Genomic DNA, 72,089 nt, shown 5'->3' on the forward strand with positions numbered 1-72,089 from the left:
CACTTCTGCCAAAGAATCGACTTGTTTCGTTAGGAATTTCCAGTGAGAAGCCACAAAGACTATTTGCAAGGCACTCGCGGATTAATACTGGGGGGGAAGCGTGAACACTCTAGTTTTTTACAGCTCTATGACTTGCAAGCGACTCTTCATATTGACCCCCAGCCTGAATCTATTGTGTGTATCCTCTCGTCATATGTAGCTGCTTATTACCTTTCAAAACATCACAAGTGAGCTCTTGCAGTTCCGACCTTTACCACCAAACAGATTCACAAAGATCGGGTGCTTCTAGATGCACATATACAACGGGCTCCCGCTTTCTAGCTAGACAGAGACAAGCAAAGGCAACCTACACCGTGAGTTACCTGGGGCAGGACTCTGATAGTTTTCCTCCGTGCAAGCACCTTCTGCCCTCCTAATTTTGATCTTGACAAATTCTGAGACAATGTTTACGTAGATAAGTGTTTCCTGTTTCCGCTGTTAATTTTTAATGTCCTTGCTTCTACCCTGGGTACTTGAAACGGATTTCCTTTATTTTAGTATAGACAGTTTCTTTTTCTTCGCCTTTTCTTAATAGGTCCTACACAAGGAATGCCTTTACAATTATGTACAGGCGTATATAAGGGGCTGAAGACATTCAGTGTTCCGATCTTAAAATCGTTACCATGTCAGGAAACCCCAACGGGACAGCTGGTCTAGTGCCGTATGAATTCAAATTCTGATATCGTGGTTTTCCAGATTTGCTTCTTGCCTTCCCTCTTCTGCAACCAAACAGAAGATTCACAGAAAGACAAAAGATCAAACCCTAACACCTTCCAGAGTCTCATCTCAGTGCTTACTGGATTTGAATGCCTATATTTATTTAATGCACCGATTAATTGTACGCATTTAAAAATGTCAAACGCGTGGCTAAAAAAGAGGACCCACGAATACAACTGGGGCTCGTTTCTCGAAGAGAAGAAAGAAAACTTGCATTCTGTGCTGTCGCTTTGAAGCTGGGCTGCAGCATGCAAATGTCTCGAAACCGTGAAGAGAGCTACGGAGGCGATTTTGGTGCTTGAGCCTGGATACCGAATTAGGGATACGACGTCCCCCTTTCAGTTCCTGTGCGCCTCGCTACAGATGTTAATAGGAGCCATGCACCAGGCGCCTTTCTTACTTCTCTCTCTCTCTCTCTCTCTCTCTCACCAGCACATCGCACTGAAACTGATGCCCGTAGCTCCATGCGGTGGCTGGCACACACTTTCCTTCTCGAATTTGGAGGAAGCGAAACTAGCGGTGTTAAGCGCCGAAAATGAATTGTTTTGTGCTTTCGGGGCGGGGGGCAGAGGGGGACGAAAAGGAGCCCCGCGCTTACTGGGAGGTATTATTTTCCCGCATTAACGGGCGGTTATGGGAAAATAACCCCCATGGCTTCTTCATTTGGAGCAGTGAGCGTCAAAGAAAATATGTGGCATCTGCAAATTCCCCCCACCCACTCCGTGCGCTGCGGCTTTGCTCAATGCCTCCACTGAAGCGTACAAGGCTCCTTGCCGCGGCGGCTCACACTGGGGGAAGAGGCCATCTTGCGCCTGCGCAGCTCCGCTCGCCGGGTGAACTTCCCACTTCTCTACCGCCAAATTCAAATGGGAATTTTCAGGCCGCGCACAAGGCAGAGAGCGACGGAGCAATCGGGAAGCGCAGACGCTGCGGGGAGCACGGACGTTTCTTCTGATCAGCCGCCAGGCCCCAGGAAGACACATGCTCCTTGCACAGCCATCGCAAGCCGGAGAGCTAACGGGAAAACGAAAGCAAGAGAAAAGCCCCCACCGTTGTTTACAAGTAGCTTGAAAATCATTATTGCCAGTGGCGATCATGAGCGGTCGCCACGTAGCAACTACTGCCCGGGGTAACCTTTTGCCCAACCAGCAGCCACAGCCAAATTCACCCCTTAACAAATAATCAACCATTGCCAGGTGCCATCCTTCTCCCCGGTAACGGTACCCAAAGCAAGCACCCGTTGCAGTAGCGATCCTGGGCAAATGAACAGCCATTGCCAAAGCAGCGATATTTGCCATACCAGCAATGCTTACCAGCGGCCACCGTTAGCAACTAAACAATTTTGGCCAGCTATAACCATTTCCAGAACGAGAACCATTCCCAGCCGCAGGTCCCTGCGCATTCTTTCCAAACAAGGCTCTGCAGATCCATTAACCCCACATTTCTCTGGGCATTGCTGGAGAAGGGAAAGAAGAAAAAGCTGCTCCTCTCCTGTTCTCCTGGGGTGACACTGTGTGGAGGACACGAATCCCTCAGGCACCGATCGTCGTCCACATACACACATAACTCCAAGCCCCGCGGGACAGGAGTGCAATGCAACCAAGTCACAGTCAGACCGACAGGCTTATTTAATAACCAGAGCGCACGGATCTGTTTAATAAGGGAGAATGTCCCTTGAGAAGCCGTGACCCACTAACACGCAAGTCCCAGAGTCTGTGAATCACGGAGTCTCCTCCCCCCGCCCCCCACGTGTTTCCTTACGATGCTACTGGGAGCCGTAAAGTGGATCCAGTTTTGAGGGAAAGTGAACTCCTGACCACAACGGGAATGGGAGGGGGTGACGGCAATGCCCATTGGCTGGTTTAGAGCAACCCTGCAGCTCCAGCACTCTCAGCTCCCCATGGGACTTGCTTCTAACCCGAAATATCTGGCTTCCAGCGAGGTCCCTCCAAATGCTGCCTGCATCTAGCGGCAAAAATAGGAAACAAAGCTCCAGCAGACCAAAGGTAAGGCAAGGGCCATTTGAAGAAATCCAGGCCTCCTCCCGAATAAACGAAGGTGACTGTAGATGCCATTTGGTGCTTGTATTTTAATGGCACGTTACTGAATATCGCACCTCAGATACAGAGACAAAGGGCTGTATTTCTGATCGCTGTAAAAAAAAATGCAAATTCTTTCCCCCTCTGACCACCTCATGCTATTTACATTTTCCACTTCAGTGTGGCTTCCCCTGTAGGGACTATTTCTCACACAGAAACTCAATGAAATCTCCTTTATGATACAGAAGCATTTAAAATCGCACAGCTAATAACACAAGAAAAAAAAACTACCCCCTAAGAAGTTTCCTCTGGTGCTGTTCCCAGCGACAGTGGTGAAATTACAGACTGACTCAAATCCCAGATTAGTCGGAAATGCTCTTTCTGTATTGTTCTGACCTTTGCTGAGAGTAACGATCATTGACATTTCCCTCAGCACTGACATTTTTAACTCTTCAATTCTGATTCCGTGAAAATGATCGCCAGGAACCTTCTCTACCCAGGCACTTTTTGATCGACTAGAAAAGAGAATACACAATCTCTGAAGCTGCTGATGCAGTGGAGGCCTCAGAGACAGACAGATCGTAGGACTTGCTTTCAGGTGGAGATGTTCGAATGATCAGAGAAAAATGTCTTCAGGGCGCCTTGTGAAACCTTTGTAATGCAATTTCTGACTCTTGTGTAGACTCAGCAAGAAAACATAAAATAACCCCCCGGGCTCAGACGTATTCTTTCTTAAAATAAAATAATTATGGTGGGAACATTATTTCTGCTGTTTTTGGACTGTGCATGCGACTGGGTGAGGAGGACGTCTGCTTTCTAGCAAGGGATGTTTGTGAGGCCGCAGCTCGTGCTCAAATTAAGTCATTAGGGGTTTTGAGTGCACATAGGTGGCAGTTTGGGATATTCCCAGGAGAGGCGGGGGAGGGACATCTCGGTGGTTTGAGCATTGGCCTGCTAAACCCAGGCTTGTGAGTTCAATCCTTGAGGGGGCCATTTACGGATCTGGGGCAAAAATTGGGGATTGGACCTGCTTTGAGGAGGGGGTTGGACTAGATGACCTCCTGAAGTCCTTTCCAACCTTGATATTCTATGATTCTATGACCCAGTTTGTGGCTGAGCCTTGGGGCCTGGGTTGCCCTGCGCAGAAATACAGAGTTGCATTTTCTCAGTGGGTCACCCTGAGTGTGTGGGAGAAGGGAGAGTGGACAGATGTTGTTGGAAGGACAGGGAAATGCGATGACAAACGAGTATGAAGAGGGCTGCATGTAATAATCATCAAGTAGGGAAAAAGGTGTCTATAACCTGATCCTAACAGGATTAAGTATGCCATCCCCTACAGGGGCTGGAAGGGGGATAGATAACCTCCCACTCTGTGCTCTGAAAGGTGTGTATAATTCACCCTCTACAAATGGAGAGGCATGTATGCAACCCACCTTCCCTGCTGGGAGAGGGGTGTGTAACAGCTCACCCTCCTGACATGGGGAAAAAGGGGTGTATATAACTTCACTCTTTATCCTCGGAGTGGGGTGTATATAACTTTGCCCTCTGTGCAGGGAGGGGCGGGTAGATAACCTCACATTGTAAGCACTGAAATCGTATCTCCTTTGCGTTGACTGTGAGCACAGCTCCCATGCAGGACCGTATGCAATCCACGTATGCTGGGATGGGGGTGTATATAGGGTACCCGCTAGGATCTGCCATCTTGTCTCTCTTTGAATGGACTGGCTTTTTCCTTTCTTGGAGGTGTGTGCACCCAGGCACACGGGGCCTGTAGTTGGAGTACCTTCCTCCCTTCCCTTGGCAGCTTCCTCGCGGGGTTCCAAGGCAGAGTCCCCTTCTCTGTGCTCTCTAGGTGACTCCAATGAGCCCAACAAGCCGTGGCCTCTCTTTTCCCGGCGCTTTCCTTGCCACCTCCCTGCTAGGTGCTTAGAGCTCGCAAGCTGTTCAGCTGATTTGTTGCTAATAGCAACCACACGACAGCAATTTCCAGCCAGCTCTGCTGCTGGTGCCTCTTGTTACACCTCCTTTTTCTCCCGCAGACCGGGGTATCGTATCCTGCCGGCGCGGCATCTATTTCCCCCACCCTTACGCGCAGCAGTTGAAGGAATCACGTGTGTGTGTTTTTGTGTGTTCGCTAGGTAACACACAAAGCTGATCTTCGCGGTCAAGATTTCAATATTGGCGTACCAACCTCTGCGCCTTATTAGCACAGACTCCGTTTACCTCGCATTGTCTGAGAGCATTGTTCTACATTACCAACGTGCGGATAGATCTCAGCTCTCTCTGGGCATGTTCTGTGTCTCTGGCTAGAGAGACATGAACAGTCTTCAGCCGCAACTCAAAATACACACTCACACGTATTAATAGACACACAAAAAAGACCTAATTGGTTTCAGATCCTCAAAGTCATTTAAGGCTTCTTTCAGTTTTTGGAACACAACATCTTCTTCTTCTCTGTGTCTGCCCAAGCTCTGAAGGTTCTACAGGAAGCCAGTGATGTAACTATACCCACGTGGCTGCCTCTGTCTGAATAAAGTATTCCGGACTATGAGGTTATATTTGCTGGTTTCATTTATGTAAACTGACCTGTATTGTTCTACCTTTCTTTTAGTTTAGTTATATTTATTGCGTTACGTCGTTATTCTTATCCTTTCTCTGAATTAGTACTGTGACCGGGTACTAACTTCCACAAAGGAAATGTACATGATTCAACATCATTTACAAATTTCTGTTAAAATGCCAATGTTGCCTTTTCAAGTCATGAGAAAGGAATGACTCATTTCTAACGTGTCTGCAATTTCTTTAGGTTTCTGGCATCGGTCAATAAAACGTTTTTAAAATATGTGTATTTTAAAAGATTTTGTAAATTAAAATTATCGACAAAAATCTGAGAAGAGGACCCACAAAGTTATTCCTTTTAGGTATAGCTCAACATTTAGGGGGAAAATGGAATATTATATTGTTCTAATTGTACTTCTCTAATTGTACTACTTCTCTGTAAAATTAACTCGGGGGCCAAGCCAATGTTAAAGTTAATTAATGAAGTAAAATCACTCGTTGACTACATTTTAATATAGGAAACACTATGCCATGAGGGATCCCCAAGACCAATATATTCTTCGCTAAGAAAGCATTTAGTTTTCCGGACCCCATAAATATCAATCATAATTCACTTCGCTGCGGAAAAGTTATCAGTTGAAGTTAACAGCGTTAACCTTCTAAGCCACAGAGGAAATCCAGTGAGCGCTCTGCATCACCCTTTCCACCAAAGCCTCACACCGGCTAAGTGATGGCAACACTCTGCAACTAAAAAGTCATTTTGCGGACCTATCTGTGCACTCAAAGCAGTTACTAATAAGCTTAAACAAGCCTGGTTGCCAAGATAAGTTGTAAGTATAATGCAAGCAAATAAATACTACACAAGACTAATGAGTAGCAGGAATTCTGCTACATTATTGTAACTTTACATAATTCTAAGGAACATAGAAAATGTGATTTAGGAGCTGCAAGTTCTACCATCAACTTTTAAATCTTTCTCAGACACTGAAAGCACCTAACGGGTTGGCTTGAAGTCGAAAACAGGAGTCGTTAAGACTGTTGCATTTAGGTGGTAATACAAATCCAGGACAATATAATCCATAAACCTACCAACTAAATGTAACTCGATTTCAAGCAGTCTTGATATATTTCTCATTCTTTGTGAATATATAATTACCTATATAGCCCAAAGCAATTATGCCATTTAAATGATCCATATATGTGTGATGATTTTAGACTCCTTCCGTGAAAAAAAAGTTACCCCCAAACTTCTCACAATGTAATGACAAACACAATGTAAGCGATAAGAGGATATAAGAAATACTTACCTGATATACAGGGAACTGAACAACCTGTTGCAATTCATCCTCACTGACACAAGGAAGAAAGTAAAGCATGTGAAAAGTTCTTTTCTTCAGTGTTTCAAAAAATCACAGGCCAACAACAGCTGTGCTGTGCACTGAGTTGAAGTGAGTATTATCTCATTTTCTCACAAGAACTGCATCTTCTAATGAATCAAGGGACACGATGAAAGACCATCCATATTAATGTGAATTAGCGCGATTCACTTGAATAATGCTTGGGTTTCTTGTTTTATTTTAAACTGGAAACCAGTAATGCATCATGCTTTAACATGCCTAAGGCTACAGGTTTTCCATTATAAGCACTCATAAGCCATGCAATTAGGTCTGACAACCACGTCATTTCCATAAATGACTTTCTGTCTTGAGCACTTTTGCAAGAATCAATGATGTCTCTGCAGACTGAGTTTCTATACGATTTTTCGTAGTTTATTACTATCTATGTAAGTAGATCATCACAACGTACAGGAATGAAACAGAGCAGGAATATTTAGATATGTTTATTATTATAATTTTGGCTTCTTAATATCTATGAACACATGACTTGTTTATCCAGCCAAATCAATTATATCTGTAATGAACACTTCTACTTCTTTAAAAAACGTTGACCATAAATCATTAGTGTTTGTTTATTTTTGTAATTTAACGTAAGAACCCGAAATTAGAATGACGGAAATGTGTTTAACAGCTGTTGCCTTTGTCAAATACACATGGTGACAATTTCCCAAAATATTTTCTGTTGCAAGTGACCTCTTTGACAGTCTGATTTGATGAGTCCTATTTATTTTTTAGAGCGAAACAGACCGCCAGTTTTTTTTTTAAAAGTAGAAGTTTTTGCACTAAATATTCATCGAAACACTTAGTTGATTGTGGTGGATAATGCTGTTAGTTTCAGTCCATTTTATTTTCAACTGAACAGATTTCACGGATTATTTATTAACATAATATAACTTTCTTAAAACCTGGGTAAACTTGGCTAAACTTTTAAATAAGGCTGAAAGAATAACTTCTTTCAACTGCAAGGTATTTACAGACCTTTCTTATTACTTATCAGATAACACGTTCGTGTCATGAGTGATATTTTTCATCGGACTTGTCACATTTAAAGCCTTAAAGAATAACAACAAAACAAACAAACAAACAACAGTTTCCAAAATCATGATGACATTTTGTTTGACATTTTGAGCTATATGACTTTATACTATCCATTAGAATTTGAAATACATCGGACTTAGAGTAACTTGGCCAATATTTGGATTGAATACTATATAAGTAAGAAGTTTTGTTCACAAATATTCAACTTATTTCGAGTCACCATCAAAGGAATCTGGAGCACTATGTGCAACCTAGGTATATTAAAAGACTGTCAATCTTAATTTTACATTTCAATCATACTGTTTACTTTAGATGCTATAATGATGACCTCCGGGGTTATATTTATTTATAAATATAATCTTAGTTCTGAGAGATCAATTATAAAGTCAGACTCCAAATTTGTAAAGTAATTATGATACTTGGTGTGGAACTACTACTAATTCACAAACACCTTATCCTTCTAGTACTGGAGTTTTAATACCCTAAGAGTCCAATGCAGTGACCAGGTTATCTAATAATTTAATATCGGGAGTCTTTTTTGACAAAATATGAATGTTGTAAAACACAAAGACAACAAGTTTCTGCCTTCATCAGGTATGCTCCTTGCTTACATCCCACTGGCATCTGTACATTACTGCATTGTCACCAACAAATACAACCTTTCTTACTGGTTTTAGTCCTGGATACCGCATTAGAAATTACCAAAAGCTATCAGAGAGACAACTCTATGCACCGCATTCAGCTCCCACACTGATAGCCTCATGCTTGGAATGAACTTTCTCCAGACATATGCAGTAAATAACTCCCGCTCTTTTAGAGGGGAAGAAATGGAATTTTCTCATAACCTCATTTTTGAATGGCAGAAGCCACGTGGGAACCCCCATTACTTAATTAGCTCCTGAAAAAGGCAATAGCTTTTATTCGAAATTACAATCAATTATTCTTTATTAATTAAGACATCAGCCCTCAAGTCTGTGTACGTGTGTACTTGTGCGTGTGCCCAGACAGCTACATGGTGTGTACACACATTGCATCGTCATAGGAAGCGAATCAAAAAAACAAAATTTATTTCTCGGCTGCACATGCGCGATGCGTGGCGCAGTCCCCTTGCCGGCTCAGCGTCGACACTTGCCCCAGTCTCATCAACCAGCTGCGCGCTGCTGCGGGGATTGGGGGGATTTTAATCTCAGTACAATTCTTGTAAAGGAAACAGAACAAAGTGCCCGCGCAGTGGCCTGACGGCGAAGGGCTCTATCTCATCGATCTGGCGACAAGGGGAGGGAAAAACGGCTCCGGAGCAAGCCGCGCGGTGAGCGCCTGTCGGCTGTGCTCCGAGGCGGCTGCTCACGCTCCGATCCTGCCTGCGGGGAGGCTGGGGGAGCCGATCTGGTCGCGCCCCGCCGGAGCCTGGGAGGAGGCCCGGCCTGCCGGCTGCGCGCAGACCCAAACTCGCGTGCCGCTGCGCACCCTCAGGTGGACTGAAAGTGCTCGGTGGCGGGGAGAGGCTCCGGCTCCTTCCCCCGCCCCTGACGGCTGGCCGGAGCTTCTTAGCCTGCGCAAATGGAGCAAGTACAGTATGTTTCCAGTGACGTGCCCGAGAGCACAGGGCGGGGGACTCCCGGCGCCGGTAAAGGGCGAGAGTTATGACTAAACGGGTCTGTTGGAAGTACAAGTAGCCCTCGGGGTGCACACACACACAAAAACCCCCCTGCTTCCCCCCTCCGCCAGCGGCTGCCTGTGGGTGACACACACAACAAGCGGGTCTATAACGATAAACACCCCCCCCCCGCCCCCAGCTTTCCCAACAAACAGAAAAGGCGTTTCCCCAGCGGCTTAGCAGCAGCAGTTGGAAGCCACCCCAAGTTGTTCCTTGCTGAGCAGTCAGCCAAGAGTCGCCACGATGGAGATTTATTTTCTATACAAGACACTCAGTGGAGCAGCGGCTGCTTTGCCAGCCAAGTGGTTGGCAGCAGGTCGCCTGCCAATCCCAAATGTGGGATTAGCGAGGTCACCAAAACTAGCCGCAGCCGCCGCGTACGCGCTGGATCGCTGCCGGCAGCAGAGTCCTCGGCAGAAGAGAGCAGCGCCGGCGTGCCGAAGTCACCCCCTGTGCGTGTCGCCAGGGGCCAAGCTTGCAGCGGAGCTAAGGATTTAGTAGGCGCCGCCGGGCAGTTTCTTTGTCTCCATACGGAATCACCTCCGACTCGGATGCTCCTCGTAATACAGACTTTGCTCGGGCGGCGAAGTGAAACGAGGAGGGGCCGAGCCTGAAACCATTCACTACCCCCACGTAGTGCTGTGCTTGCTGATGCGCGCAGTGCCGCGGAAGTCCCCGAGAGAGCCCAGAGCGACAGACCTTAGGCTGGGGAGAGTCTCCAGGGAACGCCCGCGGGAGCGGTCTCTTGGGGTGCAGCTCTTGTGAGCAACAAGAGCCAGGTCTATACGCTGCTTACGGCAGAGCCGCCCCCGCCTTTCGGTCCTCCCCAAACTCCCCCGATTTCCCAGGGCTCCAGGGAGCCTTGAACTCTGGGGGAGGCGGTGCGTGGGGGTGCGTAGCTGCGCCCGCCTGGCGCCTCGAACAGCTCGGTTCCATTCCTCCCTGCTTGTCCAAGGGGACTTTCTCTTCTCCGGCTTGGGGCTATGGCTTTAACTCCCGGCTGCTTGGTAGAGAGCAGCGTGCAAACGCAGAGGCTGCCGATTTCCTTTTTAAAAAAATAAATGTTTTCAAACTGGATTAATTCTTTAATCCAGTTACAGAGAAAGGAGGGGCAAAGGAAAATTATTTCCGAAGCTGAAATCTTTTTTGTGAAGACCTTAAACAGTTGCAGGAGACCCAGCTGGGCTTTGTTAAAATGCCATTTGAGTTCTTGTGAGATATTGATTTTCACTAAACACATTACTTTTTCATGCCCTCCAATTAATAAAGTGGAGAGAAAACCCAGAAGTAATGAAAGCAAACAGGGTTTTAAATTAAAACACAAAAGTAGACCTGCTAAATCTCACTCTGTTGAGGGGGTGAGAGATCCCTTCATTTAAGATTCATTTTAAAGCAGCATTTAAAGGCTTTCCCTCGGGGGAGGAAGGATTTTGCTGTGGCTTTCACTGAAGCATTTAAAATCTCATAACTTTATGAAATCTTTCTTCTCTGGAGCCTAGCACAAGGAGAAACAGTGGTGGAGATATTTTCCTTATAGGTCGTGAACACAGTGAATTTCAAATGAAGCTGAGGGTCTTAAGCACCTCTTAAAATCAGACCCCGTGTGTATGTATAGAAGACAGAAATGTCTGTATTATCATACATATACTACATTGACTAAAAATGACTCTCTCTCTCTCTCTCTCTCTCTGAATATATATATATAAAACCTAAATCTTGCCACTTAAATATATAGGTGAAATACAAGTGATTTTATATATCACACATTATATATATATACACAGCAAATTTTAGGTGACAAATCTGAGGAATTGTCCCAGATTGAGGTGTTGTTAGCGGAGGTTTTGGAACAAACTGATAAACAGTAATAAGTCACTAGGATCAGACAGTAGTCACCCAGGAGTTCTGAAGGAACTCAAATATGAAATTGCAGAAATACTAACTGTGGTATGTAATTTATCTTAAATCAGCCTCTGTACCAGATGACTGGTGGATAACTATAATGTGACACCAACTTTTTAAAAGGTGTCCTGGTAATTAAAGGCCAATAAGCCTGTACCAGGTAAACTGGTTGAAACTATTGTAAAGAACAGAATTATCAGACACCTAGATGAACATGATTTATTGGGGAAGAGTCACATGGCTTTTGTAAAGGGAAATCATGCCTCACCAATCTTAGAATCCTTTGAGGGTGTCAACAAACATGTGGACAAGTCTGATCCAGTGGATATAGTGCACTTGGACTTTCAGAAAGACTCTGACAAGATCCCTCACCAAAGGTTCTTAAGCAAAGTAGGCAGTCATGGGATAAGAAGAAGGTCCTCTCACTGATCAATAACTGATTAAATGATAGGAAACAAAGGGAAGGAATTAAAAAATGGTCAGTTTTCATAGTAAAGGGAGGTAAATAGTGAGGTCCCCCAAGGATCTGTACTGGGACCTGTGCTGTTCAACATATTCATAAGTGATCTGGGAAAGGGAGTAAACAGTGAAGTGGAAAAGTTTGCAGGCCATACAAAATTACTCAAGATAGGTTAGTTAAGCCCAAAGCTGACTGCAAAGAGGTATAAAGAGATCTCACAAAAACTGAGTGCCTGGGCAAGAAAATGGCAGGTGAAATTCAGTGTTGATGAATGCAAAGTAATGCACATTGGAAAGCATAATCCCAACTATGCATACAAAATGGAGGGGTCTAAATTAGCTGTTAACACTCAAGAAAGAGATCTTGGAGTCATCATGGATAGTTCTCTGAAAACATCTTCTCAAAGTGCAGGAGCAGTCAAAAAAACTAACAGAATTTGGTACCATTAGGAAAGGGATAAATAATAAGACAGAAAATATCATAATGTCACTATAGAAATCCATGGTATGACCACACTTTGAATATTGCAGGCAATTCTGGTTTCCCAATCTCAAAAAAGATATATAAGAATTGGAAAAGGTACAAGGAAGGGCAACAAAAATAATTAGGGGTATGGAACAGCTCCATGTGAGGAGAGATTAAAAAGACTGGGACAGTTCATTTTAGAAAAGAGACAACTGAGCGAGAGATGATAGAGGTCTATAAAATCATGACTGGTGAGGAGAAAGTGAATAGGGAAGTGTTCTTTATCCCTTCATATAACACAAGTATCAGGGGGCACCCAATGAAATTAATAGGCAGCAGGTTTAAAACAAACAATAAAGTACTTTTTCCACACAAGACACAGCCAACCCGTGGAACTCTTGCCTGGGGATGTTGTGAAGGCTAAAAGTATAAAGATTCAAAATAAAGTTAAATAGGCTCATGAAGGGTAGACCCATCAGTGGCTATTAGCCAAGATGGTCAGGGACACAACCCCATGCTCTGGGTGTCCCTAAACCTCTGACTGCTAGAAGCTGGAACCAGAGGACTGGGGATGGATCACTGGGTTAATTTCCCTGTTCCGTTCACTTGCTCTGAAGCATTTGGGTCGGGCCACTGTCAAGACACAGTATACTGGGCTAGGTGGACCATTGAGCTGACTCATTATGGCCATTTTATGTTAATTAATGTGTTTGTGTTCCACAAAACACACAAAGGCAAACAGGTAATGGGGAGACAGCTTTTCTTCTAGGGAAAAAAAAAGGCAAATAAATAAATGAAAGCTATAAGGATGTGATAAAACCCATGATATGGTGTCTATGTCACTATATATAGTATAAAGACATGCCATACATTTTATGCTGGATATGTAATATGTCCGCTAGGACAGCCGGATCCTGCATTTACACACTTGTTTAACTTTATGCCCAGCGCAGTGTCTCTACCGTCTATCGCTGCTAACAGACCCCGCAGCCAGCAGGTTCATTGCGCTTTCCCCGCTAACCGCCCCCCACGGATCTGCGTGGCAGGTTTGAGCAGCCAAACACCCGCACGCTCTGCGCCCATGGCCCCGCCCGCGTGCGCGACGTGTCGCGAGGGGAGCAGCTCCGCGCGCTGGGCTGCGGGGTCAGCCGCCTGATGTCACAATCCGGCGGAGGCGGCTCCCGCCCCCTCCTCCCCCCGCCGGCGCCCGGCTTCCGTTTGGTTACCTAGGAGAAGGTACACACTGCGGCGCGGCCCTGCTCCTCGGCCCCGCCGGCAGCGTCAGGGGGTTCGCGCCCCGCGCCCGCAGCCCAAGTCGAGAGCGCCAGGGGCCCCTTCAGCCCCGTTCATTGGCTCGGGAGCTTCACCGCCGCCCGGAGCCATGAGCCAGAGGCAGGTCTTACAAGGTATTTATTTGGGGGGCCGGCGCAGCGAGCCCCTGGCCCTGGCCGTGTGCGGGGCGGGAGGGACTGGCCCGGCTCGGGATCTCTAAGGCGCCACAAGGGCTCCTCGTTGTTCATGCTAACTCCGTCCCCCCTCTGCCACTTGCAGTTTTCGAGCAGTATCAAAAAGCCCGGACTCAGTTTGTTCAAACGGTCGCTGAACTGGCTACCAGGTCACAGAACATCGAGACTCTCCAGAATGCAGGTAACGCGCTTCCTTTCTTCCGCCGATCGGGGCCTCAGCCCCCCGGGCAGGCTCCCGCCCGCAGCGCGTGCCGGGGGTGACTCGAACCAGTCTGCACTTCGGCTGTTTGCGCCTTAAGGCCGGTCTGCATTTGCTTATCGAACTGATATGCCCCCAGCAAAGGAACCCCAAGCGGTGTGGCTGCATGATTCCCGATCGCTATGCCAGGAAACGAGAGAAAGGGAGGAGGCTCAGACTCCCCCACCCAGGAACGAGTCGCTAGTTAACCGTTTTTACTTCCCTCCCTCCCCTACTGCAGTTTTATGAAGGTTTTTATGAAGTTTTATGAAGAGCGCAGGTGTTACATTTAAGGAACAAATGCTAGGGTTTACAGAGTGCTACTATCTAACTTGTGTGTTTAAACTATTGATGGTAGATCGGAAAGGAATGGTAGGAGGTTAGCATTTTACTTTGCCATTATAACGGTGTCTGACAATGTTGGAGTAGAAATATTGATCTCATTGACAGAGGTGAAGAGAAAAACTTTGCAGCTTTACAGGAATACTTTAAAATATAAATGGTTCCTGTTAAGTTCACAAAAGCTAAAAGTTTTTTAGGCACAGTGTGCTGACTGAGAAAATAAAATATCTGTAATTTTTAAATATTCAGCATATATCTGTGGAATTCTTCTGGAGACAGCTCAAGACTTTTTGTTTTGTTTTTGTTTTACCTGTTGCTTAGGTTTCCAACTAATCAACATGTAGGTACTGTATAGTGCTCATTGCAATCATATTTGGGCACCCTGTCTGTTGTATCTTCTTGGGTGAAATTTGGAAGTTTAACTATACTCTTGGATTGCACACACATATTGTCTTGCTTGACTGCAATTTTATTTCTAATTTTTTTAAGACTATGGATACCTATGATATGATCCCCTACAAATTCCAATTTATTTGTATTTAAAGGAAAATTTGGCAGTATAAATGAACTTTTTTATTTTATAAATAAAATTGTATTTGGAAGCATGAGGAATCATTAATAAATGGACTTTTAAATGAGGCTAGCTGTGATATTGTAAAGCAAAATCCTACTCAAACGGTAAGCAGGTATATATTGTGCTAGTTGTTTATAAATTGTTGAATGCTTTCAGCCTCTGATGTGTTCTTCAACCACCCAGAAATTCAGACTTATTGCTATTCTGGAATTTAATAAACCAAAATAAGAATAGTAAGGCATGTGAACTGATGAACAGTACAACCTGACAACTTATTTTATGGTATTGATAAACTAATTAGAATACTGTAAGCATTTTGTATTAAATACTTGTTTTCCAAGTCTGTTAAACCAGTAGTTTTCCTGAAATGCGATAGAAACAAAGAAAACATGTACAACTCGATTAATAAATTTTGAACCAAACCATATCACTATACCTAAGTTCTTGTTAAAGAAAGGTTGGGCTTGACTGTGCAAATGATCCATGAAGGGAACACCCATTAAGTAAGCCTTTTATAGTATTATATGACTGTGTATACCTCTTGATTTTGTCTTCCACACAACATGATCTTGGTGTCCTTACTGATGCAATTTGTCCTCATTTCTGAAACAGGACAGTTTGCTTGAGTATGAATTACTCATGATTAAGGGATTTGGGATCAGGCCGAATATTTTAACAAATTGTATTTCTTTTGGAAACAGTTCTGCAAACTATTCAAGTCAGGATCAGGCCTTATATTTGCTATTTAAAAAAATGACTAAAGAAAGTTATTGTTTTCAGAGAGTGAACAAAAAATCCCAACTAATCAACCAGATCAAACCCACCAACCAAACAAAACACCCCTAACCTCCAAGCACAGTTATACTCTACTTTGTTATTTTAAAACACTTGTGATTGATTAACTTAGTGTAAAGCTATTTGGCTAGTTGAAATTCTGATCACTTTACAAACTGGAAGGAAGAAGTGCAATGTCTCTACAACTAACTAACAATTAGAAAAAGAAAATATCAAAACAGCTTTTTTGAACTTAAGTAAAATGAAAACAATGATATGGTTTAGATGAACAATAACTAATTTTAAAAAATAGGAAATGGGTTTAATGCACTAACTAGCATTTCACTTCAATGTCCTGAGGTCAAATAGTAGACTAGCTCAGGGGTTCTCACAACAAATTTTTTGGTGGCCTCAGAGAGCAGCTATCAGCTCTTGCTTGTGGCTGCTATGACAATTTTTCTTAAAATACTTAATTAATTTTAGGAAAAACAAATAAATATGCACGTATAAATGTCCAAATCATTGTAATTTATTTATGTAGGCTTTTTTTGCACACTCAATAATAAAAATAATGTACAGTTGTCCCTATTCTTTACTGGACCTAAATAGAATAGAAACACAAATAAGGTGCTTTGCATGTTTTGCTTTTTTTGGTTGATTTTTTTTTTTAGACTTGATAGCCAGTAAGTCTACTATTGTGAAAGTGATATTTGTATATTTGTTAATATCACTTTGCACAGCAGACTTACTCATCCTCGGCAAGTTGGGGGACAAATTAAACCCTGGATGGGGAGGTGGGTACGGAGACAGGGGGGCCAGGGGTGATGCGGGACTGGATGGGAGGATGGAGGAGGGAGCGGGGGTCAGGGTGATGGTGGGGCGGGGGGTGAGTCCGGGTCTGAAGCCTTGGGTCCTGCTGCATGGGTGGGGGCTGGAGGCAGTGGGGGCCAGTGGTGAAGTGAGGAGGGTGAGCCCGGGGCCAGAGCCCAAAGCCCTGTGGCTGGGGAACAGAGCCTGCTGCCGTAGGGACAGAGCCTTCTGCCCACCACTGAAGGGCTGAAGCCAAAGCCCAAGGCCCACCACCCCCAGGAAGCTGGGGAACTCACACTGGTTGCCTGCTCCTCCAGTGTTTGTGGCTTCAGAAGGAGGCAGGGTCCAAGTCCTGCTGGTGACCCCGGGGTAGGGGCCGCTGCTATGCTCCCCTTCCACCCCCCCAGTCACCACCCAGGAGGCTGTGGCTGCAAGAATAGCCCCTGGTGACTGCATGTGGCCACGGTGGCCGTGTTTGAGAAACGCTGGACTAGCTTACAAGTGAAAACAATGACTCAATACTGCACCCACTGACATAAATGGAAGCAGGACTGGGGGATGAGTTTCATAGTTTTATCCTAGTTTCCACTTGTGCGCATCATAAAACCATCAAGCAAATTGGCATGATTCAGCCTGTTGACAGTTTCTGTTCAAAATAGGCCCAGGACTGGGATATCTGAAGTACTCCAGTTCAGTATTCCAGTTCTTTTTTCTTTTCTAAAATATGTGTTCTAGGAATTATTTTGGGGAAGTCCTATGGCCTGTGTTATACAGGTCAGACTAGATGATCACAATGGTCCCTTCTGGCCATGGAATCTATGAGGGGCCTGATACTGTATTTGTTGTGCAGCCAAAATTCCTACTGAGTTTTGGCTGGACATTGAATGCAGGATCAGGCCCCAGCCTACTGGTGTATTGGAACAGCAATGCACAATGTTTGGGTGCCAGACCTGTTTCAGTTTAGTCCTGTTACTCCTGTTTCATAAGTTTTAAATTTTCTCTCAAATTTTAGATAAGAAAAATATTTGCAATGATAGTTTTTGTATAATTTTTTTTAAACTGCTGACATTCACAGACATTAAAAACAAAACCTGAATTGCTACTTGAAAACCAATTCATAATCATATGATTGTAACAACGGCTGTTGGTATTGAAATACTTCAGCAAGTGTCAAAGTGTCAAATGCACAATTTCTAAAACTGAATGTGGTTAATTGCTTAAAAAAAAAGAACTAAGAACCATATTTTGAGGCATTGTTGTCTAGCAGACAACTGTCATGTCTTTTTTGGTGATCCTGCTATATGAAGCTGTTTCTAATGAAACAAGGGGAGAGGGCAGTTCCTTTATTACATAAGAATGAAACCATTCTGTATACACTTAAAAGTTGTCTCTTTGCTTATCTTTGTAAATAAAGCTCATTGTTTAAAACAGAGAACTGTTTTAAGAAGATGTAGCACTGGATCCTGAAAGATGCTGGCTGTCTAAACTTCCATTGATTTTAACAGGAGTTGAGGGTGCTTGTCACCTTACAGGAGAGGGCCCCATACTGAATTTAAAGGACTGTCAGGCCTGATCCTGCTCCCAGTGAAGTAAATGGCAATTTTGCCATTGAATTAAATTTGAGCAGCATTGGGCCTTTAAATAACTTACTTTACATCAGTCAGTGTAGAAATCCTTAGCAATAAATACATGAAATTTCCTAATGTCAGTTCAAAAATGAAATACAGTTTGAGAGGGCTCTTGCTCTTTATAAAACAGTGTCCTTGATCAAAAGCACCCAAGCTGGAGATGTTATTTTTAAAAATTTTGATTATACTTCAAGCACCACTTATCTAGTATCATAATAGATGCCATTTGAGGAGGCATGTGAACTAATAGTGAGTAACAAGAAATGTAATATCAGTGGCAACTGTATTGTGGTAGTAGATAGATAATAATACTAACAGTGTAATTGAATTTAAAATATAATGGCTCAGATTGAACTCCTAAATCTGCGCACACAGATCTCCACCACCTTTTGCACAAAAACAGGGTCGGTGCCGGTGCTTAATTTGTAATGAAAGAGGTGTGGGGGCTCAAGCAATTCATTTACTTTTGTAACTGACACACCAAACTAGGAGGTGCCAGGGCTCAGCCCTGGCATAAATTAAACACTGTTTAATGCCCTTAGCAGCACAATTTTCCCCTTTCAGACCCTGTGGAGGCCTTTCAATATGGTCTGGGCTCCATACTAGTGGAGACTGGGGATGTGTTTATGCTGCAACTTGGAGTGAGCCTCCCAGCCTGGGTAGACAGACTCGTGATAGCAGGCGTCAACCTAGTGTGTTAAAAGTAGCAGTGTGGACGTTGTGGCTCTGGTGGAGACTCGGGCTAGTCACCCAAGCTTAGACCTATGGTGTCAGGTGGGCTTGAAAGCCCAAGCGGCATCGTCCACACTGCTATTTTTAGCGCACTAGCTTGTGCCCCTCTGTCTACCCTCACTGGGAGGTTTGCTGTCAGCTGCAGCCTACGCATACCCTGGGAGGGCTGAAGGGAAGATACATATCTTCCCACCCCGAATACACGCATACCTTCTGGACTTTGTGGCGAATTCTCAGTAAAGATAATATAGCGCCGGCTGTATTATTCTGTCTGCAGAGCCCCCACCCCCAATCCTGTAGCCACAGTTGAGTTAGGGGCCATTACAGATAATGCTTCATGCAGGTGACTCTGGCTTTCCTCTGATACCCACATTTGGTGCAGAGTGTGCCAAGTTTGGAGGCTACCCTATGGCTTCTTCCATGGGGGAGCAGTTCCCCTCTGGGACCGTGAGAGATCATTGCGAGAGAACCTTCACAAAGATTTCCTCCAATAGAGCTCCTTCCTGTATGTGTGCTTTCTTGCTGGCCATTGATGTTTTTGTGAATGGGTCTACTCACATGAGTAAGTGCTACTGATTACTCAAGATGAGTAAATGTTGCAGAATTGGGCCTTTTAATTCATAATTAATGCACATGTCTGGAAAGGCAAAAAAATCCTCCCCCAGAAAACCTGCGTCAACTGGTAAATGTGTAACTGAGACACTGAAAAACAATTCACTTATCAAATTTCATTCTAGTGGGCTGGGATTTATGGAAGAAATCTGTTTTGATGTTAATACTTTTACACATTTCTTTTAAAAATAAATCTGTTCCTTTGGCAGGCACAACCCATGAATTTTGGTATCAGAATGAATTATTAAAAGAAAAACAATGATTTCAAATATTAGAAATTGCATGTTTTCAACAATAATTAAAGATGGACTTGAATCAGCCCCTCCACCCCATGTGATCCAAACTTCTACCTGCCTTGAACTTTGGGATAGTTTGGAATCAAGTCTGAACTTTTGGCACAGGCCCATTTCTACTAGTGAAAATCTTATTCACTGTGAGCCTAATTCTGCCATCCTCACTCATCCTTCCTTAGAAGTAGAATATTCCGCAAGTAGTCCCACTGGAATGAATGGGATTACTTGCTGGGCAATTTGATATTCAATAAGAATAAGTACAGCGGAATCAGGTTCTATGAGTTTAGTGGTTTCTTAATTTCTGGAATCTGGTTCTGTACTCTCACCTTCAGCTTGAGTGAGAATTTAAGTTATAATACATTTTCTTGCAGTGGAGCTTGCACTGATGAGGGTTGTTGCTCTTAATTATGAAGTTAGACATCCAGTTGGAATTAAGAATCAGTTTTATTTCACTGACTGAAATGGCCTCAAAGCCAACAGACTAAGGAACAATTCTTGCCATCCTTTCTCATGGCTAGATCATGCCCTTCCGAATAAAGGCTCTGGGTGGCTAGGAGTTGGGTAGAAAACTGAGGGTGGAATTTGAGAATTTGAAAAATGGAATTTGAGAGGCAGTGTAGTCCAGTGGATAGAGAACTGGATAAGGAATTGGGAGATCTGCTGCCGACCTGCTGGGTGACCTGTGCAAGCCACTTTACCGCTTTGTGCCTCTGTCATGTCTATTCAGACTATAAGCTCTTCAAGACAGGGGCTGTGTCTTATCTGTTTCTACAGGGTCAAGTGTGATTGGGTGTGGGGCTTGATGTCAGTTGAGACTTCTAGGCACTACTGTAGTACAAATATTAAACATTTCCAGCTCTCTATTGGTAGGGTGGTTTTTCTAGAGAGGGCTGAGTGCATGGCCATAAAAGGATAGTGAGGACATAGAGTGCAGAGAAAGGAGGATGTACACAGGAAGCTTGAATGGTTTACTCAAAGCCACATAGGAAGCTCATAGCAGACCTGAGATAGAGTCAAGATCTCCTGAGTTCCAGTCCACTATCTTAACAACAAGACCATCCTCCTTTCTTTTCTTTTTGAGTTTCAGGTGTTCTCCCCCAAGCAGTAGAAAGAACCAAACAAAGGCTGCTGTCTGTGGCAGACTACTCTTTGTTTGGCTACAGAGTCTTGGAAAGAAAAACCTGGAACCTGTAGCTACCCTGAAGGCTTTTCCCTGGTAAAGTTAGGCAGCAGCCAACACTTGCCTGCTGAAATGAGGCAAATCAGGCTTTTGCACAACACCACCACTTGAAATGTGTGAGTTAAAGGTGATTCAGTTTATAAAGGCTATAAGGTTTCTTTGAAACAAAAATGATGAATTAGAAACTGTGGATAGAAAGGGGAGTCATTCCCTGTCCAAGGTCAGTCACTGTGAGGTTATGTAAGGGAGAATATTTGCCTACTGTTCTTAGTTACTTCATCTCTGAATAGCTAATAGGATCTCTTCAAAGACAAATCTAGACTGTTGGTATATGTAGCATACTTTGTTGTTATTCTTTACTTTCTACATTGCTGCATGCAAACAAAAGTTAGAGAATTCGTGAATAAAGTTTTCCTGCCTCTGTAACAAGAGAGGTATCTACAGCAAGTCCAAAAAGCAACCCCCTATCAAAGCTCTATAGTAGGGCACTGCTACTTCCAGTTCTCTGTCTGCTCCTTCTGTTTCTACATAGGAATTAATTCAGCTATCCCCGAAATGGGCGGTAGTGGTGAAATGAAGAGCTCCCTATTCTTATTTGGCTGTGTGCCAAAACATTCTGCCCCTCCCCCCCATCCAGTAATTTTTTTCTTGTTCAGTTCCACATACTTGGGTCTAGTGGTGGCAGTCCTCTGTAAGATGTCTTCCTTTCCATCTCTGGTCATCTGTATTTGTGGGGCAAGGAGATAATGTTCTTCAGGCTACTTCCTTTCTATGGCTGAGTTCTATTTTGGAGCTCAGTCAGGAAAAGGTGATATGGGTCTTTTATACTTGTTCCCTCAGTAATCATCTAGGGAAGAACCTTCCCCATCCCAATGAACCAAACGGCAGCAATTCGAAGTAGATTGAATCTTCTCTGTGAAGGATTTGGTTTTGCTTCTGTTCTATTCAGGTTCTTATGTTGAGCCCATCATCATGGTATCTGAGTACCTTCCAGAAGAAAGAAGACTAGTATCTGTTGTGTGCTATGTGTTGCTTAGCAGGAAAGTAAGGGTGAAAAAGAAAGTTTTGCATTTTCACCAGAATGTGATGAGCATTGTTGATTGACATTCATGTTAGCAATGTTTGTGCCAAAAATGACCTGATGCACTTGCTTTGAAGAGGTAAGTAGATTGTGTAGTCACCAAAGCCTCCTGAGCATGCTGTGGGATCGTTCCTAAGTGGGCACTAGTAATGTTGTAATAAAAAGGGAGAATGTGCAGAAAAGCAATGGAGGATGTACTGGGATTAACAGACATGGGCAATGTGAGTTGTGTTGGAATAGGAATAGTAACCTTTCTTCTCTTAAAGGCAGAGACTTGTTAAACTGTGTAGTATTTTATGTTATACAAAAAACATTTTTAATCTTAAAGAGGGTGTCTGTGTCCATATACATTCTATGATAGGTTCCCCTAGCAGGTAAGCACAAATATGTGTTTTGTTGTTTGTTGGACAGGACCTAGCTAAAACTGCAGCAGAACTGATACTATAATTCTAGTACATGGTCTCTTTCTACTTCTCTCTGCTGTGCTGGGGCAATGTCCGATCCCAGTTGCTCTGATATTGTAGCTAAACTTTTTTTTTAAACTATTTTTTCCCTTCCCCTTTTGGCAGCTATTGGTTTCAATGTGGGAAGGGAGGGAATGGAAATTGGCTTGTGTGGAGGTATGTATCTGGTGTACAAACCTGGATGGGGAGGGGCAGGAGTGGTGGTGACAACTTGTTCCCTCATGTACAGAATCCCTGATTCCTTCACATGCTTATGCTTGTGAGTGGTTCCATTGAATTGCATGAGACTACACCTGTGTAAAGTTACTCATGTGCATAAGTGTTCACAAAATCAGGGTCCTAGATTGTCTGGGAAGCAGTAGCCAGCTGGAATATATAGACCTTGTATTAGAGGGCTAGCAGGGCCTTGACACTAATAGTGAGAGAGCTATTACCATGGTCTTACAGGGAGAATAGCCACAAGCCTTTTTGTTTTTTAAATTAATGTAAAAGTTCTTACTTATGTTTAAAAAGCAAACCAAACTTAAAGTATCCTTACTGTTGGGCTGTATAGCCTAATATGTGTGTCCATATATTTGTAAAATGAGGAGGTAGTTGGGAGTTTCTTATGTCTAAATGTTGCACTGCTGTTCTAATTTTATGCTTTTCTTTTTAAAGTTAATGTTACAATTATTTTGATTCAAATTCTACAGATTCCCATGGGGTGCTGGTTGGAACATTTTTGGGAGATACAGGGTGTGGACTTTGCTGTAGATGAGGATGAGGGGGGAAATCAAGAGACTGTTGGAGTTGCTGCTAAGTACTGGCATGTTAAGGGAAGGAGCATGTATAATGGGTCATTTGATTTCAGTGGGGCTGCTTGCATGAGTAAGGATTGCTTGAGTGAATAACGGTTGCAGAATTGGTGTCCAAGGAGCAGTTCTGTCCAAGGAGTCTGCTCCCATTGAAGTCACTGGAAAAACTCCCATCGACTTCAGTGGGAACAAGGTTGAGTCCACCCTCCAAAAGGAAAGTCTTCCTTTGTGGCAGGCTGATCTGCCCTTTGCAGACCGAGCTGTCATCACCAAAAGCTGTGGAAAAGGAGGTAGATGCCTTTGCTCTTTTTACAGCCAAGATTGAGGTTAAAACTTGCACTTCAGAGGAGAATTTACAACCTCTAAGTAACCAAATTGAAACATATATATGGAGAGTATAAAACTATTTAACGAGTGCTAGTCAGAGAAATGCTCTGGCACACAATAAATGAGAAATCATAGGATGTGGGGGGACTTTTTTTGAGGAGTGGATTTTTAAGAGGGGTCTCAGATCACTGATAGGATCTAGACCAGGAGAATCAAGCTCATTGTGCAGAAGGGTCCAGCTTTTGCTTTTAACCATGGCCTGTGGGTATAGTATAGCTTTAGAACTATATACTGTCCTTAGTGAATCTCCCACTGTTGTCAATACAAGGTTTACATGAAGATCAAGAATACAATATGGCTGCTTTGAGTTCAAACAACAACAAAACTTTTATTCAATACCTTTTGTCTCATTGATATATCACTCTGGGAAAATATGTTCTCCTCTATGACCACCACTATTACTACTCTGTTTCTCAACCTTTCCCATCCTTCTCCTTTCTTCCCATTTCATATTTCCTCCCCCCTCCATTCAATGGTCTTCACACTAAATCCCTTCCCTATTGCATCATCTAACATGATCATCAGTGAAATATTTGTAAGGCTAATATTCAAAGTGGTGTCACTAGGGGTATATTTACACTTCGAGATGGGGGTAGGATTCCCATCTCGAGGAGACATACATGTGCTAGTCTCATTGAGCTAGTGATCTAAAAATAGAGTGTAGCTATGGCAGTGTGAGCACTGGAAGAAGCTGGCTGCCCCAGAACATGCCCATCCAAGACCCTTTGCCTGTACTTGGGATGGCTAGCCCATCCTGCCACTGCCGTGCTATACACTCTTTTTAGCGTGCTACCTCAATGAGAGTTGCGTGAGTAGGTCTCCTTGAGCTGGGAATCACACCCCCACCTCAAAGTGTAGACAGACCCTGTAATTCAGCTTTAATACTCAAATTAAATTAATAGCCAGCAGGAGAGTTCCCCCATCAGCGCAGTTGTTTCAGGCTCAGGCTGTCTGCATTGTCTCAAAGACAAATCTGCATCATACCGTCTTGAGGGTGTTAATCTCTGTGTTTTCACAATCATAAGGGCTAGAAGTATATTTCTGAGAAATGAAAGCTTAAATTTTGCAGAATCTGGATATGTCATGAAGGCCACAAATGTCACCTAGTGTGGATCTGGCACTTGGACCCCTCAGACCTAGACTGCTTCAGTCTCTGTTGCATTCAAAGTTTGATCCACTCAAAATGTTAAAAAGGTTTGTTGACTCTCAAGCCCACCCACAGATGTTCATAGAAATACAGGTTTGGATAAGGCTTGGAAACAAAAAATGTAGAATGATTATTTCCTTCTGCTCTGTTGGCAACTTAGATCATTTTATAAATTGACCTGAAAAAGAGGGATCTGTGCTTTCTGCTATGACAAGGGAAGTTGAGTGGCACAAGTTTAACATACATTAAAAGCAGAAAATCCATCATAGTTAGTGTAAAAGTAACACTGCTCTTGTCTACTGAATTCTATGTAGTATGGAGATGCAGAGAGTGTCTGATCGCTCTGTGCTCAACCGGATCTTCAGTGGGCATTGTGCATTGTGTCAGGAATGGAGGATTGAGCATGTGTCTGAGCCATAAGGGGGACAAGGGCATAGCTGGTAGATCTTTAAACGTTGTGGGTGAAAAAAATCTGTGTCTGGCAAAGCAGACCTGCTACTCTTCCCATAATCTGCTATAGGAGCTGTAGCCTCTGTCCAGATGTCCTGGCCTGTTGGGGCCAGGATGACTTCATGTAGAGCAAAGCCCAAATAAAAAGATTTTGCTTGATTTCTCAAGATTTGCCCCCAAATACTCACCTGCTTAGGTATATTGTTGTATACCAGATGGACTATCAGGAGAGGAGTGGAAAGATGGTTTTCTGATTATTGTGCTGAACTGGAAATGAGACTTGCTTCCTCACATGTATAATGGGGATAACAGTACTTCCCTACTACGTAGGAAGTTCTGGTGATAGATAAGTATCTGAGAACTTTACAGACATTAATTCAAGTGCCGGGAGGAGAGGAGGGGCAAATCAGTACCTAGATATAATACATCGCCCACCCATGTGTTGCAAATACATCTTTACTTGCAGGAAAACAGATGGGAATGTTAGACATTAGCAGGGACAGGCAAATATTTGATTAATTTTCAGTGGAACATTTGTGAATTTACCACAAGTTTCTGCTACTTGTAAAAGTCTATTTAATTTGTTTTTATGAAAAAAAGTCTGTTTAGATAAATCTTTGCTTATTGTGTTGTTTCTTTCTTCTTCTTCCGAATGCAACTCAGGTGTAATGTCTTTGCTGAGGCCTCTTCTGTTGGACGTGGTCCCAACTATTCAACAGACTGCTGCTTTGGCTCTTGGGAGACTTGCCAATTATAATGATGACCTGGCAGAGGCGGTTGTTAAGGGAGACATTCTTCCACAGCTTGTATATTCACTGGCTGAACAGAATGTAAGGAATTTTTATTGTGAAAAAAAATTCAGTGAAAAAAACATAATGAACTGTCTTGACTCTTAGTGCAGTAATACATGTACTGAAGTTACGTATAGCATGTACATTGGTCTCCTGGTAGGTCAAAATATACTGTAGTCATAATTGTAACTCAATGAGACGTTTAAAAATTCTTATTTTGCATTATCTGTAATATATTCATGGAAGCTTTATTTTTCTGAAGTGTTAATGAAAGGATTTGTAGAAGGCTAATTTTTTTTAAATAATCAGAAATGCTGTACTGATAATTGGTTAGAATTTGTCTTTAATTCTGAATGCTTATAAAATGCACATAAATTGAACTGCAGTTATCCTGTAGTTAACATCTCCAAACATGAACATTTGGAAACTTTTATAGCATAAGGAATATAAAATCTAATTATTGGCACAGACACAGTACAATACATTAAAAGGATTTAATCTGCTTGTTTGTCAAATAAAATGTCATATGATATAGCACAAATATATCTGACATGCTCTTCCCCACTTTTCCTACAGTATTTGGATGGATTCCAATTTTAGGATCCTAACTTAGGTTAACAGCAATGTTTTCGTGCTTAGTTCCTAGTGATTGGAAAATACAGAAATTTGAGAGTTAAAATATGGCTACAATTCCAATTTATTTAACTGCATTTAGATTGTAGTTTTGTTGTTTTAGATTTAGAAGAATTAAAAATATCAATGCTTATCACTGAAATGAAATTACATAGCTTTTCATCTTTTGAGAATTCAGAAGTTATCACTAATCAAGTAATATTTTCATTGTTGCATATCTGATTAATACTTCTACAGTCATAATAAAATTACATATTATTATTGAAGGAAATCACCCATTCATTCTAAAATATGTGTATATAGTATGGAAGCAAAGTAGGACTTAGACAAAGTTATAAATAATTTGGTTATTTAACTGTATTTTAAAGAGAGAAAATTATGGTCTTTGTTGTTTGTTTGATGTTACACCATTTATTTGATAGCAGAAACTATACAAAGTTAACATAGATGCTTTGACTTATCTTTTCCATTTTAGTGTCTATACTGTCAATGCATCCAGGAGGCAGCTGTGATTCAAAATCACTTGGGGCATCAGCAAGATTAGTGTGAGGTCACAGAAGGCCTACCGTGCTTTAGTGACTGAGGGCAAGTGAAGGAAACTAATTATCCAGTTCATACAGAGTTTAGCAAGACATGCAAGTAATTTGTTAGTTCCTATGGGCAATTCCCTATGCATTCCTTTTCCATTCATTTTATGCATCAGTATAAAAAAGGATCAGATCCTGTGAGCACTCCATACGTGGAACTTCCATTGACTTGTACATGTGCAGGAATTACAGGATCAAACATCAGATCAGTGTTTTGTCATATAAACTGAGTGAAAATAAAAAAGGTTTTATAGCACATTCTAAATGCTTTTTGTGAATGTGTTTTATTTCAAGAACAACATATTGTGAATAAGAATAAACCCTAAAAAGTGTCTTTTCCCCACAGTATAACAGGAATAATGCACATGCACATACAGGAGGGTGTATAATGGGGCAGATCCTCAGCTGGTGTAAACTGGCATAGCTCCATTTAGCTATGCCAGTTTACACCAGCTGGGATCTGCCCTATCATGGATATATTATTCCTATTAAATTATGCTTTGGGCAGAGAAACACATTTTTTAGGGTTATTATTCTTATTCAAAATATCTTTGTCATTAAAAGCAACCTATTTTTCAATTTCAGAACCAGGTTCTTCTGCCACTGAAGTCCTGGGGAGTTCTGCCATTTTAATTTCATTGGGATCAGGCCCTTAGGCTAACATCTGTCAATTTGCACACTAACTACATGAAGACTAGATTTTGTCTGGCCCATTTTTATAGGTGTAGCACGGTTCACTTAGGGGCCAGCAGGCCTAGTAGGTTGGCCACAGCTCATTAATTTCCAAAGTCCTGAGGGAGGGGTCCTTGTCAGGCAGTCTGGGGGCATGTTAGCCAAGTTACAGTCTGTCCTTTTCTGGGTTGCCCTCAGTTGGGCTAGGGGAAGACGGAAGGGTAGGGAGAGCTGGGCCCTCCTTCTCAACTGGATCCTGGACCAGGGACCAAAGGGAGGATGGGGGTGCTATGCTTCCATCCCCACTAACTGATACCCCAGATCAGCCTTCCGTGGGCCACTTCCTATCTTCACAGTGCTCTCTTCAGTTTGGAACATGGTCACAGCCCTCTGCTTCCCTCCTCACAGAAGGTTGTTCAAGCAGTCTCAGTGATTCAGGTAGTCAGCTGGGGCTTCCAAATTGCGGTGTCCAATGATTTCCCCCTTGTCAGGTAGAAGGGGAAAGAAAAAGCGGTCAGGACCCTGGCTGTCCATTGAGGTCTTACCCACGGTCCAGGTTCTTCTCCTAACTGGCTTCCTTCTTATAGACAGCCTTTCCTTCACTCTCCCCCCAGCTTGATTCCCAGAGTCCCATTTTAAGCAGGTCCTCCATTTGGAGCATATTCTGCAGCTGCTGAGGGGCGGAGCCTTCTTGGCTTGGTCTTGCTCCTTTAGTCTTAGTGAGGGGTCTGTAAACCCCATCACAATAGGCATGTAGGAGGTGTTGGCCCTCAGATGCTTCACAATCACCTGTGTACTCCCCACACAAAGCCAAGGCACAATCTTGGTAACTGCTCAGAGAAAGGACAAGGACTGCTCCCTAGGGAGCGTTACCTAGGGAGGTGGTAGAATCTCCTTCCTTAGAAGTTTTTAAGGTCAGGCTTGACAAAGCCCTGGCTGGGATGATTTAATTGGGGATTGGTCCTGCTTTGAGCAGGGGGTTGAACTAGATGACCTTCTGGGTTCCTTCCAACCCCGATATTCTATGATTCTATGATTGATTCTAGTGCCCACAGGGGCACAAGGAACCCAAAGGGGGTAGGGAAGAGAGGTGGCCAGGTGCACAAAGGGGAGCATGCTATGCTGTCCTAAGAGAGTTAGAGAGGAAGGGTGATCCAGTGTTTAGGGTACTAGCTTGGGACTTGAGAGACGTTGAGCAGATCATTTAGGGCCAGCATTTTAATGGTATGTAGGTACTTAATGATGTACATAGGCAGCCAGTGGAATTTATAACAGCACATAAAGCAGGCTAGTGCCTAATTCTCATAGACTTCATTGAAACTTAGGCATCCAACTCACTTAGGAATTTTTGAAAATCTTATTAGGCATCTATCTGCATCATTAGGTGCCTAAATACTCTTGAAAATCTGTCCATTAGTCTGTGTGTTCCCCATCTGTAAAATGGAAGTAATATTATTGGGCTTGTGAGGATAAATACATTCTACAGTATTGGAGGCCATATAAATACCTTAGATAGAATCTGTCCTGGAGCTTGCCCTGTGCTGGGGGCAGATAGGTGCATAACATACACAGTCTGGTCCAACAGATCAGATTTATTGTATTTGCATAGCTTTTGTGAGTTGTGAGCATTCATTTATGCAGATATATGTATCTTTCCTGTTACCTTTTTGTCACACCTCCTCAACCCTCCCATTTTGTCTGTCTGTTTATCTATTGCATATTGTCAGCATCTTAGATTGTGAACTGACTATGGCAGGGTCTGTATGTGTTAATTGTCTGTTCAGTGTCTTGTACAATGGAGCCTTCATCCCTAATTTGGGTACTTATGTGCTACTGCAATAGGAATTAATAAATAGTAATAGTAAAATACTTATTTTAATATTTGTTCTGATCTTTTTGATTTTTGAAGTAAATGATGTCAGTAAAAATGTATGTTTTGTTTTGTTTCCAATTTGTGTAGCGTTTCTACAAGAAAGCAGCTGCATTTGTGTTAAGAGCGGTTGGTAAACATTCTCCTCAGCTAGCCCAAGCAATAGTTGATTGTGGAGCACTGGATACACTTGTGATTTGCTTGGAAGATTTTGACCCTGGAGTAAAGGAAGCTGCAGCCTGGGCACTTGGGTATATTGCCAGACATAATGCAGGTAATAGGTTTTGTGTGTGCTATCTTTCACCGTACTATTGTTTGTTTAAAAGAGATTACACATTGTGATAAGTTGATTTATTCTAATTTATAACTCAGAAAATGATTTCTCCCCAACATTAAATCTTACATTTGAAACTGAATTCTACTCTATTTTACCAATCCACCAAGTTTCAGATCTTGTGTAACACCTGTATATTTGGCAGATCTTAATGCCTGGCAACATGAGAGAGGCATTCCCCCATGAAATGCCCTTTGGCTTAGGAGGAGATGCATTGGGATGAGGACCAGCAAACCACAGATTCTGACTTCACCCCTTTTACTGAGTGGTTTTAATATTTCTGTGCACTTCATAGCCCTTATTACTGAACAAGGACTCCTAATCCCTCCAGCATTTATTCCCTTACTTAACAAATAGCATAACTGAGAGGTTGTACAACATCACTTCTGGGAAAACTCGGAATAGAACTGATGTCACCTAACATCACAGAACCAAATCTCATCTGCTTGGCTGCACTGCCTTTCAGAACAAATGTGCCAAATCTATTGGCTTGACTATACTATCTGTAATCATTGCTCTTAACCTCTAGACCACACTCTTCTCCCAGAGACAGGAACAGATCCCAGGAATCTGGTACCCAACAGTCTACTACTCTCTCACATATAGTTGTGTAACATTACTTTTAATGTGTATATCATGTTCCTATTTAAGGGCTGATCCAGGGTAATAGCTTACTTCTACCAGCTGTTCCTTTAGTTCAAGTGGTAGAGGGTTGTGCTGTGGAGTTAAGGGTTGTGAGGTCAAACTCCCCTGACCACTTGTATTTGGGGGGGAAATAGCTGGTGTTTATTTGGATGAAAGAGCTTAGTGTGTTAACCCTGGAATAATTGTAGCTGTTGAAATGATTTTATATTCTGAAATATTGTATTTAGTATGAATTTTGTTGTTTTTATGTGAGTGTGCACTTGATTATAGATTGTGGGAGATCTTGCTTATATGTCCAGAGAGTAGGAGACCTTGCTTGTGTAAGCTCCCAAAAGGTCAGCACTTGACTTAATAAAGTCATCTTTCCAGAACTTCTGTCCATGTAGACCAAGCTCCTACCTCTTCCTGATGGAACAGCTCAACTTCTGACTTTTGACAACAACTTCTGACAACAAATCCGGCTTTTTCGTTTCTGTCCAGCCCTCTTCCCATCCCAGTTTCCTTTAGTGAATCACAGTGCTAGCTCTTCCAGTCCGACACTGCTACTTTGAACATTTTGATACTACCTTGTGAGATGATTTGGGCCATAGGTGTAACTGTCTCATTACAAAGGGTCAAGCATGGTCCACAAGCTAGAGAGAGAAATCTAGGAAGAAAGGTGGGAAAGAAAACACTTTAATTTCTGATGCACACATATAAAAAGATCCAAGTGTAATTGATAGGAAATAGCTTCTGCTGGTTCTGATTCCCAACATCACCCCCAAACTTCAGAGTAACAGCCGTGTTAGTCTGTATTCGCAAAAAGAAAAGGAGTACTTGTGGCACCTTAGAGACTAACCAATTTATTAGAGCATAAGCTTTCGTGAGCTACAGCTCACTTCATCAGATGCATCTGACTTCAATTGACTTCATTGGACTTTGAATTAGTCTCTTAATGACTGCTGCTCCCTGTTCACTTTCCATTTCTGGTGAACAACAAAACTCATGACTTGATCTCAGCTTCATTTAGGTACAACTCCATCCTCTCCATTGACTTTCCATTGTCTGTAATCTTGGTGTCATTGACTCTGAGGTTTCCTTATCCCTTCACATTTCCCATGTCTGCAAATCTTCCTGTTGGCCTCTCTACAGTGTTGCCATGTATGTCAGTGCCTTGACTCTACCTTGCTGGAATCCTCCTTTCATTTTTGGTTATCTTGACGAAAGCAATTCCTTTTCACAGACCTCTCCTGTTGCCCAGCATAATGCTTCCTGCTTTCTCTTGTGGACAGAGAAGAACTGCCACATCATCCATGTGACCAGACAATTCCCCTTGTTCCCCATTTCAGGTTCCAGTTCAAAACTACCCTTCTTGTTTCCTAAAATCTTTCAAGGACCAGCACCAGACTGCCTCAGGAACCTCTCCTCTCTCTGCTTCTCCTCCCTCTGTTCATTAGACACTGGCCTCCTCTCTGTCTCTCCACATAATCTTTCTACTTTTTGTGATGAAGATGCTTTTATTGTATCTCCTTCCATCCAGATCAGCTTCCCTATCTTTTTTTCTCTCTCCATTTGCTTTCAAACTTCATCTGAAAAAATATTTTTTCTCCCTTTCCTTATCAGTTTTTCCACCCTCTCTCTCCCTCTGCGTGTGTGTGAGAGAGAGTGAGAGAAAAAAACTTTGCAATTGTATAATTTAACTCTCTAAAGTGTCTTGGGGGGGTATAGTTTGAATGAAAGACACTATAGAAAGTGAAGCTATATTGAATCTCTCTTTTTGAGAAAAATAAATTTTGTTTCACATGTGCACTTTGCAAATAAACACAAGCAAATGAGAAGGTTTCTGAAAACAGATGATGAGTGTTTCTTTGACCACTGCTCTTTCTTAATGCATGTTGGCAGGGCTTAAACTGGGCTGTGTCAACTCAAAAAATGTATGGATGGAAAAAATCATTTGGCCACTAGTGGAGAGAGAACACAGACCTAATGACAGCATTTGGGAAGTGCATTTGGGATTTTGGGCACGGAGAGCAAGGGAAATGATGGGGTAGGGTATGACAGTGAGGATAGGTAGCAAGATTGGGGGCAGGGGGAAATGAATGGTTGGAATCTTGCGTCTCTCCTTAAACACTGACATGAGCAAATATGGGGCCTGATCCCCTCCCCCATGCTACAGGAAAGCTTATAGGAGAGGGCTAAAGGAATTAAAATCTCCACAAGGTAAACATCACAGAGATTTCTCTGCAATTTTTCTGTTGGGGGAAGAATTTGTCCCAGTCCCCCCTAAAGAACAGGCCACAGGGACCACACACAAAGCTCTTGAATCTTGGGGAATCAGAGATAAGCCAGGGCCACTGAATTTGTCATTGGCTGACCCTACTCTTTGGCAGCGTAGCTCCAACAAAGCCATGCCGAGAAGGAACCCTTTAAATGGAGATTTTCCCATCAGTGTTATGCCCCAGGCCATGTTACATTTCCGTCTTGGGCTATGCTAGGCATTAGTGGTGTGGGGGGATGGGAATGATATGTGTTTCCCTGCAGCCCTGTCTCAACCTGCTCACTCCTCTGTCAGCCCACCTTCCCCCTACCTTTGTGGATCTTAGGGGTGCAGTTGGGAGCCTACATTAATTATGTCTTCAGCCATGCAAACAGATACATCTTACAAACAATATCAGAAAAGCAGATACTCATGGTTCATATTGGTCATGTTTAAATAAGTATTTAAATGTCATCAGTCTTCTAGACCTTCAGAAAAGATTTAAACTAAATCACACTTAGTTTGTGTTCCTTTTTAAATTTTGTGGGTCATTAATTTAAAAAAAAGTGTTAGGGCTTAGCGGTGACCTTAAGACATTATACCACTTCTCCTCTTCATCCTCTTTCTTTATAAAAGGTGATGACAATATCCTGACAGTAAGCCACGAAATATATTTTTCCAGCAGCGTCACCTATCTCCTTGATGTGATTTCCTTGGCATCATCTCCTTGGCAGTCTTCAGGCAATTGCGATGGTGCCTTTGAAGTTGCCTCTAAAGAGGCTGTTACATTAGTAGGCTGCTCAGCTGGACTGTCTGTTTTTATTTTTCTGGATATTCTCTTTCTTTAACTGACCTTTTGATTAGGAGTAAATCATGTGTCTATATCAATTAGTATACAATACCAAAACATATTTTTGGTGGGAGTCAAGTATTACTTTACACATTTTTCATTACAAATACATAAAATGCAACAGTTTGTCACTTGCATTCAATATCTTTGTGCTCAAATAACCTTCTTTACTAAATTTTGTTTTGAAGTCGTGAATTGTAAATGCACACTCCAACACAGAGTTTTGTTGAAATCCTGGGCTTTGTATATATATGTATCGCTTTACCTTTTAGAGAGAGAGATCTGCTGTGTGAGTGTGTATTAGATGCATATGACTTGGGTACATACGCAAATCCCTAATTTTCAATAAAATAGTTCTTTGAAAGTGAACCCTGGAAGATTAATTGTAATAATCTTTTAAAAATTCCTGTATTTATAATATAAATATTGCTTCATAAAAACAATTACTTTAACCATGTAAAGTCCTAAGTACAGTGTAAAAACATGTGTGTTCAATGCATGTCAGGGTGAGCATCTGTGGTCTACTAATTCAAAAAACACATAGAGTCATAAAGATGATTTGGGTACTAACAAAATACAAGCAGCATAATGACTGCATAACTATACATACTTAATGAAAGATTGTGTGTGTGTAAAAAATGTGTGTGTGTGTGTATATATATGTATATGTTTCTTAATATGGATTAAGTCCTTGATTGATGGACTGTAAATGAAAAGCTAAGCTAGGTCCTTGAAATACAATAGCCATATGTTGCCATGGTACTGTAAACCAAGTTAAATGTTAAAGATAAGAATGGATGTGCATAACAAGGATAGAACGTAGCAAAACCTTATTTAAGACACTAAAAGGTTATTTGAAACTAATGTGTTTTGTATTCATTCCTCAACATCTTAAAATGGCTATCATGTAGTTTTTGCACCTCATTATCTAATAATTTCTTATTTCATTACTGTGATTAATGCCAGATACAGGGAAAGAGCTAATGAATTTCTAATACTACAGTTCTTGAATAAGTCGGCTAATTACATGTTTTTTTTAAATTAAGATGAAGTTAGCTAAGGATGTTGTGCTAAACTCAAATGCATAATCTCACAATGACAATACACCTCATTTAGCTAAATATATGTGGTAGAATTTGTATTTTAGTGCCATCAAAATGTTCTTCTTTTAAATGGACGGTGGCAATTCCTAGTGGGGTTCTGTTACAAAACAAGGTGCATTTTTTTTTTCAATGAACAGTGTAAAACATATGTTTTTTAAAAAATAGTAATACTGTATTTGGCACATGATCCATATTAATATCTGCTTATCATTTAAATGGACAAAATGTTGTCTAATTAGGGTGGTTGGTAAAATTTTGGTACTTTAGCTTTCTCTGTTGTTAGCCATGCATAAAATGCTTGCCTATTGATCAGTGCAGAATAGCCAGGGCTTAAACAGCTGACATCTGCTTACTCTTTTTTTTTTTTTTTTAAACACAGAATAACAAACCATTTCAGCTTAATCTACCTCAAATGTGTGCATGTAAATGGGGGTCCATCTATTGACCTGTATTCTTTTCAGTTGTGGATTGGTCCACATGGTTTATGAAACCAGGAGGGCTGATTTGAAATGCAGATGTCGAGACAGTGAAGTACACCCTCCCCTTTTTCCTTTGCTCTATCTGTCAGGGTGAAAAATGGCTTGCACAAGGGTCAGTCACCCATACTCACTTAATTACTTTTCTTGGACCTACAGAACTGTCACAAGCTGTGGTGGATGCAGGAGCTGTTCCTCTTTTAGTACTCTGTATCCAGGAGCCAGAAATTGCTTTGAAAAGGATTGCTGCCTCAGCCCTCAGTGATATTTCAAAGCATTCTCCAGAGTTAGCCCAGACAGTAGTGGATGCGGGGGCTATTGCTCACTTAGCTCAGATGATCCTGAACCCTGATGCTAAACTGAAGGTACTTAAAAATTTTTTTTCTAAATTACACCAGGCATTATTTGTTACTAAACTGAGGACATTGGTATCCATATTTATTTAGAAAGATCTTATTGAAATGTCTAACAAAAAAAGCATAACTACACAGTTGATAAAGAGTTCTGATTATTTTTGTGTGTTCAATAGCTCCTCAATAAGGAACAGTGAAACTAGTCTTTCAAATGAATAGTGTTTGTGTTCTAGGGCAGCAGTGCACAGAGAGGTTTATGTAGTGACATCTAAGAAACAAATTTGGTGTTAAATGTAAAATCCAAGCCCCTAAACTTTAAGACCTGTTAAATGGATTTAATAGATATTACGTGTACAACCCAGTTACTGGAAAGCAGAGTTACACATTTCTGGTTGTGTTATAAAAACATTTTAGTTTAATATTTAAATACAATAATGTATTTGTTTTTGGAATACATTGAATATGTGTTTCAATAGCTCTTAAGTTGTCATATTTATAGTTTAGTTTATAGAAAATATAGTTCCATTCCTGTGTACAGTTTTACTGTCTTATTGTTACAGCTATAAATAAATAATAAAATATCATGATTAAAAAGAATATAGCTAAACACTTAAATGGAATATTTTAAATATAAGAGCTGTGGTCTCAATCTTATGCTTTGCAAGCAAAAGCAATTACTATAGGTTTCTATATTTTCTTTTATGATATAGTGTTAAATTATGACTTGTATTTGTGTTTCTGTTATATAGCATATTTTAAGAGGTAAACCTAAGGAGAAACTTTTATCAGATACTAGTGAATACTCTCAGCTATTAGACTGGTATGTGAATTGACTCAATATAGCTTTGGTTGTTTGCTCAGTGTTGCTTTGTTTTTTCATGGAGCAGATTGTGTGTATGATGATACTTTGTGTGTTGTGGGGTGTTTGTATAATAATAATAACTTATAAAACATTTTCTGTTTACTAGCGTCAGGTGCTTTCAGCTCTCAGCCAAATAGCAAAGCATTCTGTGGATCTTGCAGAAATGGCGGTTGAAGCAGAAATTTTCCCAGTTGTACTCACATGCCTGAAGGACTCAGATGAATATGTCAAGAAAAATGCTGCAACTTTAATTAGAGAGATAGCAAAGCACACGCCTGAGGTAACACCTTGAAAATGCAAATACAAGGTCGCATCATTAGATTTTACATTTTAAATACAATGCCGTATTATTCCGTCATTTGCTTTTAAAAAGGGAGGGCAAAAGGCTCTGTCATTTCCACTAGAAAAATATGGAAATGTTTTTGTTGGTGTTCTGAGATGTGAATTGAATATGAATTGGATTAGGAAACTATGAACAATGTACATAATTAGCTTTTCCTTACCAGTATGTCTCAGTGCAGAGAATGGGGAGTGCACTAATAATACTTCAACCACAAACATTAAAAAATTATGAGTCAAGATACACTCTTATCCTTCCAATCATGAGATTGGCTTAAACATCACGAGGCATTTTAAAATGCTGGGATTTTTTTCTTTTCCTTCTGGTTGTTGAACCTTTAGGTGATACTTGAGTCACATTTCAGGTTTTTTCCACAGCCATAAAAACTTGCTTTTAAAAAGCAAGAAAAACTTGCTTTTAAAAAGCCTAGAAAGCTGAGCTTCTGAACTACAGAAACTGGAGGCTTGAAACTGAACGCTAAATATCATAAGACTCAAGATAAAATCACAAAAGTCGGCAACAATGGTCTGTGAATAATTGTGCCCTAACCAGGCTCTAGATAGAATCCTAATGACTCTCATTGACACTGGAAAGTTCTAATCCACAAGCTTGACTTTAGACTGATAGCTATTGGACCAAAATCATCCCTGCTGTAAATCAACTGAAGGAATTTGTGCAACACTAGAGCTGACTCTGGCCCCAGGACTTTTCTAAACTAGTCAGATATATCAGTTATATGAACATTCTGGAAATTGTCCCCTTGGCCTCCTTCTGCAAACACAAGGGAACTAGTGCAGCAGTAGGATTTGGTGAGCTCATGCAGTGGTCCAAACCCCCTCAGTGCTGTGGAGCACATCTCTACTGGACTTCCCTATGCATATTTGAGGGGACAGTGGAGGGGGGTGTGGGGCTGGTAGGTCTGGAGGCTGCAGTAGTAGTCATGGAATAGCTTTGTGGCTGTTCTACAGCCTAAAGGGAGGATTCCTTCCCCTCTCTCTTGGATTTCCCTTCTGTTTTCTGTGGCTGTGCACAGATACAAGATTTGACCCTAAGTGACTGCAGTCAACAGCCATGTAGAGTATTTATATTTTTAAAGTACTTAACTTTTAAAGCGGTCATCTTCTAACCAAGCTGTTGCATTAACAAAATGGTCCTGTTCCTAAAATGCTTTGGGAATTTTAGATAAAACTGAAAATACCCGTCAATATAGGTGGAAAAATCCCCCATAATAATATGAAATTAATATAATCTCTAAATGTTTGTGATGTCCTAAACCACTCAAATGATGCTGTCTAAGTGATGTTAGAGGTGACATCATTTGGAAAAATATAAACCACAGTTTAATCTACTCTGTGGGCATTAAAGACCCCAGTCCTGATTATTCTTTGCACCAAGGCTTCTTAGAGCAAATTACACATGAACCTGCTTTAAGGACTCTTCACACACTGAGTGGTGTAATTGGGCCTTAGTGTAAATGAGCATCTGGCTCAATATGTAAATTTCTACAAGTCATTAGCATGTTAAACTTTCGTCTGCATAATTCATCAATAAATACTTACTAAATAGATTTTTGGATTAGGCAAGTCCATAACGTTCAATGTCCAGCTTATCTTGCAGTAAAGTTAATAGAAAACAGAGACATTCATCACACTGTCGATGTTTTGCTACACTATTAGCACTCATAAGTCCAAAGAATGGATCTGATTCATCACTCCGTTATTCCAGTTTTACTCCAGTGTGACTTGATTGTGAACAATAGAAATACACTTTTTAAAAAACAGGAGTGAAATACTTAATACTCTCCTGAGTATACTGCTTTATGGTTATAGATACGCTACAGTATCTAATTTCTCTAGTTTATTTTCTTTCAGCTTTCACAACTTATAGTCAATGCAGGAGGAGTTGCTGCTGTGATTGATTGTATTGGCAACTGCAAAGGAAACGTCAGGCTGCCTGGCATCATGATGCTTGGCTACGTAGCAGCTCATTCTGAGAACCTGGCAATGGCAGTGATCATCTCCAAGGTTAGCTCCTGCTTCCTTGTTTTCTTATAACCCTCACAGTGAGTTTCTGAGAAGAAGAGGTAGAATATAGTCCCACAAATGATTGGGTGGAGTGGTTTATTGATTTGTTTAGCAATGCACATCATAGAAAAAGTACCAGCATATTTTTCTGTTTTGTATGTCCCTTAGGTTTTGATCCTGCAAACACTTAATCACATGCTTAACTTTCAGCACTTGAGTAGCTTCACTGAAATCAGTGAAGTTACTCAAGCACTTAAAGTTAAGTACATGTTAACTTTAAGATCAGGGCCCTGGTTTTCAGTTATGTACTTACAGGTAACTATTAAGGAAAGAGTAAAACTACATCAGTATTAAATTTCACACTTGGCAGTAACAGTGCACTTAAACTGCTGATAAAACATATCCATTCTTTTCAATAATGAGACTAGGCAGTTGTATGTAATTTTTAGGTTAAATTATTCAGTATAAGAATTATAATTTGTGTGCCTTTATTAAATAAACAACTTAACCATATTACAATTTTTTAAAACATGTATAGTTTTGATACAAGATTACATACCCAGTGATATGAGTGCATCTTCTGTAATATTACTCAAAGTGTTCAAAATGATCGGACAGTCTGGAAAAGTAAGGTCCTTAATGAGTTGCTGCTTTTGTGCAATGTTGGTACGGATTGGTTTACCAGAAAAAGTATCTGTTGAAATGTAAAATTATGCTGAGTTGCATTTGCACACGCAAAGAAAAGAAAAGGTGTGACTTTATATAGCATGTTTCCTGTTAAAATGAATATTTGTGCCCACATAATAATCCTTTTTGAAACAAAAATTTATAATGGCATATCATTTACTAAACCACTATGACTGCACTGCTACTAGTATAATAAATTTACAACAAAAATCATCATGCTTACACACAATCTTGGTCCCTGAAATGCATTATATAGCTTGATTCAGCTGTGCATATGATACTTTGGATTTAATAAGTTTGATGTTTGTAGATTTTTCAGTTTTAAATGAATGTGTTTGATAATAATGTTGGAGGGTAGGTGAATTACCCTATGTGGAATAGTTGAGAAGAGGGTTTAATATTTCTTAAATATAATTGTATCTAACATAATGTTTTGATGTGTGTTAAGGCCAGTGGATAGTTGAATAGGTGTTATGCATTATCAAAATACATAATTCTAATTATAAACTGGGCATGACTAAGGGAGCAATCTAACTGACGAAGGTCCCAGCTCATGTGATTATGGGTCAACATCTCTCTAAGTAATAAGGTATTGGTCGTTCTTAGATCAATTGTGTCCAATGAAAAAGGAAAAAATGACATTATGAAAGACTCCTGTTCATAAAAAATGTATAAAGTAAATAAAAAAGTACTAAAGACCTTGGAACATCAGTGTCTGACAAAAATGGCAGCTTTGCTTTCAGCTGCAGCCTGAATTGTGGCATCAGCTCTTTGAATCCTTTGGAGTAGCTGACATGTTCACTCAAACTGCCCTCAAACTTAGAGAAACTGGCAGATTTAATATTCTCTCTCCAGTTAGACTTGTATAGATTTTTTAAAAAATTCTTTCTGGCCACATAGTTCACTTGAAAAATGATAGCTCTATCCCATGTTCATTTACAATTTATTCAAGCCAGAAAAATAGAAATAGAAAAAACAAGCTTTTTCTAATAATCTGTTTCAGTGTCTAGTCCTGCCCTAGATTCATAATGTTTTGTGTTTTTAATGAATACTACAGGGGGTGCCACAGCTGTCTATCTGCTTGTCAGAGGAACGAGAAGATCATATGAAGGCAGCGGCTGCTTGGGCCTTGGGACAGATTGGAAGACACACTCCAGAGCATGCACGTGCTGTTGCTGTAACGAATGTGTTACCAGTGCTGCTTTCCCTGTATATGGAAACAGAAAGCTCAGAAGATCTTCAAGTAAAAGTAGGTGCAGTGTGTGAAATATTATGCATTGTTAATCATCAGATTTAAGTCCTTCAAAATTACAGAGTGTTAATTGTTATTCAATATTATCATGCTACCAGTCAGTGAGTGATGTCTAATGGTGTATTTTTACTTTTTGTACACATAAGCCTTTCTTACAACTTTATAAGTGCTGTCAGCATGAAATGTGTTTTTGCTGGCTTAGAAAAACCACTCTTGGGTAAAGTATAGTCCATATTTAGGGCCATCATTACACATTTTCAAGGGGGCCAGTTACTGTCTGCCTATTACCCTTTGTTGAAATAGATTTTTGTGTGACATTACAGGAAATGATGTAATGGTATAATATCTATCTATCTATCTATCTATCTCTATATCTATATCTATATCTATATCTATATCTATATCTATATCTATATCTATATCTATATCTATATCTATATCTATATCTATATATATATATATATATCTATCTTATCATATCATGTCATGCCATTGTGAAGGCAACTAGAGAATGATCAGCCCCAAATCTGTTGAGTAAGAAGACCCCACCTTCATATAGCCATTTTCAGAGTTTTAAGGCCAATGGTCACAAAATAAAAATTAAAAAAAAGGCCAACATTCTCTGAACCTGCAGTCCTACTCAGTTAGGTCATTACTTTCTGTACTTTCTCTGGTTTAAGATCCAAGCACTGATGTACACTCACTTCCCTCTGCAGAGGTGGTAGCACAAGGTGTGGCTCCAGACTGGCAGGTCTCCTAATAAACTACTACTCAAATACAATCTTTTAAAAACATGCTTTTAATTTAACTTTTTTGTCATATTACAGTACTTTCATTTTTATTTGTTTAGGGGGCCTACTCCCTTTTCCCTTGTACTCAGAGGACAATTGCCATTACTTTGAGTAGATAACTTAATAGGAATATGATGCACTGACGGTTTGTTTTGCAGTTTGATAAGATGAGCCGACAATTGGTTCTTCATTAAATTAATTGATGGATTGTATAGTTTTGATTCAGAAAAATGCCCTTTTGAAATAATTCTGACCAAAAAAGCAAATTGATCAGACTTCAAACCCCAGGAGGGTGGAACATAAATTCACATTGTTGTTTCATTGGTGTCTTACTATAGACATTTTGTTTTGCCTTTCAATAGACTAAAAAGGCCCTAAAGAACATCTTGCAGAAATGCACATATCTGCCAGCACTTGAACCCTTGCTGCATGATGCGCCTCCCAATATTCTGAAACACGTAGTTGGGCAGTTCAGTAAGGTAAGAAAAGGCTTTGCTTGGTGAATGATAGATTAGCCATCTGTTACCTAGACAGCATGTTTGCAGTGTTGTTGTAGCTTTGTTGGTCCCAGGATATTAGAGAGACAAGGGGGGTGGGTGAGGTAATATCTTTTACTGGACCACCTTATATTGGAGAAAGAGACAAGCTTTTGAGCTACACAGAGCTCTGTCTCTTTCACCAACAGAAGCTAGTCCAATAAAAGCTATTATCTTGACCACCCTATGTCTCCAGCTTAGACAGCATGTCATCCAGTATTCCTGAAGTATTCCTAAAATCAGTCTGAGCTGTTCTTTCAGGAGGTGGGTGGTAGGGGCCTCAAATATATCCATTTTCCTTTTATTAACCTAAGATCCTACCTGGGACTGACCTGTTCTAGCTGAAGAGGGGTAGATACTGCTGTCTCTGGAACTGTCAGTGATAATCCTGGATGGGGAAGAAAGCAGTCACCATAAGTAAGGCTACGATTTAGTCACGGAGGTCACAGCAGTTACGGATTCTGTGATTTTACCGGACGTCCGTGACTTCTTCAGCTGAGGCTGTGGCTGGAGCCAGGGCTATGCTCCCCACATAGCCCCATGGCTTCCACCGGTGGCCACTGCCGGGGCTGTGCGCCTCTGCCCCATAGTGAGGGCTGCAGCTGGGGCTGTGCACCTCTGCTGTGGCTTGTATGGTTATTTTTAGTAAAAGTCACGGGCTCGTGAATTTTTGTTTGCTGCTGGTGACCTGTCTGTGACTTTATTAAAAATAACCGTCAAAAAATCTTAGCCTTACTCATAAGCAAGACACTGTCTTCCTCCTCTGCCAAAGTAGAAAATTATCTCTTATGCAGAGAACCCCACTAGGTCAGTGCATCGCTTAAGTTCCACTGAAGCCATGTTTTAGGTCTAGTGCAAGCTCTCTGCACGGGTGAATTGAATCAATTATTTGAAAAATTGTTTTAAAAGTAAAAGCTTCTCCAGTTCTGTGTTTTATCTTTTGACTCCAGTCCTGGACTAGGTGGAAAAATCCTAAATCTTCTTCCAAACTCTTTAAAATGTGCAATTGTGTCTGTTATTTCAGTAACAGATTTGAGCAAAATATAAAGAAAGGTAAAAATTAATGTAATTAAAATATTTTATTTAAACTCTGAATAATTGTCATGGATTTTAGGTATTTTAGGGATTTTAGTTGTTTCTGCCATGGTGACCAGCTGTTAGGGAATCCCACTCCACTATAGGCCTTTCTTCTTTCAAATACAATATTGCATAAACCTTTAGTAGAGAGTGCCAGATTGTCCTGCTGTGGTGTTCTTTGCTGGAAATGCCCAAATAAAATGTTCTGATATTATCTAGTACTACATTTCACAGGTTTGTTTATACATCTGTCTAAACCAATAAGGATTGCACATTTGTTCAAAATACCAGTGCCACGTTGCTTATGTGTGTTGACCACTGGAGCTGGCCAGGAAACCATTTTCCTATCCTGCAAAAAATTTTGAGGTACTGAAAAGTTCAACATCAGGATGAAAAGTCAATCTCAAAAATGTTTGTGAACTGAAAATCTGAAAAAATTCTTGGTTCAGCTTATTTGAAACATTACATTTTGATTTTGACCATTTGAAATTTTTATATTCTTCTTTGAGTGCTGTCCCTATGGGTGCACCACTTCAGGTGTTGGTGCATCCTGGTGCTGTTGATCAGAGATCTTCTGTTGCAGTGTTTGGATGGGATGCGCATGTGCAGTAGCTGTCTCACTGCACTGTTGGAGTCTCAGCTAGTGTGCGCACGACCCAACCCCTTCAGTTCCTTCTCAACCATCCTTGGCTGAAGATGGAACTTGGGGCAGTGCGTCAGCATCTTCCCCTGTAGAAAGAGAAAAAAGAAAAATATTAGGTAGATACCTTAGATAAGTTAGGGTGAGAAATTGCTATTTGTAACCAGTTTCTTTAGTGAATTAAGCTTAGGATGTGTATTTGTTTATTTTGCTCAGTGATCTGCTTTGTTCTGTTTGCTATCCATTAGAATCACTTAAAATTCTAATTCTTTATAGTTAATAAACTTGTTTTGTTTTCTGAAACCCAGTTTGTGCAATTCATAACTGGGGGGGCAAAGAGCTGTGTCTATCTTCCTCCACGTTCAGGGAGGGGGCAATTTTCATGAGCTTATGCTATATAGAACTCTATATAGCGCAAGACAATCTAATTTTGGGTTTGCACACCAGAGTGCTGGGCAATCCCCTAGCTGAGTCCTCCCACACAGCTGATCGCAGTCTCTGGGTGTCATTCTGAGTTGGGTGTGTCCCTACTTGTGTGTGTGCGCTGGAAAGGGGCTTGATAATCTGTCACAGCAGCACAGAGTAGGGGCAGCCCAGGCTGGTGGGACAGGTGGGCTCAGTGGGACCTCCGCACATCCGGTGGCACCCCAAAAAGGAGGTCCAATCCATCACATATCTCAGAGATCTGCAGAGCAGCTACATGGGCCTCAGAACATGTGTTCATTAACTAGTGAGCAATTACACAAGATTCACAAGCTGATGCCATGCTGGGTCTACCAGTCCTCTCCTCCACTATGCATGTAACTCCAAAGTCCCCCCAGCCATAGTGGACACTGTTCTACAATCACCTGAAGTGGAGCATCCACAGGGACTGCACTCAAAGAAGAGAGAGTTACTCACCTGGTGCAGTAACTGAGGTTCTTCAACATGTGAGTCCCTGTGGGTACTTCACTACCCACTCTCCTCCCCTCTACTTTGGAGGTTGATACAAGGACTCTACGGTAGAGAAGGAACTGAAGAGGTCGGGCTGCATGCACGCTAGATGAGACTCCAACAGTGCAGTGAGACAGCTACTGTGCACGCATGTCCTGACCGAACACTGCTACCAAAAATCTCCAATCAACGGCACTGGGACATACCAGCACCTGAAGTGGAGCACCCAAAGGGGGACACATCTCAAAAAACTTCAGTTACTGCACAAAGTGAGTAACCCTCTCTCTCTTTTTTTTCTTTCTTACTATAACTAACTTACATTTCAAAAGGAAAAGCAGTTTCAACCTGGAAAAATGGATTTTTTCATTTAAAAAAATGTTAAAACAAAATGTTTTTTCAATTTTGAAAATAATGGTTGAAACTGACTCTTCCGCATGAATGGTTTCAACAAATCAGCATTTTCTGAAAATTCCCAACCAGCTCTGCTGACCACAGCAAGTCATGAAGGGAGTTCTTAATAGCTAGCTGCCCATTGTATGGATTCTTGCTGTTTCTAATGCTGTAAATGGCTTGGACACAGTTTATATTGGATGACATGTTGGTTCTTTATGCTTCTCCTCACCCAACTATGCTTGGGTGGTTTATGTGTAATGTATACATTTATATGAAGTTCTTTGCAGTAAAAGTGTTTCTTTTGCACCATAACTCGGAAATTCTCTGTCCTTGGACATTACGGAGATTGCTTCCATCAGCTAACTTATAGCCAAGTAAAAGCCTTATTGTCTAAAGTGCACTTCACTGTGGGGAGGCTATGGCCATTTGAACAATGCCCTGAGTACAGGTCTGTGCATCACCACACTGTCTCAGTGTGGGTTGAGGGAAGGACTGTGCCTCTCTGAGAAACACAGTCCCTCCCTAAGATCTCTCTTGCTTAAGGGGAGGGTGCATCCTGCTCCCCCCAGCCAGCTTTGGGAGCCAGTATGGAGGGAGGAAGGGGTGTGGCTTACCCCCTTGCTATCCCCTTTTAGGTAATTTGTGCCCTTGGATGCAGCAATTCCACAGTGAAGGGATTGTAATTGTTCCTGGCCCTTGCATGAAGTGGTAATGGGGACAAGCTCCTTGCTTTCTCCCTTTGCCCTCTCTACCTGAGGTCCAGGACAGTCTGTTGTTTAATCCTTCTGGGGGTGTTTTATATGGTACAAAAGGAACTAGAGAAATGAAGTTTGTCTGATCAAACTGTTAGCTCATCTACATGATGGGGAACGTGTCTCATTCCTTTTCCCCACTCTTTTAGCATAGTTGCTCTTTTTTTCCAACATGCTAGTTAACAACAACTGAAACACAACCAAATTTAAAACTTGGTTTGCCCAGCCAGATTAAATGGGGCCAGATCAAGTTATAAAGTGCTTTTGCCCATGTAGGGTTTAATCTACAGGGTTGGGTACAACCATGTTTAATCAATCATGGCTATTTTTGTGATGTAGATGTAGTTGTAACAGCTCATTGTTTCACTCCACATACCATTCTGGCCTAGTAGACCCACTGGCCAACTACTACCATTCTTTTTGCCTGCCCACAACCCTCCTCCTCCTCTGGAGAGAGCTGCATATCAGCATCATTCAGGGGGCTGCAAAATCCCTTTACTTACCACTTCTGCTTTCCATCCCTTTTTTGCAGAAGAAACGTTGCATTTTTGCTATCTGTAGGGGCCATCCATGGCTACACAGACGGATTGCGGGATTTGATCCATGATTTTTAATATCCAGGAATTTGAGTTGATAGTAACATTCCATATTAGATCATAAGAATGATATGAAAATCTGCTGTACAAATAAACTGAGTGAATCAATATAAAAGATTTAAAAAACTCAGTGGTAATGGGACAGGTGCAATTATCATTCCATGTTAGTTTTCTGTTTGTTTCATCTTCACAGGCATGTTGTTTTGTAGAAACAATTAAAATATTAATTGCATAAAGCTGTCATAAGCATTTTTTTATGATTTACAGTGGTGTATATTAAATGAACAAGTCAAATTATGTTGCAGCTCTGTGGAGGTGGCTCAAGATTTAATTGTTCCTAGTTAACCAACAAGTTAAAATAAAACCTTTATTACAGGAGGTGCTACATCTTTGAATATTGGTTGCAATTCTGTTTTATCTCATTCTCTGTGTATGTTCTCTGATTTTTTTTTTTTAATATTAAAGCTTAGCAATGTAGAAGGCTCTTTTAAAGGAAAGTTTAACACTCATGTACTTCATTTTTTGTAGGTGCTGCCGCATGATAGCAAAGCACGACGTCTCTTTGTAACAAGTGGTGGACTTAAAAAAGTTCAAGAGATAAAAGCAGAGCCAGGGTCACTTCTTCAAGAGTACATCAACACTATTAACAACTGTTACCCAGAGGAAATAGTAAGGTGAGGAAACTGAAGTCGTAGCAATTCATAGTTGTTACATTGTTAGATTGTCTTCAAAGCAATGACACAAAACGAAAGATTTAAAATATAATTTAAGGTCTGTGTGAATGCCCTTTTAAAATTAATGATCATCTTTGGTTATCAGCCCCAAAGAGTTGTTGGATGAACAAAAAATTAGACAGATACTTTCCTGTCGTTGTGAATGCTTTATTATTATCTTTTTTAAATTGCCTCTCAGGTTCAAATTTACCTCTTCCTAAATAAACCCAAGATTGACTTTTTGCAGGGAACTAAGTGGGAGTTGGGGAATAGAATTAACTTCCACATCTACCAGTCAGGCTCTGGGGCTGCAACACCACCCTTCGGGATGCCATGCTAATCGGTAAGCTGCAGTAGCAGTCTCTGCCTCATACATGGAGTATTCAGGCCATGGAATCCAGCTAATGTATCTTTTGGTGTCTCCTCTGACTTCCCAAACACTGTTCTTTGAGCTAACTTTAAGCCTGTTCCGAGGCTTCGCTGAAACTTCCTTCAGTGTACCAGGGTGCAGAGAGCCTCCTGCTCTGTTGCTGCAACCACAGCTGCTCCTTCCCTGAACCTCCTCATGAGGCTTAAGTTCTGTATAAAGGACCATGCACCAGCTGTCTGCACCAAGGTGAGTTTTGCTCTTAATGAATACAGAAATACTGTTAAATAGCTGGCACTCAAAATGTCGCCAACCTTAACTTATAACAAGGAGGGAAATCTCCTCCTGAATTCTAGATATCCATTTACCAGTTCTTCACTTCAGCAACATACTTATGGGGATGTTGTACTGTTGCACTCCCTGTACTGGTTCTTTGCATCAGCGTCATCAATTTTAACTATCGTAAACAGCATTTGTTAGCTAATAGCAGTGCTTAATTTGCAATGAAAGGTGCTGGGGCCATGAACTGCCAAGCCTTGAGGTGCCAGGGCTCAGCCCTGGAAAGCTCTGGCACAAGTTAAACACTGGCTAATAGCTGCTGCAAATTAGAAGTTGTACAGAAATGGAGTCCTGTTTGCTTCTGCAAGGGAAAACTCAGTGACTGCCAAAGGGGTAAAGAATCATGAAGACATTTTCAAGCTATGAAGAGTAACAATACAGAATAAAAAAATACATTTGTTTACATTTTTTGGCTATACTTCATGTTTCCTTTAGCTACAAACTACTTTTTTTGTTAGGGGAAGCAAAGAAACATGCCATTGGTGTAATGAAGAAAATGTGCCCTTTAAGCTTCCTCCCCTCCACCCCCGCCACCTCTTTGGGCCCTTATGGTGCTCCAGAGGTCAGGGCTGGATTTGTCCTGTAAAGCTGCTTTTTCAGGCTGTCTGTCTGCAGATTCAGGAAGACAGCTACATTAGTTTGCATTTGGAAAGTTATTTTCACAAAAGCTAATAATGGATTTACAAAACAACTATATAAAGTTTTAAATTCTGTAGAAAATCAGTGAGGAGAATGGAGCAAACAGAAATTCCATGCATTATTAACACTCCCCACCCCCCCGCACTAGCATTTGGGATTTCTGATTGAACACATTTCAGTTATAACAAACCTTACTTCTATCTCCTTGTAGTCAGGGCTTTCACTGTTCTTAGATGTGCAGCATACATGTGCCACAGTGGCTCTGTATGGATCTTTAGACATACAGTATTACTGTGTTTTCTTAGGAACATACACAGTAATACAAGTCTCAGATATTATGCTGATGGGTATGGTATAAGAACCTAGACAGACAGCTAGCAGTGCAAGACTTCTGTACTATGTAGATTGAAGGCTCTTTCTGGTATAGCACTGAAGAGATTTTTTCTTATACAACTAGGGTGCATGCCTCCACTCTTAATAACTTTTAGAATTAAGAATAAATATAGCTTCCCTATTGGGCATAAATTGATAATGTCTGTATTCAAAACCTTATTTGTTGTTCTCGAATAAGATGACCATAATATGATTTGGAAATATTGAGGTATATACAGCTATTCCTTTCCTGGTCTGTGTGTTGATTTTGAAATTTCATCCAGCTCTCTTAAGTCTGATATTCGTGTAACATCAAGAATGCAGGACATGGTTTTTGTAAGCTTTGGTGGCTTGTAAAAAAGGGAGCAACTTGACTGTTGTAAATTCCTCAATGCAAAGTCTTCAATGAATCCCACCGACAAAGGAAATTCTCCAGAAGTTTCTCAAGGGAGAGAGACTTTGACCATGGTTGTTTCTAAGCAAAGCATTGGAAAAATTTAACGTAGTTTTTCTTGGTCTTATCTTGCCAAGTTGGAATAGAAACAAACTAGTCCAGCATAAAGAAATCAGTATGCAATGGACTTTCAAAAGCCTTTGTTAGGACTTTATTTAGGGTAAATAAAGGATAAAATTCTCCCCTGGACCCTATAGGTTAATAGAATTAATAATTCCTTTAGATGTCTTTAGAATATTTCACCCCACGGATATAGGTTTTTAAAAAATCCATGAATGATTTACCAAATCAATGATCCTTTGTAGTTTGCAGTTTTTCTAGGTAATAAAAATAGGGCTTAATTTACAAAGAAGTGAGCATAAAAGTGCACATCTGACTTAGACATGCAAATATCTGATGCACATAGGTGAGATTTTGCATACATAGCTGGGTATGGGCATAAACACTGATTTACACACACACTGGGGCATGTATGGATTTACATCAGATCCGGGTGTACATAAAAATGTGCACAAATTTTAAAATTTGGCTTCTATGAAGTCTAAACTAAGCATATTTATTAGAAATCTCAGTGCAGACAAAATTCTAGCATCTATGTCAAACCATGAACTATAGTGTAATATGCTTGAGGCCTGCAGGTTTGGAAGGATTTTATAAATTTTCACCAATGAACCTTTAGGTAAATGGTACAGTTCTGTTAAAAAAGCAAAAACAAAAAGCCTTCAACTGGTCAGCAGCAAGCTTATTCAGAAAAGGGCAGCCTGCTTAAAAAACAAAATAAAATAAAATAAAATGCTGGCCTCTGATTACTTGAGGCACACTGGTCTGTTCTCAAAGCCAGTCAGAATGCAGTAGGTCAGTAAAGTCACAGTGAATTTCTACTCTAATAAAAATCTCTTGAATAATATAATCTCCATCAGTCATTTGGTATTACAGACATAAGATCACTGCCATAAAACATTGTTACAAGATCACTGTTACTAACATTGTACATTAATCAGCTTTTTGCCTTTGCATTAGTTCTCGACACATGCACTTGCATTTCTCTGGCAGCCGTAAACCATTATGCTGTGACAGCCATTCTGTGGAAACTCCTGCTTTGCATTAAGGGCCAGTGTTTCTCAAGATCTCAACACCCAGCAGCTCCCATTGAGAAGAGTTCTGTTGGGTGCTGAGCTCTCTTGAAAACTGGCCACTTCCTTTAAGTGCCGAAATGGGAGCTGAGCTCTTTTTGAAAATCTGACTCTAATTGAATACTGAGCAATTCTGAAAATCTGGTCCTATAAGTCTGAATACTGGCATTTTACAGTCATTTTGCTCAAGGGTAAATGACGACACAAGATGCAAGGTTGTACAGAAACAGTCTCTTACAGGATTACAGGTGGATAATTACAGATCTTCTTGAGCTAGAACCCAAGTTTGAGTCTAGCAGTTTTTGTAATAAATACACTAGATATTAGTATAATTTAAATATTTAGCATAATATATATTCTCTTGTCTAATACACAGACAAAATGTTTCTTTTTCAGGTATTATTCTCCTGGATATTCTGATGCACTTCTGGAAAGGGTGGAAAATTATCAACCAGTTTTATAAATGCTTCAGTTTTTCTGTTAAAATACTCTTTCTCATATGTGCTTTTATGATGGGCATGAAAATACAGTACAGTATAGCCAGAAAGTTTTGCTGAATTCTGAAATATTTATCTTTCTCCTATTCTCTGAACTATTAATCATCATTGTTAATCCTTTGTCAGTTTGAAGAAATAACCTTGACCCTTTCTTGTGCTGTAGTGTTTGTGTAAGCTTACATTGAGAACAGGGCTTCTCAAATGTCAGGAGTTCATGTTTCTCAAAAGTCACTCATGCTGCAGGCAGCTGAGCACTGCCTGGATGTACTCGGGAGCCCTCTTCAGTTCCCACTGTCCTCAATGGAAGTTGAGGGAGCTCAGCGTCTCCAGCAATTTTGTTCTGTATATAATTAGTTTCTCAAGTTTTGCTCCTCCTTTTCTGATTTTTCTGCCTGATCCTACAAGTAGTTATTACCCCATGTTTCACTAGAACTCCATGTGAGGGCAAGGATTTGTGATGGAAAAACTCTTTGTAGAATCAGTCCTTATTCTTTATTTCCTCAAGGAAAGTTAGTGGTTATCTGACCTGGGCCCAGGCTTTGGCTTTCCCAGTATCGTAACCATTTTCCTGTTTGTACCTTTATATATACGTTAGAGCTGCCCAGGTCTGAGAGAATCCTAACCCTTTTTTATTATGCAATCAATTTATTATGTTTTCCTCTGAAACATTTCCAACCCCTCCCTGATGGAAAGCAAGAGACTGACTTATGAGGTACGATTTTGGTCTCTAGGGGCCAAAGTAGGTGTAAAATAGACAAGCGTCAGGGTCTGACAGCGATATGAGGATCAAATCCTACCTTGGCTGGTGCAGTATGGTAGACCAGGAATCCTGGCCAGTGCATCCTCTGCAGGAGTCCTGCTGCTCAAGGCAAGATTTCTCATGATGGGAAGGGGCAGCACACTTCTCTTCCCCTCTGATCGGGGAGCACCCAAACGGAACTTTCTGTATGTACATAGGGGCCAGATCCTGTAAGGTCGTGTCAGATTCAGAGCACTTTCAACTCTGATTGAAAGTACGCAGCATCTGGCAGGAAGTACTCAACAGCTCACAGAATGGGCCCTCAGAATAATGCCTGCAAAATACTGAGCATCTTCAGTGAATTGAGGGCACTTTACTCCCAGTGATTTGAACAGGACTTGAGGTTGCTCAGCATTTGTCAGGAGACAATTGGCACACTGCAGAATTGGGTCCAAACAGGACCAGAGCCTAAAGAGAGTCCCTCATCCATAGGTCATGCCCACACAGGTATGTTGCAGATATTAGCTGTTGGCTTTTTAGTGCTTGTTGGAGCACTATGGAGAGATTTTTCCCTCTTACGTGTTGTAATAAGACTCTTAAATTCCTCTTATCCCTCTTGGGTACCAGTGCAGCACAGGATAGGATGTAGCCCTGAGTATTCACTAGCTTACCTGGCATAGTCATTTGTCATTCCCTTTGAACTACTGACCATTTTTCTCCCTCTAGTATGTAACATTTTCTTTGAAAGAATAATAAGAATTTTGTTTCTACAGTGGAGTGTTGAACTACTCAATGTGGGGAGAGACGTTTGAAAACCCTGCATTAAAGAGAACACTTTTGACATACAATAAAATGTGTCAAATTAATTTTTCTACTTTCTGAAAAAATGTATTAACTGAGTAAGTTTATAAAACAGGAATTAACTATATATAACAGGAGCAATGCTTCAGTGTAGTTGGAAATAATTTAGAGTGGGTTTCCTTGGCCAAATTCTAAATTTCTATTTTCTTTTATTCTTGTCAGCATCATTTTCAGCAGTTTACAAAAATATTGATGGGCTATCTTGACTAAAGGACTAATTCTACAAAGGGCTGAGTCCCTGCTGTGAGGTGTGAGTACTATCAGCTTCCACGCTTTTCAGAGGGAGTAGAGTACACAGCACCTTGCAGTATCTAGCCCTAATTGAAGTGGAAGCTGAGAGGCTTCATGAATTCTGATATGGAGTTATTCATAGACCATACCAGGTGGGTTCCTTCCTTAGCAACCAAAATATCTAAAGGAAAGTAAACACCATATCATACCCCATGAATGATACACTGTGTACATCCCAGGGATTCTGCACGGGTAAATTTCAGGGCCTAAACCAACCACCGACCTCTAAATCTTTTTCTAATTTCTCACAGTAGACCAGATCATCCAATCACTCCAACTGTGAGGACAACACAGTGTGAAAGGAGGGTGCTTGGTGCCTGGCAGAAGCTGGCCCAATACTGGGGAATTATTATTTAAGACAATTATACATTTTATCCTAGGCCAATAAAATCATTTGGCCTCTAACTGCTGTAGTAATAATCCAAGGATCCTGCTAGATCCTGCCATGCTGCTGCAGTCAGGGGAATGGAGATGCTAGAGAATCTTGTGCTGGTTGCCTGCAGTTGAACAGGCTCCTTCACTGGATTGCACTCCCTCCTCCTGTGGCTGGAGGACTCCCCAGGGACACTGATGCTGCACAGGGCAGGATTTAGGTCTTAAACAGCACTATCACTTATTTGCATTTTCAAATTTAAGATCACTAGCTCAATGACGACTGTTTTTTGCAGTGCTTCAATAGCTATGTTTTACAGCACTTCAGACTTCTCTCTCTTGGTTTAAATAATATCTATATCTATGTTAATGTTTACACCATTACTGTGGCAACTGTCAAGTGTGTATCTTTTGTCTCAATTCCATGTAATAAAATATAGACATTTGCATTTGAATTAACTGTAGAAATTCTGGTTTTGTACTGGTTTAATGGCATCATGTCCCACACAAACTCATGGAAGTTGGCTTGATGAAAAGGCGGATTGTGCAAGGGTCAGCTGCTGCCTCAGTTTACCTCTGGAGCAGTGCTTCTATATCTCCCTCTGAAATCTCATGCACCCACGTATTTCAAATATAATTCCCACTTGTGGGGACTGGTTTATTAACCCATAACACAAAATAAATATAAACTGTCCCTTTTACCCTTCCAGGCACAAGTAGTTATGTTCCTTTAAACTCACAGCTTCTTTAGCCCTTCTTTGGGCTCAGGTAATTCTTTGCCCTACTATCAGGGCTTCTCAGTTCAAGTCCTTGTGGCTCTTAGTTGAAGGTTCTTCACAGCTCTCCTCCTAGGGGCTGCATTTGAATCCTGGCAGGCTTCCCCCAGGCTCCCACAATCCTGGCTTTACCACAGGAGAGCCTTGCAGGACGATCTGGTACAAAGAACCCAGGCTGGCGCTCACCTTTCCATTTGAGCAGGATTCTGTTTACTGAAAGCACCACTTCTGGAGTTGTTATGTGACTCAGCAGAGGCTAGGGCCTGGAAACAGTGCAGGGATGTTCAGAATTGTAATCCTTTTAGCAGCAGTATTGGCTGGTCCACAAAAACTATCTTTTTCATCTAGCTACTCAGGGATCAATAGGATCTGCAAAGGGGAGCTTACACAGATAAACTCTACTCTCACACATATGATTCAAGGCAGGTTTCAACCAACTCAGAGAAATAGTAGACAAGGTCTCATGGAAAGACCAATTAGGAAGGACAGGAGTTGAAGGGAGCTGGTAGTTCTTAAAAGATGTAATAATAGAGGGTCAAAATGAAGCTATTCTGACACAGAGGAAAGATGAGAAGAGCCATAGGAGGCCAATGTGGCTGCACACTCCACTTTTTAACTATCTAAAACCCAAAAGGGATACATACAGGAACTGGAAGGAGGGGCATGTCACCAAAGAAATATACATAGGAATATCATGAGCGTTTAGGGACAAAATCAGGAAAACCAAGGCAATGAATGAGTTACAATTGTCAAGAAATGTTAGAGACAACAGGAAGGGGTTCTTCAAATATGTCAGACAAAGAAGATCAGGACGCTATGGGTACACTGCTCAAAAGAGAAGGTGAGCTGGTAACAGAAGACGATAGGAAGGCAGAGCTGCTCAATGTCTACTTTGCTTCAGTCTTCTCAGAAAAAATGTGACCAGAGGACTAGTGAAGTTACCATAGGCAATCACAGAATATCAGGGCAAAGAGGAAGGGATGCAGATCGGGATAAGTAAAGAGATCTGACCAATTTGAATAAATTCAAATCACCGGGGCCTAATGTTATTAACGGATACTGAAGGAATTAGCTGAATAAATGTCGGAGCCACTGGCAATAATATTTACAAACTCATGGATGATAGGAGAGATCCTGGAAGACTGAAGAAGGGCTAACATAGTGCCCATCTTTAAAAAGAGGATAAAGGAGGAGCCTGGGAACTATAGACTAGCCAGCCTGACTTTGATGCCTGGGAAGGTACTAGAGCAATGTACAAAACATTCAGTTTGTGAATATCTGGAGGATAAAGGGGTGATCACTAGCAGCCAGCATGGATTTACCAAGAACAAATCATGACAAACCTGCTTGATTTCCTTCTTTGACTGGATAACTGATTTGGTGGGTAGGGGGAACGCGGTGGACATAATATACCTGCACTTCAGCAAGATTTGTGACACAGTCGCATTCTGATAAGCTGGAGAAATGTGGGCTCCACGGAACTACCATTAAGTGGATGCATAATTGATTAAACAACCACAAGGAAAGAGTAACTATTAATGGAATGATGTTGGATTGGAGAGAGGACTCAAACTTCCACAGGGATCTGTTCTGGATCCGGTGTTGTTTCATATCTTTATTAATGACCTAGATGTAGGAATAGAGAGCATACTGATCAAGTTTGCGGTTGACACAAAGCTAGGGGAGATTTGCCAACACTTTGGAGGAGAGAGCTAAAATTCAGAGGGATCTTGATAAATTGGAGAACTGGGTTATAGACAACAAAACAAAAATCAACAAAGACAATTATAAGGTGCTACACTTAGGGAAGAAAACCAAATGCACAAATACAGAATGGGGGAAAACTGGCTTCGCAGTAGCACTGCTGAGAATGATCTGGAAGTGGTGGTGGATCACAACTTCAACATGAGTCAGCAATGCAATGCTGTTGCTAAAAAAGCAAATGCAATTTTAGGTTGCATTAACAAAGGCACAGCACGCAAATCATGGGAGGTGATAGTACCACTCTGCTCGGCACTGGTTAGGCCTCAGCTGGAGTACTGTGTCCAATTTTGGTCACCAAATATAGAAAGGATGCAGAGAAACTGGAAAGGATCCAGAGGCAAGTGACAAAGATGATCAAAGGGATGGAATACAAGCCATATGAGCTGAAGGAACTGGATATGTTTCGTTTGGAAAAGAGCAAAGTGTGAGGGGGGGACCTGACAGTGGTCTTCAAATACTTGAAAAGTTGTGTGATGGGGTGGGACTCACCACTCCGACACCTCCTGCTGGCTGTCATGGGAATTAACTCTGTTTGCCAGAGTACCTTCCATTGGTGGTGCCTCGCCAACGTCACTTTCGTTCCAGGACCTGCATCACTCCCAGGACTGCAGCGTTTTCTTCCGTGATACTGCGCTCTGGCTGTGCTGGGCTCTATGTTCTCCCCTTATGGGGGACCTGCAATCTCCATCCAACCACTCCCTCAGTGGCAATTATAGTCCTTTGTCCTGGGGCCACTTCCCATGTGGCTCCAGCACCTTTTCTGACCTTACCTCAGGGCCTCAGCCAGCAGGCCCTAGCAGCCTGCCAGGAGCTCTGTCTAGCTCCCTTGATCCCTGCTTGCAGCACTGAATTATTCCAGGTGCTGGGGCTCCTTCCTCGTACTAGGAGTCTGGTCTTCTCCCCTCAAGCTCCAGTCAGCTACTGAACTCTGCTCTGCCCTGCAGCCCTTCTTAGATGAGCCTGCCGGGCCATGATTAGCTGCTACTCTCAGCCCCTTTGTAATTTGCTGCCTCTGGCACAGCCTCCCTAGGGCTGCTTTTAACTCCTTTTCTGCCAGTGAGGGGCAGCTGCCCTATCACAGGCTGCCATAAAAAAGATGGAGAAAGGTTGTTCTCTTTTGCCACAGAGGGCAGGACAAGAGGCAATGGGTTCAAACTACACCATAGCAGATTTAGATTAAATCTTAGAAAAAAGTTCTTACCTGTAAGAACAGTAGGACAATGGAACAGACTGCCTTGGGAGGTTGTGAACGCTTCTTCACTGGAGGTTTTCAGAAGGAGTCTGGATAGCCATCTGTCTTGTAGGATTTGTTGTGTCTAAACCATCCATCTTGGCAGGGGGTTAGACTAGAGGACCTTTGTGGTCCCTTCCAACTCTGATTCTATGGCATAGCAGATTTAGATTAATCGCAGGAAAGCTTCCTAACTGTAAGAATAGTAGGACAGTGGAACAAACTTCCTGGGGAGGTTGTGGAAACTCCTTCACTGGAGGTTTTCAAAAAGAGGCTGGATAGCCACCTGTCTTGTATGGTTTAGACTCAACAAATCCTGCATCTCGGCAGGGGGGTTATACCAGTTGACCCTTGCAGTCCCGTCTAACCCTATGGTTCTATGATACTATCTTCTGGTCTGGGAGATGTTAAGGTCTATTTTTTCAGGTGTTTAGCAGCAGAGCCCTGAATCTAACAGGCCACTGGGAGATTCAAGGACCATTTCTCTATCTTTTTATCTGGAGTAAGATGTTGTGTTACAGTAGTGACAGAAAAAAAACTGGTTTAAATCCTCAGCATCGATATGTAATTGGTTTACTAGATTTGTGGATCAAATTGGCCAATTGGAGCTCTGAGCACCATGAAATAGTAAATAGGATTGTAGCACATAGAGGCTGTTGACTATGAGCCACTGAATCGCTGTCCAAAGCGAAGATGAGGTGGTTGCATATCTATCTGAAAGTATGTCTGACCATATATTGTCTTCTGTGGCTGCTTGGAAGCCAATGTCCTGTTTTGTTAAACCAATGGACCTGATCATTGGGAGGGGCAGAGTGGGAGGAGGAGAGGATGGCCTGGTTAAAGCACCAGACTGTAAATCAGGAACTCTAGGTTCTGTTCCTTGCTCTGCCATAGATTTCAGCTGTGACCTTGGTAAGTCCGTTACTCTATGCCTCATCTGTAAAAATGTGGGTTATAATACTTCACTCCATTGCAGGAGTCCTAATTCATGGATGTCTGTAAAGAATTATGGATTGAAATTCTGACTAATATAACTAAAATTCTGATTAGGAAAGGAAGATTATTCTTTTAGAATTTTAGTTGCACTAAATACTTAAGGATTCTGTGCATTTTTCTCAATTCTTTCTTAGACAATTGGAAGGAATTTTCTTAAAAGAAAGAGAAAAATATCCAGAACTAATTCCAGTGACAACAGTCCCTTTCTCACTTGTATTAAATGTCCGTGTCATCTTTTCTTATAATACTGAAGTGTTACTCTTGGTGTTACTAGAAGAAACCACATTCTGCAATCAACTCTATAATTTGAGTTAGTGTGAATACTAATTATACTATCACCACTGTACTGTAGTTATATGTACTGCAGAAAAAATCAAATTAGGAACAGTGCATTAGCAAAGCATGTTTGGGTGGCTAAAATTATTGCCTTATATGCTTACAGCAAGAAAACTACCATTATATTGTGCTGCATATCACAAGCATCTCCTTTCCCATGAGTTAAATGTATTAGTCAATTACTGTTCTCTGACACCAAAGGCCTGCTCCTGGGAATAGCTGACTGGCTCAGTGAAGTGCGGAGGGCCCTCAGCTCGCACTGCCTTCAATGGGAATTAAAGATGCCTGGCATCTTGCATCATCGAGTTCTTAGTGGGGACAATTTGATATTGTTGTATCTCAAGAGGGATTGTTCATTTCCCCAAAAAACTTTTTATTCAGTAATCAGGAGCAAACAGTTCCACCATGAGCATACTCTAAGCTGTGTGATAGATCAGTGGTTCTCAGCCTGTGGTCTGTGGACTCCTGGGGTCCGGAGACTATGTCTAAGGGGTCCATGAAAGGTTGTAGTTACCATAGATCAGTGCTTTTCAACCTGTGATCCATGGGCCCCTGGGGGTCTGCAGACTGTCTGAGGTTTCCAAAGGAGTCTGCTCCTCCATTTGAAAATGTTTAGGGGTCCACAAAGGAAAAAAAGGTTGAGAACCACTGTACTCGATCATACCAAGAGCGTAGCGTATATGCATGAAAACAGAAAATAGAAAGTAAAGGCCAGCCACAAACCAAAAATGGGAGATCGCAAAAACGCAAACGTAAGAACAAAAGAAATATACTGGTACTGCTCAGGCGAGCATACAATGAAACTCTACGTGTTCCATATACACTCAGTCTCCGTTATGCTTCATTGTGCAGCACCCTCATGCTTTGGTTCATATGTTTTCCCGGTTCTAGCCCCTATCCAGCATCCTCTCTATGTTTGTATATTAGACATTACTCACCTATGCAGGCTATCATGCATTTAGATTGTGATCTAATTCCTAAGGTTTTGGTGGATGTTACTCTGCCCCTTCCCTCTTTATAAACATTGCCGGGAATAGGAAGTTAGGGTAACCTCCCAAACACAGCTTTATTTTCTGAATGACCTGACTGATGGTACAAAAGGTCACAGGAAATGGAGATACGTGGCCTGATTCACCTCGCACACTGGTGTAAATCACATAATTCCATTGACTTCAGCGATGATACACAAGGATAACTGGGCAGAGAATCAGGACCATGAAAACCAGCTCTCCTCTAACCATCATGAGTTAAGGATATTGTGGGGGTGAGAAGCTTGTGAATGCAAAGAGGAAAAGCATGACAGCCATTTCTTGCCGTATATGTGCTTGTGAGAGAGAGCATGAGAGTGCGCAAGGACTTAGTGTGGCAACACGGCCAACAGCCAGGAGTAATGCTTTCAAAACAAAGGTTATATAATCCTCTAGTTCAATAAATGTAACTTCTCTGTGCCTAGTGCATTACTTCTTTGCACAGATTCACTTTCATATGTAGGTAGCTCGCACTCCTTTCCAGATTTTCATTGTTAGGGCCCAGACCTTTGGGATTAGTGAATCTCAGATGTGCTGCACATCTGTGCAGGGTTACTGTAGTAACAGTACTTTATTCTCATCCCGTGTTTTCCCTGTTAAATTGTGTGCGATCAATACTGTCTGCAAAATAACTCAGCAAAACGGAACACAGCTACAAACCCATCTCGGGGTCTAGTACAGCTCACACCAGTGGAGAAATGCATTCTTCGGGGTGCTGCAATGTCATCAAACATCCATGTTGTGGATTCCAGTTTTACGATTCTTTAATAATGGGCTGTAACAGATAATCAGAGTAGCATTGTACGGCAGGAGGTGAGGTGTTAGTAGGAATCCCAAACATGTTTTGCAGGTTTATATTGGCCTTAAAACTCACATCTCATTTACAACACAGGTGCATATTCAAGCACACAATCTCAGTCTTAAATATAAAAATATTTGGCAAAAATTTGAACGATTGTTAGTCTGCCATAAAGAATAAAATCTCTCCTTTTATTGCTGAAGGGAGCAAAGAGCTCCCTCAGAGTTTTGTCAGTGACTTTGATGGGAGGTTAATGAGAACTTTGGGTTTAGTTAGAACAAGCATTGGGACTTTTAAAAAAAAATTTGGTGACACAAGCAAATAAAATACCAAAACACTTAAATTAAGCTGGGCACTTGTTCCTTAGCTCAAGCTAATGTGGGAATTATTAGGAGTGAATATTTTTATTATTATTATTATTATTATTGGGGAAATGAAAGGTTTCCTTTAGCTATTCTATAAATACATCCACAGCAATGGATAACCCTTGTCCTTTCAGCCCTCTTGCGCTGAGGAACTCTGCTCCAAAGAGGGCTCCTTCTGCATTTCTATATAAGAGGTGATGGAGTTAAGGAGCCACAGGTCCTGCCCCAGGCTAACTTCATGGCTCCAACACCTGTTCCTGACCAGGAGGGGAGTACATATGGGGGCTACTATAGGGTTCCCTTAATCCTCCCCACCGCCCACTATCCCCACACAGCAACCTGCACCAACCTCATGTACTTGGCTTGACATACGGAAGAGGATTTGCTCCTAAACATTTCCCATGGGTTTTGTGTGAGGATTCATTAGTGTTTTGAAGATGAAAACTGCTGTATGAGTACTAAGCATTATTGCTATTTACTGAACAGATCAATGCACAGTTGACCGTTAATTTGTTTTCAGGTGGCAATTGTGTTATTTAAAAGGCCATCAAAATTGTTCATTTTCTCCACAGTTTACAAGAATGTTATTTCACACTCACAGCATCACACATGATTTATAGGCATGTTATGACAACAGGGCTGTGAAACCTGACTTTCATTTGGCGCAGTGGTGGAGGGATTTTTTTTTGCTATATTTATTTATCTACCTACCTATATAATTTATTTAGGGCATGACCCTGCAGCAACCACCAATGGGAGTTTTGCCATTGACTTCAATGAAAGCAGAATCACGGCCTCTCTACTTCTGATAACAGAAACATACAACCCACCCTGCCAACTACCCAATTTTTTTTAAAAGTCCTATACATTGGTAATGCAAGTGTGTGTCACTGAATGGGATGTTTTGTAAATCTGGGTATCATTACAAATAAAGGTTAGAATGCCCCAATAACAATTTGAACTAATGTGAACTTAATTACCTCTTGTTAGGAGATTAGAAACTAATTTAAAAGGTGACAAAGGTCAAGGATTTTCCTCTCATCTAGTCACCCTTCATTGTTTATTTTTTTAAACTGCCTTTGAAACTTCTTTATAAACCGTTTGAGTTTCTGTGCATAATTTACACAAGGAGCAGAATGCACTCTGGTTTTATTGGTACTTGTTTACTGACCATGCAGGAAGAAAATGAGATTCTTTCCCTCTCTTGGCTATAGTTTGGATTTGTAATAAACTAAATTCCTTCCATGTGAAATTAAACAGAGATGCATATTACCATTCTAAAGAGGAGCACACAGAACTATAGCAGCAACCCAAAATCTAGATTAGATTCTCCCCCACCCCCAACATTCCCCTTCCCCTGCAGGATACAAGTAACTCCTAATCACTGCAGTGAAATTACTTTGTATCCTGGGGAGGGGGAGGGGAATAGGACTCTTAGATCCGAGTAGTGTTTATGCACCTTCTGGTAAAGCTGTGATCCTTGCACCTATCTCCAAGCAATCTGACAATTTCAATGTGAAAAACACTGGCAGTAGTGTCCCATTTTCACAGGATGGATGTCGAAAACAAGAATCAGTAGACTGATTTGAGGGACATACAGAAGCATAATTATTTTATTTATAAACAGACTAATTTAACTTCAACACAATGTTGCATGCAAATGAAACCTGGATACTACAATACTTCAATACGATGGTGGTAGATGCATTAAAAATACATAAAAGATAACTATCAGATGTATTATATTAGACACTGTGCAACCCTGTAAATGACCCATAACATTAGTGAATAGAACTGATCCTGAAAACCCTTATTCAGCTGAGCAGCCCCTCTGTTTTAGTAGGAATACACACATTAGGCTTGTGCCCATTGCAAAAGTTACAAAAACGCAGCACATCTGAATTTCTGAAATAGTTACATGGCTGAGGCAAGATATTTTAACAATGCTCTGATAGAATTTAAAACCATCATGCAAGAAAATGGGCGAGTAGATATGTAGCAAGTAAACATTTTAAGCCTGGTGTAAATTCTATCCTGTTTCAGAATGGTCAGTTTTACTACCACAGATTAGCCAGCTGGGTGAAGGAAGAAACATCAGACAACTGAAAAATTTGATGTAATTTTATGACACGACACAGGGGCTCCTTATTGTAAACTCATCTTTGTCCCCAAAAGCACAGCAGTAACATTGCAAGTGGCCCTTTAACACCGGTGTGCACAACCACCACCATGTCTCTCCATGAATCCCACAGGTCTGGCTATATTACACTCCCTGGAAATGCAAGAGCTAGATTTTCTTCCTCCTCCTCAGCTGAAAAATGCTACTGTGCAGGCTCCAACTCCAGAGGTGATGGAGCATGAACCCACCATAATGCAAAGCAGTTCTAGGCCATAGCATGCCGGATTAGCTGAGCCATTAGCAATTATCTTTGAAAAGTCATGGAAGATGGGAGACATTCCAGAAGACTGGAAAAGGGCAAATATAGTGCCCATCCATAAAAAGGGAAATAAGGACAACCTGGGGAATTACAGACCAGTCAGCTTAACTTCTGTACCCAGAAAGATAATGGAGCAAATAATTAAGCAATCAATTTGCAAACACCTAGAAGATGATAAGGTGATAAATAACAGTCAGCATGGATTTGTCAAGAACAAATCATGTCAAACCAACCTGATCGCGTTCTTTGACAGAGTAACAAGCCTTGTGGATGGAGGGAAGCGGTAGATGTGATATATCTTGACTTTAGTAAGGCTTCTGATACTGTCTCACATGACCTTCTCATAAACAAACTAGGGAAATACAACTGAGATGGACCTTACTATAAGGTGGGTGCATAACTGGTTGGAAAATCGTTCCCAGAGAGTAGTTATCAGTGGTTCACAGTCATGCTGGAAGGGCATAACGAGTGGGGTCCCGCAGGGATCAGTTTTGGGTCCAATTCTATTCAATATCATCATCAATGATTTAGATAATGGCATAGAGAGTATACTTATAAAGTTTGCGGATGATACCAAGCTCGGAGGGGTTGCAAGTGCTTTGGCGGATAGGATTAAAATTCCAAATGATCTGGACAAACTGGAGAAATGGTCTGAAGTAAATAGGATGAAATTCTATAAGGACAAATGCAAAGTACTACACTTAGGAAGGAACAATCATTTGCACACATACAAAATGGGAAATGACTGCTGAGGAAGGAGTACTGCGGAAAGGGATCTGGGGGTCATAGTGGATCACAAGCTAAATATGAGCCAACAGTGTAACGCTGTTGCAAAAAAGGCAGGATCATTCTGGGATGTATTAGCAGGAGTATTGTAAGCAAGACACAAGAAGTAATTCTTCCCCTCTACTCTGCGCTGATTAGGCCTCAACTGGAGTCTTGTGTCTAGTTCTGGTCACCCCATTTCAGGAAAGATGTGACCAAATTGGAGAAAATCCAGAGAAGAGCAAACAAAAATTATTAAAGGTCTAGAAAACATGACTTATGAGGGAAGATTGAAAAAAACTGGGTTTGTTTAGTCTGGAGAAGAGAAGACTGAGAGGGGACATGATAACAGTTTTCAAGTACATAAAAGGTTGTTACAAGTAGGAGGGAGAAAAATTGTTCTTCTTAACCTCTGAGGATAGGACAAGAAGCAATGGGTTTAAACTGCAGCAAGGGCAGTTTAGATTGGACATTAGGAAAAACTTCCTAACTGTCAGAGTGGTTAAGCACTGGAATAAATTGCCTAGGGAGGTTGTGGAATCTCCATCATTGGGGATTTTTAAGAGCCGGTTGGACAAACATCTGTCAGGGATGGTCTAGATAATACATAGTCCTGCCACGAGTGCAGGCGGCTGGACTAGATGACCTCTCGCGGTCCCTTCCAGTTCTATGATTCTATGATTATAACTACTGTGGGCAAGAAACTCGGGGCAGTAGCTGTTTCTCAAACACTTCAGAAAGTTGTCATCTCTGTCATCAAGGCTTTGCTGCAGAGAGTAGAAGAGCTGGATCTAGCCCCTATATGAATACTAGTAGGTTGCAGGGGAGAGAATTCCTAGGTGACTCTACCCTGACTCGACCACTCATCAGAGGTCTGAATTTGTCCCTGCACCTACTAAGAGGAGCTCCGTTTCTGAGGAAGATCTCTGGGGTGGGAGAGACTTGAAAATCAGTAGGAGCTGCTGAACCACTTCTGTAAGTATGGGATAGTGTACCAACCCCATGAGAAACCAGGGTCATGATGAGAAACCCTGTTTGTTATAGAAGGGTTGGTTTCTAATGCCCCATGTGGCCAGAAGTACCCATCCTTCTGCAATGGCCAAAAAGGTGAGGGGTGGGGGAACAGACATGGGGTTTCCCCACTTACACAAATACATTAGACCACCAGAAAGCATGATGGAGCACGTGGGTGAGGAAAGTTCACCGCCACTATTGCAGAGAGAGCTGCTGTAGTGAATGACAAGGAAACTCACAGTAGACAAGTATTTCTCCATTATATAATGGCTCCCAGGAAGAATGAGTTGCAAATGGAGGTGAAAAATTAGAGAGGTTGGTGGAAAAGCTAACCCTCTACAGCTGATGCCCAAATAGGACATGGAATCCCTATCAGGATCACTTATCAATCAATAATTACTATGTGAGGTTTTAAGAGAGGCTCAAACTATTAGTGCACATGACTCTGATGATCCCGAACAAGTTGAGGATGAGGACTGAATGCACATGGCCCACCTTCCTGGATAAAGTAGGTCAGGCAATAGAATATAACAACATAGGAATTACTATACTAGATGGATGCTTCAGATCATTTTAATTGTTCATCTCTGATCCACTTCTAATTCTGCTGTATCTTTTTTTTTTTGAGATAGGGCGACCAGAGCTGAATTCGAGGGTGTTTTGTTGATTTGTATATTATTTTCTCTTTCTTCTTTATATAGTTCATCATTTTGTTTGCTTTTTGCTCACCACTTTACATTAAGCAGAAGTTTTAATTGAGCTGTCCACAATATCTAGGACTTTTCATGAGTAGCTACAGTTAATTTAGACCCCTGTAATGTGCAAGCAATTCAAATTATTCCTTCCAATGTGCATTACCTTGCATTAGTCAACATTTAATTTAATCTGAGTCATTCACCTGGCTTTATTAGGTCTCTCTGAAGTGCTTCACAGTCTTGTCTCAACTTGACTAGTTTAAAATCTTTTGTGTCACCCACCATTTTTGACACCATGCTGTCCACTCCCTTTTGCATATCAATTCATATATTAAACACTAGTCCACATACAGACCCTTCAGACACCTCATGGTAACACTTTGCTGTGATGAAAGTTGGCCACTGATTCCTAGTTTTTGCTTTCTGTCTCTTAGCCGGTTTTTAATCCAAGACAATATTTTATACCACACTCCATAGTTACTTAGTGTTCTTATTAGCCTCTTGTGAGGAACGTTGTGAAAGGTGTTTTGAAAATCCAGATAAATTATCTCAGCTAGTTCTCTTTTACTATTATTTTGCTGACATGCTCAATGAATTCTGGAAGATTAGACAGGAATAGTTTTCCTTTACAGAAAGGTGTTTGTCCTTGTCATATCATATTCCTGTCGGGGTTTTGTTTTTCTATTATTTCAGCCAGTTTAACTGACACTGACGTTAGGCTTACTGGTCTGCGTTTCCCAAAATTGCCACTCCTGCCTGTTTAAAAGATAGGTTCAATATTTGTTCCCTCTCCATTATAAACAGGATTTTAATGAGGTGGTGGCTCAATCACTTCATTCTTACTGACAGATTTCAGAGTAGCAGCCATGTTAGTCTGTGTCTGCAAAAAGAAAAGGAGGACTTGTGGCACCTTAGAGACTAACAAATTTATTTGAGCATAAGCTTTCGTGAGCTACAGCTCACTTCATCGGATGCATGCAGTGGAAAATACAGTGGGGAGATTTATATACACAGAGAACATGAAACAATGGGTGTTACCGTACACACTGTAACAAGAGTGATCAGGTAAGGTGAGCTATTACTAGCAGGAGAGTGGGGGGTGGGGAGGGACCTCTTGTAGTGATAATCAAGGTGGGCCATTTCCAGCAATTGACAAGAACATGTGAGGAACAGTAGGGGGAGAAATAAACATGGGGAAATAGGTTTCCCGCCCCCACTCCCCGCTCTCCTGCTGGTAATAGCTCACCTTACCTGATCACTCTCGTTACAGTGTGTATGGTAACACCCATTGTTTCATGTTCCCCTTGTATATAAATCTCCCTACTGTATTTTCCACTGCATGCATCCGATGAAGCGAGCTGTAGCTCACGAAAGCTTATGTTCAAATAAATTTGTTAGTCTCTAAGGTGCCACAAGTCCTCCTTTTCTTCATTCTTACTGTTATCCCCTTTAACCTCATCAGTTAGCCAAATTCAGTGTATTGTGGGCTGTTTCAGTTATGAGGGGAGATTGATGATACAGTCAGGTATTTTCTTTGTTACAATCTGTTTATTTACAAGGAATGTACAAAGCCTTGTTTCTCCAAACACAGGAGGAACCAAACAACAAGAGCTACTTTATACTTATAGCAATACAACCAGAAATGTACAGTGCACAAGGTTACTATTTTTAATGAGAATTATTTTTGTGTAACAAATATTTGTACTCTATTTTTTAACATGTATTGTTCACTGGGACGAACTCTTATGGGCTAGTGGGGCAAGCACCAGACCCAAAAGCCCTCTCATGAGGCTTCACCCAGGGTTACAAACCATGTGTGTCCAAGCTGTGTATCTCTGTGTCTGTGCTTCTCCTGCTTCTCTTTTTTGCACACACACAGAGCTGTCTCCTGTGGCTCTTTTTTGCACATATGCACCTTTACCCAAAACAATGTGCTCACATGGTTCAGATTCCTGGGCCTACTCATATATGCCTTTGTTTTAGGTGCAGGGCTGCTTAACCATCTTGCACAGCTATGTAAAATGAAGGGGAATGGCCACACGCATCAGCCTCAACGTTGCTTCACCAAACCCAAAGCGTTCCATTCCTTCAAAATTCTTGAATGGTTATATCATCCAGTCTGAGTGACATGTTGCTTTTTCATTTTTTTCCAGCACTTCTTCTTTGACACTTTAGTCTCTGACAGTCCCTCATCTTTAGGTTGAAGTTAACTATCTCCTCAACATCCTCTGTGCAGGAGACTGATGCAAAAGATCTCGTTTAGCTCCTTTGCAATGTCCTTATTCTCCTTAATTGCCCCCTTCCACACCATGAGCCCACAGGTCCATTGATTCTCTTGAAGGCTTCCTTCTTATGTACTTAAGGAATTATTGTTTTGTTGTTTCTGTATCTTTGGCTATTTGCTCTTCATATCTCCTCTTAACCCTTCTAATTTCCATTTATATATTGCCTGTCATAGTTTATTCTCCTTTCAATTGACTTTACTTTCTGTGGTAATAGTTACATTTTCTTGGCAGAATTGACATATTTTCACAAAAATAGCTGGTGTATGCCATGAAAACGGTCGGATGTCTTCCTTAGGAACAAGCATACTGGAATTAATTATGACTGCATATGATATAGTAATTTTAGTGACCAGCTGAACAGTGTAAATTGAAGCATTTCTTTGTACTACAGGATTGGTGAAGGCAAAGGTGAACATATGCAAAACCAGTTTCTCGCAATGTTTTCTGTAAATTAAGGTATGGATGAAACATCACTAAGAAATGAAACAATTTATTGCACATACAACATCCCTAAGGTGCTGTGCAGAAAGCTTGATGAGCCCCATGATCTTTTTTAATGAGCTCTTCTGTTAATAGCGAAGAGACAACCTCCTGCAATGAGGGGCAACAAGAGGAGCTGAAGACTGTATGATGCACAGGATGCTATGTGCATATGAATCAGTGCAAGTGTGGAGTGAGGCATGGAAGGGACCTCCAATGCTTGAATTATTTTATATCCCAGTAGACAGGGACAAAATGCAGCTACACTTTCCTTGCTGGCCTTAGTAAAGTGCAGAGCCCAGTCATTGCTTCAAATAAAAAGACTCATCATAACAACATCAAATCAAACCCCAGATCCTGTCTATCATACACATTCCTTAATTCCATAAGGGCTTGTTTGCTTTAAAGTTGCTGAGAGTATTAAGCAACTTCTGTCTCTCTTTCTCCTCCCTCAGTGTTGGTTGGGGTGTTTAGAGTGCAGGTGCTGGGAAGTATTGATGGCCTGTGATATACAGGCTGTCAGACTAGATCAGTGGTTTTCAAACTGTGGGGCACGAATGTAGGTCACGGAATGTAAGGCACTGGTCAGTACCACCACTGGGGCCATTAAAAGTCCTGTCGGTGGTGCTGCCTGGCTAAGGCAGGCTAGTCCCTACCTGTTCGGACACCACACTGTGCCCCAGAAGTGGCCAGCAGCAGCTCTGGCTCCTAGGTGGGGGGGCCATGGGGCTCTGCACGCTGCCCCGCCACGAGCACTCGGTCCACGCTCCCATTGGCCGGTAAATGGCCAATGGGAGCTGGGGGTGGTGCTTGCTGGTGAGAGCTGCACGGAGCCACTTGTGCACCTCCACCTAGGAGCCGGACCTGCTGCTGGCTGCTTCTGGGGTGCAGCATGCTCCACAGTGCCAGGACAGGCAGGAAGCCTGCCTCTGCACCCCTGCTCCACCACTGATTGGGAGCTGCCTGAGGTAAGATCATATCCCAACCCCATGCCCCAATCCTCCACCCCAACCCTGAGCTCCCTCAATCCCAGAGCCCCCTCCTGCACCCCAAACCTGTCATTCCCAGCCCCACCCCATAGCCTGCACCCGCAGCCCAGAGGCCTGACCCCCTCAGTACCCCAACCCCCTGTCCCAGCCCAGAGACCCCTCCCACAGCCTGAACCCATCATTCCTGGCCCCCACCCCACAGCCCTCACCCCCAACCCTTTGCCCCAGCCCTGAGCCCCTCCCACTCCACAAACACCTCATCCCCAGCTCTGTTGGGTCACGGGCATCAACAATTTTCTTCAGCTGGGTCACCAAAAAAAAAAGTTTGAAAACCACTGGACTAGATGATCTGGTATTCCCTTCTGGACTTAAACTCTCGACTCAGCCTCCCTCCATCTCTATCTCACCATCTTCTTCCCATTAGTTCTTGGTTTATTGCTGAGTGGAAGCATCAGTAGAATAAAGGCTGTAGCTGCTGGTGACCATCACACTCACCAAAGCTTCCTTGTAGAGATGGGCCTACAGATGGCAGAGACTTTCCTTCCCAATTACATGTTGCTTCCAGATGCTACGTGGATGGTACTGCAGGATTGCTGAAGGTGTGGGGGGGTAGGAGTAAATGGGATGCTTCTCTTTAGAGTGGTAACAGGGGTCTTTCTCTGGGCTGGGCTCATCAGGTTTCCCCTGACAAAATGACCCAGTAGTGGAGCTGAGAGAAAGTGCACCTGGACATTAGCAAAGGGGAGTGCAGGCAGAGAGGAGGTAATTACACAAACCAAACAAAAAGGAAGCAGAGCAGTTGGAAGAAGCAAGGGATTTACCCCCTTACCTAGTAACACAGAGACTTAACAACATGGAACTAACAAGATGCCACCACACACAAGACCAGCTGCTTTTTTCTTGCATCCTCTCCCCACTTTCTTCCTGTCTATTCTGTATAGTCATCGTGCAAGCTCCTGGAGTTTAGGGCCTTGTCTTTGTAGGGCTGTGAAAGAACAAAGTAATGGTGACAGTTTGGGGGATCTGTCGATAACCTTATGAATTCCATTTGATTTCATGAACTTGATATGTGACTATGACTTTCAGTGCTGGTTAAAACTTCCATTTCATGACAGAAGACAGACAGCTGAGCCACTGACTTTGAATGACCCTCAGCCAGCAGCCCCACTCACAGGCAGAGAAAACGGAAAATCCCAGTGTGAGAAGAGAAGCAGGAAGAAGTGTCATCAGACCTTGCTTTTAAAAGGGACTAGCTCTGTAGCAAGAAGAGGTGTAGCAGGATATGCTTTGCTCCTGCCTTTTATCACCTCAGAAACCACTGCAGCTCCACTGGCTGAGTATCCACACCATGCCATTTACTTATGTTCCTTCCACCTACACCTTTACAGTCCTATGCAACAATGCAGTTTAAAGTGTCCTCTGTGCTTTCAGCCCCTTCCCCATGGCCTCAGAGGACCAGAGGTCTCCCTTTTCTGAGATCTCTGTCAGACTGGGCTCAGCTAGCCGTGTTCCTCTCTCCTTGACTTCCTTCCTGTGCCTGTCTTATCAGTCTTGAGATGATGGGCTAATCGACTCGTTAGCTCAGCCAGTCCCCCCAGCTGATTAGATAATTAACTTCAATTACCCCAGTCAGCCTGGGGTAACCACTTGGTAACAGAGTGCAGAGTCACCTGTTAGCGCCCAGCACTCTGTCACAGGGTAGTAGACCATTGCTAGAACCAGAAGACTGAGCAGAAGGACAGAGGCCAGGATGGACCTGGCCCCCCTCAAAAACATTGACCTAACCCCAAAGGATTCCACAGAGTGATGATGGATCTGAAGAAGGGAATTGTATTCAGGTGCTTGTTGTTTTCTATAGATCTGTAAATCTTTTCTGCTTTCTATGAGTAAAGTGTGTGTGTTTAGTAAGTTCCATTGCAAAGGAGCTTCTGTGTTTCTTGAACATAAGAATGTAAGTATGGCAATACTAGGTTAGGCCAATGGTTGATCTAGCCCACTATCCTGTTTTCCAACAGTGGCCAGTGTCAGGTGTTTCAGCAGGAATGAACAGAATAGGGCAATTTACCATGATCCATCCCCTGTTGTCCAGGCCCAGCATCTGGCAGTCAGAGATTTAGGGACATCCAGAAGATGTGGTTGCTAACAGCCATGGATGGATCTATCCTCCATGAACTTATCTATTTTGAACTCAGTTATGCTTCTGGCCTTCACAATATCCCCTAGCAACCAGTTCCACAGGGTGACTGTGTGTTGTGTGAAGAAGAAATTTCTTGTGTTTGTTTTAGACCTGCTGCTTATTAATTTTGGTCCTTGTGTTGTGTGAAGTGGAAAATATCTCTTCCCTATGCACTTTCTCCATGCCATTCATGATTTTATAGACCTCTGTCATATCCCCTCTTGGTATTCTCTTGTCTAAGCTTAAAAGTCCCAGTCTTTTTAATTTCTCCTCTTATGGAAGCTGTTCCATACCCCTAATAATTTCTGTTGCCTTCCTCTGTACTTTTTGCAATTCTAATATATTTTTTTTTGAGATGGGGCATGTAGTATTCAAGGTGTGGTCATACCTTGGATTTATATAGTGGCACTATGATATTTTCTGTCTTATTATCTGTCCCTTTTCTAATGGTTCCTAACATTCTGTTAGCTTTTTTAACTGCTGCTGCATAATGAGCA

The 72,089-nt window shown here is 41.6% G+C and overlaps 1 protein-coding gene across 1 annotated transcript; it reads left to right on the forward strand.

The window, feature by feature from the left end:
• Window positions 1–13,411: 13,411 nt before the first annotated feature.
• SPAG6 (sperm associated antigen 6) lies at window positions 13,412–53,887 on the forward strand. Its single transcript, XM_084620287.1, has 11 exons — window positions 13,412–13,679; window positions 13,825–13,920; window positions 25,909–26,075; window positions 29,889–30,072; window positions 35,602–35,807; window positions 36,764–36,937; window positions 38,869–39,021; window positions 40,766–40,957; window positions 42,114–42,230; window positions 47,207–47,352; window positions 51,092–53,887. Exons 1-11 carry the CDS (start codon window positions 13,655–13,657, stop codon window positions 51,156–51,158), a joined length of 1,527 nt encoding a protein of 508 aa, XP_084476413.1. The 5' UTR covers window positions 13,412–13,654; the 3' UTR covers window positions 51,159–53,887.
• Window positions 53,888–72,089: the final 18,202 nt, after the last annotated feature.

The sequence above is a fragment of the Lepidochelys olivacea genome (assembly GCF_965140295.1).
Source record: "Lepidochelys olivacea isolate rLepOli2 genome assembly, chromosome: 2".
Lineage (NCBI taxonomy): Eukaryota > Metazoa > Chordata > Testudines > Cheloniidae > Lepidochelys > Lepidochelys olivacea.

Excerpts from the sequence above, each read along its gene's own strand:
- SPAG6 (XM_084620287.1), top strand. The coding sequence starts at position 13,655 with ATGAGCCAGAGGCAGGTCTTACAAG. Across the intron at positions 39,022-40,765 it reads TGGCAGTGATCATCTCCAAG|GGGGTGCCACAGCTGTCTAT; the intron begins GTTAGCTCCTGC and ends TGAATACTACAG. Across the intron at positions 42,231-47,206 it reads TAGTTGGGCAGTTCAGTAAG|GTGCTGCCGCATGATAGCAA; the intron begins GTAAGAAAAGGC and ends CATTTTTTGTAG.